The sequence below is a fragment of the Triticum aestivum genome, chromosome 6B, assembly GCF_018294505.1.
Source record: "Triticum aestivum cultivar Chinese Spring chromosome 6B, IWGSC CS RefSeq v2.1, whole genome shotgun sequence".
NCBI lineage: Eukaryota > Viridiplantae > Streptophyta > Magnoliopsida > Poales > Poaceae > Triticum > Triticum aestivum.
In genome coordinates this window covers 268,596,251-268,658,904 of record NC_057810.1, presented here as the reverse complement: position 1 = coordinate 268,658,904, position 62,654 = coordinate 268,596,251, and the positions used below count along the sequence as shown (strand labels likewise).

Here is a 62,654-nt window from a genome sequence, read left to right as displayed (position 1 = left end):
TGTCGGGCTGTAGATGCATGGAATGGTGGACAGTGCCGGTGGAAATGGTGAATAGTGAAGATTGGAGTCGGAACTCCCTGCGGCCTCCCTTGTGTTATTATACAAGATGAAAATAGGTTGTCTCATTTTTGTGAGTATGCACGGAAATGGGAGGGGTGCGCGGAGGCGACTAGGCGGACAAGGACGCGACCAAGCTGGGGACCCATCCATCACCTTCCTCTTCATCCGCCAGCGCTGCCACTGGCAGGCATGCATGTCAGCGTAACGAACCTCATCACTCATCATGGCACTGCACTGCGCGCCGCTCCTGCCATGGCATCACATCGCCTCGCGTCGTGTCGTGTCGTGTCGCGTCGCATTGTATTGTGTGCCAGCCATTGGTGGCTGACTCTCTCTGCCTCTGCCGCTGCCTCTGCCTCTGTGTATGTATGCATGTATGGGCTTCCGTCGCTCTGCTGCTGCTGCTGCTGATGTCCTTCCTGGTGTGCCTGATGAAACATAAAGCGATGGAGATGGAGATAAATGAGCTGCTGCTGCTGCCGCCGCTGGTGGCTGCGTGCGTACGTACGTACAGTACGTACCCTGCCTACACTACACCCACCCACATGAATCTTCTGCTCCTCTCCGCCGCTACTGCGCCGCAGGGGCATATCACATATGCTTTGCAGTTTGCGCAGGCCTCCATCATCTGCCCCAATGTGATCGCATGCAGTGGACGGGAATGGCCTTCGCTTCACTCTCTCTCTATGTATGTGTATGAGTGTATCTGTCCTTGTGCCATGGAGAATGGAGATGGAGGAGAAAAGCTGGCACCATGTATGCATGCACCTACGTACGTACGTACCTTGCTCTGGCCGCCCATCGCACCACTCTTGATGCATGTGGTTGCTGCACTAGTGCATCATGGCTCATGGGTATTAGCAACATTCGACTTTCATCCACTGCATCTGCATGCAATGGGCATAGCAGGATGCAAGAGAGGCCCTCATGCAACCTTGATTCGTACGTAACTCACTCATGGTCTGTTTGAAATGCGGCAGCTTCCCAAGAGGAGAGGCCACCACAAACTCTTACGCTTCTTCCTTCTCATCATCATCATCATCATCATCTCCTTCTCGTGTGTGTATCCTTAGTACTACAAGATATGACTGTCGTGTTCGTGTAGATGATCTCAATCTGCTGCGGCATACGGTTATGCATGCCACAGATGTTGCATCCCGGCCGGCCGGTGCTGGTGCAGCGCCTCATGTGCTGGGCATGTGATAGATGATGCCTGCCTCCCCACCCCCTCGCGTCGCCTCCCCCCAGGCGGCGCCAGGGGCCCCAACCCTAGCGCCGCCAGCCCCTCCCCACCCCCTCCTGCCGCCGCTGCCGCCGGCATGGGCCGCGGTGGCGGCGGGCCCGGTGACAAAACTCCTGGGCGGGTGGTTGCGACGGATCGCATCTGAGGCGGCGGGGGCGGCCCTTCTCATGAGATCCAACAGCGGCGGCCTGGACGGAGAATCCGGGCTGAGCGGCGGGGGCCGGAGCACCATCGCCGGGGTCACGGCGGAGCGGCGGCCATGCATGGACGGCGGCGGTGGCAGCGCCCCATCCGGCGAGATGGGCTGTCCTGCTCGTGATGGTGACGACGGCTACTACGGATCCAACGCCCCGTTTGGATCCATCGCGGGGAGGCCTTTCGCCGACCGGCGGCGCGTGGAGGGACCGGTGAGGAGATGCCGGATCTCCGACGGAGTACCGACGGCAACATACGTCTTCGTGGCGAGGTTCCCCGTTCCGCTCGGTTCCAGCCAGCCACGAGATCGGGAAGACGTGGCTTCCGGTGAAAATCGCGCCAGACTGCGGTCTTGGCGGACGATGGCGGCGTCTCAGACGTCATTTCCTTCTGGAGGCATCGTCGTTGCAGGTCTCATCAACCCGATCGGGAAGTTCCGGGGGAAACCCTAGATCTGGGTCTACTGGATCGGACGATGACGGTGCTATCGGTACCGTTCTCCCTCCTGGGGGCATCGTTTTGGAGCGAGTGCTGGTTGGAGGGGACAAGAGGAGGAGCAGTGTTTCATCTGCTCCATTGATGACGGCGGATCTCGGCGGCGTGGCGCAGTGGAGACTCGGCGCCTGATGGGCGGAGATGGACTCGCGCAGGAGGGTGACGCTGCCTGGCGTCATGGTGGCGTCGGCGGCAGTTGGACCGGCCAAGGTTGATGCAGCAGTACAGCTCTGAAGATGGGTTCGTGGCAGGTGGCTTCATACTGGTGGTAGTGTAGTGTAGTAGTGTAAACTGTAAAGCAGTGGTGTGGCTGCTGCTCAAGATGAAGAGGGAGGCAGGCAAACACACTGGCCTACCTGCCTCTCCTTTATTGTTCTTGGGATCTTACTCTCTGCCACATTGCCACCACCATACACAGGCTTGGTGTTTTGGCAGCTGCAACCTTGCCTTTTTCGTAGTGCCCACCAGATTTCCACCAGATGTGCTGTCCTTTCTCCTTTCCCCTCACACACACACTCACTCTCTCTCTCTCTCTCTGACTGGTGTGCAGGCAGTACTACACTCACTCACTCTCGTAGCCAGCTGATGAACCTGCCTGCAGCCAGTGCTGCTGCTAGGTGCTTCAGTTAAGATTCTTATGTCATCAGTGAGCCAATATGGATTCAAGGGCAGCTAGCTAGCTACTCCTACTCATCAGCGAGTGTGCATAAGCTACAAGTAATTAAGAGTCGCCAACTATAGTAGTAGTGCACCACCAAGCACAGTGCCAAGCATACTAGCCAGTGTTACAGCACTGACCTCTAATTAGTTCTTTTAACTGATTAACTAAGTGTATATTTGCTTGCCTCTGGTGGTGGCAACAATTCCGTTCATTGGAAACCTGAAACACAGAAACCTAGTCAAGCAAGATATGTTTGCTTTCCATGTTACTTTCTTATACCCTCTCTCCCAAGCTGTGCACGAATCGACCGGATATATATACATATATATGAAAAATATCTCCTCGCGCCGCGCTTTTGGGGCTAACCTGGTGATTGTATTTGCTGTCAATCCGCTCTCCGATGAACCTCTGGCCAAGTAAACAACATGCTCTTCCTCTAAAGGAGAGCAAGTGTGGTGTGGATGTCGTGACACGAAACCAAATGCTATCTATCTCAAATATATGTATGTATATAAATATAGTATGGTATGGATGCTTCTCATTCCATAGGATTGCAGCAGAGGTTTCTGTTAAAATCATGGGGGAACAGACCATTTGCCGCCCTTTTCGGGGCAGATCGGCAAGAATCGAGGGCGGCTCAATGCAGCAGCAGGGGGCATTTCAAAGAGAAACCTAAAGTAAGTTATAGCAGCATAGATGACCGAGGGAGCCATGCCTAAAATCCAGTAAACAAAGCAGCAAAAAGAAAAAAAAACGCAGCTAGCTAAGCTAGCCCTGTGATGGATGAGAGGTAGCTTGAGCTGCAAACGTGGAATTATAGGATTTACTTGGGAGATTGTGCTATCAGTAGTGGGGGATCATAATCAAGTGGTTAGTTGCTCATGTGGCCTATTAATTGGCTCTTGGATGTCTCTCACGTCGAGCTGGAAACCATGAGGCAGGGTGCAAGTTTGTGTCATGCTCGCTTGGCGCCATGTGCCCAAGGGCCCTTTCTTAATCATTCCGTTCCGCGCGCAACGGAACGGGGACGCCGTAATGGAGGTAGCTTGAATTATTGAAAGGAACTTGAATTTAGAAGGAAATATTTCATGGTCGCATTGCATGCATGATCATGTGCTTCGAATCTTACTGGTTGCTAATAGGGGGCATGGCCTATATGTTTGGCTAGCTCAGTCCTGGCAAAAATAAGTGTATCATACTGCCGATTGCGCAATTATTAGCTCGCCGAGATCGCGAGCGCGAGGCGCGTGGGCCGATCTGGGAGAAGCTAGCCACGGATGTATCTTGTTCTGGGGATGGATGTGAGCTTCTTTTCGGGATCTTGATTTCCTCGAGCGCAGTAACACAAATTGTACATGTTGATGGAATGCAATATGGTTGTGCTGCTCGCTCAATACTTTTTTTGGTTTATATATATTGCACAGTGGCACTCGCAGTTCCTTCCAGGAAGCAATGGAAAGGGCAGTGGATCTTGTTCCTGATGCTGCACTAGGAAGCTTCTGAGCTGCCATCTCGTGGCATTCTCTCATGAACAAGCAAAGAACGTCTGAGACAGCTGTTTGATCTCGAGATTTGATCAGGATGGAGAGAAAGATATAGCGCAGCAACTTGGACGCTCGATTCTCGAGGCAGGGTAATTCTAAATCATTCCGAAAGTACAGTGCAAGCTGACACAGAGATTATACTTGATCAAGAACACGCAGAGCTAATGCAGTAATGGAGATAGTAAAACAAGTTGTCAGAACATGTCGTGGTAACAAAGTACAGCTGCGGTACTCATCTCTAAGACTCTAATGTTGGTTACCAGCTTGGTGATCTCAGATTTTTAAATAATGGTTGACTTCAGAGTCGAAGAACTATCTCTGTACAATCTGCATTTTCCTTTCTTCATTTTTTACAGATGAGCAATGGATTAAAGATTTTATGCTAATGCGATGCTTCAAACCAGCAAGTCAATGCGCAGAGAGAGGCTTACATCCGTTTTATAAAGCTGACCTCTCTTGGCGTTTGTCTCGTGCGAGCACAGCATTGAGATGACCATTAAGGTGATCGGCGTCGGGAGATACCGCAGGATTAAGGTGATTTCCGTCTTCTTTTTTTAAGAAATACTGTACACATAAAAATGGCTACCATGTGATCCCGTATTTAGAGCAAATCAAACGTAAATTCAATTCGTTTTTTTAACTATCTTGTCTTGTACCCTGATGTACCATTCCTTCGTTTCAGTAGCATGTACGTACATCTTATTTTGATCCTTTCTACCTTGAGTTTTATGGGAAAACGGGTTCAGGCCGGCTTCTGCCCACCATAGCTAGCACGGCCGAAAAATATCTGTCAGCTGCTGCATTTCCAGCTCCACGTACTAGCAATAATCTTATTCTTAAGCAGTGAATTAATTATAGGAGCTTCATAAGTGCAGAATCAAAGTTGAAGCTGTGGGCTCAACCTCCGATATTTGTCGGTTAAGCGCCCATTTAATACGGCGATCGCTAATCATTCCTAGAGTTGACCTTGGGAAGATCCCGGTTCCCTATGCCGATGCCGTGGGCTGGTTTTTGAGTGATCCAGAATCCTTCTCCCGCGGCCTGATCATGCATTTTGTTAGGAATTAATTAATTAGGTTAATTAACTATTAATCACTGCTATGTCGGTGCCACTTTTGGCAACTGCCTCCTTTTGTAACCGCCTTGTAAACTGGGTATAAATACCCCAATCTTCAATCAATAGAATAACTGTTCATTCATATATCTGTTTTCCATTCGCTCCTCTCTCTCTCGATTCTCTCTAACACGTTATCAGCACTTTTGCTCTCCGCTGAGAAATGGCCACAGGAGAAGAGAAGAATGCCGCCGATTCGATTAGCCATATTCCCGTCCACAGCAGTAATCAATGGACATGCTTCTGAAGAAATTGTCAATCAAGAAGAATAGAAGAATCTGCATCAAGAACAAGAGAAAAGAAGGGAAGAAGCCCCAGCGAGCGTACCTCGGCGTTTGGCGACGACGGCGTCCTCCACCTCTCGGATGTAGCATTCGACGCGGCGCTCCTCCCTCAGGCGGAGCACGACCACGGCGCGGCATACCCTCCAGTACAGGCGGCGTGTCCTCGGTGTAACCAATGGCCGGCGCCTAAAACGGCGATCTCCACCGCGGCGGCACCGGTAGCACGACCAGCCCACGACACTACAGCAACGTCGACGCAGCGGCCGAGGACGCAGCGACGCCAGGCAGAGCCCTCTGGCGCGCGGCGTTGGACGAGCAAGCCCTCTGGCGCCACCCGCCCACCCCCGGTCTCTCCTTCTCCCGGTTACACTGGTACGCAGCGGCGGTGCCGGTGCTATATGTGCATACCGAACAAATCGATTGATTCCAGATGCATTGAGGATGACGATAGGAAACCTTATCTCTTCGGCCATTTGAGACTAAGCCCTTCTAGTTTCTTTTATTGGCAAACAAGTCATCAGACTTAATACTACATGAACATAAGTCATCAGGCTTACTGTTTTAGATTTTGGTTAATACCGTAGTATATCATATCGGTTGAGTCCCAAGGCATTGAGCTATGTTGATGGATGGGTCGATCATTACATCTGCAATGGACCCCAATATACTAGTGCTATTCTTTACAATAAGTGCAACAACTATGTTTTGCAATTGATTTTTTTTTCTCTTGCAAATCATGATGTAAATTCAAAACAAGGATTACACTTAATATGACTACACCATATTATATTTTGGAATCACAAGGTATTGATGGCATCTACTGCGTAATTTGCAGATTATCCATCAGTACTGTGAGGTCTACATTTTGTCATTTTGATAAGATGACTACCTTCGAAGTGATCTTCCAAATATTAATATTATATGTGACTACCTCAATATATCATAAGGTAATACTGGCATCTACTGCAAATTTTGCAGACTATCCACTATTACTGCAAGGTCTACATCATGTCATTTTGACAGATGACTACCTTCAAAGTGATTTCATACATTTTGCATAATATAAGGTAATAGAATTATGAACATCTACTGACAAAAGTCAGACTATGTTTTTCTATTACTGCGAGATCTACACCGCATCCGGTGACTATCTTCAAAGTGTTATTCTATATAAATGGAGGTCTACACATATGAGTGTATAGCATCAGCTATCATAAAAAAAAATTTGCTCCTCTGAAGCAATTGTTGTTGTTCACTAAAAAAAGACATTTACTCTCATAATAAAAGGTATTCATGCATGAACACTACATGCTGAAACGGCAAATATTTTCCACAAATATCATTTATTCAAGCCTCATTTTGCTTTAATATGTCATAGACAACTATGCAAATATTTGCACATACCAGTAATTACCTTCTATTACATTGGTAAAATACATGACAATGGAGCCTATGTCACTATTTTAATTATAGTGTCGTCCATTCATTAAAATGGATACCACAATTTATAGAAATTGTTGAGTGTCTCAAACACTATTGATAGGTCCACATCAAATTGTGGTTATACTTTTATAGTGACTAACCAATGATAAACATGAAAAGTCTATGTGTTTTGGCAGTGACTCTGAAGTCACATATTTTCTCAAGAATGAAGTCCAAAACATTAGCAATGATTTCATCACATCTATTGTATTGAAGGATACACCCAGGTTCACCAAGGATCATCTTGGCCATGAGTATTTTCATGTAACACATGCCTGACATTTCCAAATGCACTAAATTCAAGATTAGGTGGGAGTATTTATTTTAAGATGATTCATGACATCAGTCATTGTGTCCACCCGTGGCCTATTGCCACTACAACTCCACCTTCTGCAATGGCTATTCTCTTGATAGCTAAGTATATACATGTTGCATTTTATATGTCATCAACTTCACTTAGTTCTCAAACTAAGTAATTATGGATGAATATTTATTCACTACAATTTTTCCCTTGAGAGAAACATGCTGCCATGAGCACATCACGATTGATCACCCATTTGATTTCAAAACATCAAGTCTATTGCATCTCACAATTCTGTCACTTTAATCAACTTTAAGTTGAGATCTGGTGATCAAATATTTTCCTATATACAGATCCAGTTGAAAAGCCCTTAATGCACTTTACATCCTCTTAAGATGGTACTACCTTTTTTTATGATCAAGAAACATGGAATTTTTTAAAATCATCAGATTCACCCAATGGGTGCTATACCATAATTTAAAATTCATGCTAGTATCGAGAATAGTATGCAAGTTAGTTGTCACAAAATAGAACTATGAGGAATTCGAAGTAAAGTGGAGGCTAATAGACAACCAAAGACGGAATTATCTCTTAATAAGAATCGGTCATTTTCAAATGATCAAAAGACAACTCTCAAGTTTATCAGATGCGTGGTTATATAAATATTGTACCTATGATTACCAAACCCTCAAACATATGGTCGAACCACATCACAAATTTATTAAAAGGCAAATAAGTTCAATGGGATAAATTTTAAAAATTTGCAAATAACAACCAGATTCTGGTAAAGAATTGTTCTCAGAATCTTCATCAGAAGGAGGACCAAAATCTAGTGCAGAAAATGGAGGATGAACTCATTTGCACTCAATAATATCGGAGACCTTAGGTAATCTCCTAATTATTCCCAAAAATAGCATTAACCTGTACTTGTACTACTACATGTAGTAGGATATTCAATATCCCATCACTTGGATACAATATTTAATAAATTTGATAGCATGGTTAAATTCATACTTAGTATTGTTGCGTACGAAATAATTTTCTAAAATTAATAAATTAAATGTCTATTTTGATAGACTTATCCATCCTGGTTTGGGGATGATTAGAAAATTATTGACAATTCTGTTGGTCACAACTTAACAAGTTGCAAAATATCCCAAATCATCAGATTTTATGCGCACTAAGCATGCATACCAATCCAGTTGCTTGCAAGTGAATCATTTTCTTCTTTTTCTTCTTCTTCAGGCGCCACCTGGTTGGTGTGCTGTGCTGTGTCTGTGTGTGCGTCTCCTTCATTCTGCATCTGCAACAGTGGGACCTTTCTTCTCTCTGCAGATGATTGCAGTGGAAGTTAGGAGGATGCTTGGATACGTTTTAGTCCCATGACTAAAAGTAGCAGGACTAAAACTTGTTAGCCTCACCCATGCTTGGATTCAAATACTAAAGAGACTAAAATCAAGTTATTGAGCATTTATTACCCTTCAAACCCTCCAATCCAGAACTCGCATGTGTTAAAGGAGAGGCATTAAATGATGAGAAAGAGGGCTAATACATATTTTAGTAGGTTTCCTATGACTAAAATTTTTTAGCCTCAAGACTAGTCCTAGTCTCTCTTTAGTCAGGGGTGTTTGAAACTTTAGCCTCTAAAAAAGACTATTTTTAGTCAGACTAAAAATAGTCCCTTAGATCCAAGCACCCTCTAGGGCTGGAATATATATAACTAAGACATCAATCTCCTTAATTGCACATGTTGCCATCGCCCTAAAATCTTGTCGAGTCAAACTCTGCCTCCTTCCATCGAGCGCCATGATCCGAGGCTGCAGAAATGCTGTTCCTCTCCTCTTTTTAATCTGTGCATAAATTCAATTCATCCTGGATATCATACTAGTAAACTCTGCCGATGATGGGTGTCATTCCGTTTGCTGAATTCTGCACAAGCCTAGTCAGTCGATCGCAACGTGACTCGTTCATTCACCAGAGTCTGTCTGATGAATTATTTTACTTGTGGCATCGTTCATTCATTAATGCCTGTTTGTTGTACATGTATGTCTTGGCCGACGCAGCACAATGCACTGCATGGCAGCTGTGTGTGTGAGCATCAGCAAGCAATTTATAAGTGGGATACCGGTGAGCTGCCTCATGCCTCATGGACGGACGGAATATTAGCACCATCTTCCTGTGTGTCTGTGTTGTGTGCCCTGATCTGCCGTGTGGTTGAACTTGGGGAAGGCCATGATGCTCATGGAATATACAACTGCAAGGGGGTTGCGATGGTGTTGGGTCTCCAAGGAGCATCAGGATCAGAGGGGTGGATAAAACTAATGGCCCTTGGGAGTAGGACAAAATGGTGGTGCCTGCTTGCGAGGCGCCAAGGCGAGCCCCTGCCTCCTACCAGCCATCCCTTCCCTGCCATCAAGGGGCTAGCAGATGAGCTGCTACCATCTCCTTGCTTGCATCTGACTGAAAGCACCATTCCATCCATCCATCCATCCCCTCTGCTTACTGTGAACAATAATGCAGGCCGTGCCTTGTTGTTTCATCTCGCAGCCTCATATTTTGGGCTTCTTTGGATCACAGGATTAGAAAACAAAGGAATTCAAAAAACACAGAAATTTGACGGGATTGTAGGTGCAAAACAGAGGATTACAAAATAGAGGAAAACTACAAAAATGGTCATTTGGATGGAACACAGGAAAAATACAGGAAAAGTGCCTCGATCCTACGCGAATCAGTGTAAAAAAGAGGTTATAGTGGATGTTGAAATTTCTATAGGATTGAGGTGTAGGAATGCATCCATAGAAATTTTGGAGGTGTGGTTCCTTTGATCCAAAGGGCTTCTTTAGAAAAAAATCCAATGGATTGAAATCCTCCAATATTCCTATGAAAATCCTTCAATCCAAAGAGGCCCTTTCTTAGAAAAATCTCACTGGAATGCGAGCAATGATGCGGCTTATCATGCCTCTGTCATTGGTAGGAGGGGGCTGTCCCCTAAAGCAAGGGAGTAGGGCTATGCATGCATGCATGCATGCTAGAGAAGGAATTGTACCATTTCAGATTACTGTTGCCTAGTAGTAGTACAACAGAAAGTTGATGCATCCGCAATCCGCATAGGCCTAAACTGCTCTTTTCTCGCATCTTTTAAGGCCATGGTTGCCAACAAAGCGCGTGATTAGGCGGTCGATAATGGTCGTCGGCCGTACCAGGCATGTGTTGTTTATCCGGTCGAGGGCCTAGTCATTGTGCATGTAAAACAAGATATTTTAAGAACTACACGACACCCCTAACCGGGGTATGGCTATCTCATTATATAGAGGTACCCAAGGGGTACAATACAACGTTACAATACAGAGGCTACGTATATACAGTCTAACACCCTCCCTCAATCTTAACTATGTCCTGAAGTACAAAGCAAGTTAAGATTGCGCCTACAGCCTACAAACTGTGGTTGTGGTAGAGGCTTCGTGAAGATGTCAGCAAGTTGATCCTTTGATGAGATGAACTTGATACAGAGTAGCTTCTGTGTAACACGTTCCCGAACAAAGTGATAATCCACCTCAATGTGTTTTGTACACGCATGAAACACTGGATTAGAAGAAAGATATGTAGCACCAATGTTGTCACACCACAGAACTGGAGGACGAGTTTGAGGAACACGCAACTCTCTCAACAGAGACTGTACCCATATGATCTCAGCAGTTGCATCAGCAACGGCTTTGTATTCAGCCTCAGTACTGCTGCGAGACACAGTTGCTTGCTTGCGAGCATTCCAGGCGATCAAGTTAGGACCCAGAAATACCGCATAACCCCCCGTGGATCGCCTGTCATCCGGACAACCAGCCCAGTCGGCATCAGAGAAGGCCGAGAGCTCATATGACGGTGCAGGCTGAAGATGCAGACCATAGGCAGCAGTACTACTGACATAGCGCAAAATACGCTTGACGGCTGACCAGTGAGACGTCCTGGGTGCATGCAAAAACTGACAGACACGGTTAACTGCATAGGAGATATCAGGCCTGGTGATAGTGAGATATTGCAGACCACCAACAATACTGCGATACTCAGTAGCATCATCAGCCGAGAGAGAGTCACCATCAAGAGCAGACAACCTATCAGCAGCAGACATCGGAGTGAAAACAGGTTTGCATTTGAGCATTCCAGCACGACGCAACAAGTCCAATGAGTACTTCTTCTGAGTGAGAGTCAAACCTGCAGAGGACCGTGAAACCTCAAGACCAAGGAAAAAGTGAAGAGCACCCAAATCCTTGACAGCAAAATCATCACGAAGAGCAACCACAAGGCGATCAGCTGCAGCAGCCGAAGAACTGACAAGGATGATATCATCAACATAAACCAGGATATACATCGTAACCTCAGGGCGCTGGAGGAGGAACAGTGATGTATCAGCAGTGGATGGAGTAAACCCAAGAGCTCGAAGAACGGATCCAAGGCGAGCATGCCATGCACGAGGAGCCTGTTTCAGTCCATACAACGCCTTGACCAGATGACAGAGATGATGAGGTCGTGTCGGATCAACAAAACCAGGCGGCTGACGCATATAAACCTCCTCCTCCAGAATGCCATGGAGAAAGGCATTCTGTACATCAAGCCGACGAAGGAACCATCCACGAGTAATCGCAAGAGACAGTAGTAACCGAATGGTAGTAGGCTTGATAACTGGACTGAACATGTCTTCATAATCAAGACCATACCTCTGTTTGAAGCCCTTGGCGACTAACCGTGCCTTGTAATGCTCAATGGAACCATCAGCATGGCGCTTGACCTTGAAAACCCACTTGGAATCAATGATGTTGACACCAGACTTTGGAGGAACAAGACGCCAAGTATCATTCTGTTGGAGGGCATAAAACTCTTGTTCCATTGCAGCACGCCAATGAGGAATACTCAACGCAGCCTGAAAGTGACGAGGCTCTGCATTAGGGTCGCCAGCAGTATGAGCCATGCACGCAGCAAGCCACGCAACCGTGCCATCTGTCCGCTCTTTCGGGCGAAACACACCAGACTGGCTCCGTGTGCGCGGTCGAAGTGTGACGGCAGAATCTGCCGGAGCCGGAGCTGGAGCAGAATCAGCAGAGGTCGTGGACGAGGCCGAAGCCGAGTCCAGCGAGTCAGGCTCCCCGGTGGCCGAGGCAGGCGACGAGGCCGCTGGGCTAGCGACAGCACCGGCTGGCCCAGGGGACGCCCCCGCCAGTGGCCCAGGCGAGCCACGCAGGGCTGGTGACGCCCGCGAGCCAGGCGAGCCGAGCGAGGGTCCCGCTGGTGTGGACGAGGCTCGCGGGTCGGGCGAGGTGGCCACTGGCGAAGCCTGCGAGCCGGGCGAGGCGGCTACTGGGGTGGCCGGGTCCTGCGAGTCGGACGAGGCGGGCGAGGCACCCGCCACTGGCACTGGCGTGGGTGAGCCAGGCGGGCGGACTGCCTCGGGCGACCGGAGAGCGGGTTGGCGGGTGCCACCCGTTATGCATGGCACATGCACATCCCGACCAGAAGAATCATCAGCGACCTGTTCATCAAGGAGCTCGAGCCGAGCACCACGTCCAATACCTGCAGCATGATTAGAAAGCAACGCAGGGGCATATGCAACATCCACAAACTAATCAGGCGTAGGTGTAGACACAGGCATTGGTGGTGTGGAAGTGGAAGTGGTGAGGTCAGTCGGAAGTGCACTAAAGGGAAACACATTTTCATCAAACACAACGTCACGAGAGATGTATACGCGGTTGGTAGGAACATGTAGGCACTTGTACCCTTTGTGAAGAGAACTGTACCCAAGAAAGACACACTTCTTAGACCTGAACTCTAGCTTGCGCTTGTTGTATGGACGGAGATGAGGCCAGCAGGCACACCCAAACACCTTGAAGAAAATGTAGTCCGGAGTCTCATTAAGCAAGAGCTCAAGCGGAGTTTGCATTTTCAGAAGCCTCGAGGGTAGCCTGTTTATAAGAAAACAAGCTGTAGAGAAAGCATCACTCCAGAACCGAAACGGGACGGAGGCATGAGCTAGCAAGGTTAAGCCAGTTTCAACAAGATGACGATGCTTACGCTCCGCAGCACCATTCTGCTGATGTGTGTGAGGGCATGACACGCGGTGCGAGATCCCAAGCTCATTAAAAAACGAGTTGAGGTTGTGGTATTCACCCCCCCAGTCGGATTGGACATGGATGATTTTGTGCTTAAGAAGGCGCTCAACATGTGCTTGAAACTGAATGAAGACATCAAACACATCGGACTTTCGCTTAATAAGATATAACCAAGTGAAACGGCTGTAAGCATCAATGAAACTGACATAATAATTGTGACCACTAACGGATGTCTGGGCATGACCCCATACATCAGAAAACACAAGCTCAAGAGGATGTTTCACAACACGACTAGACTCTGAAAACGCAAGCTGATGACTCTTGCCCTGCTGACAGGCATCACAAATTGTTTCAGCAGTTTTATTGGACACAACTGGTAGATCATGACGATGCAAAATATGTCGAACTATGGGAGTCGCCGGGTGACCAAGGCGTGCATGCCAGTGTGTAGGCGACACACGAACACCACTGAACACCTGAGGAGAGGACGACGTGGAAGAGGAGCGCGGCGCATCAAGTGCATACAGGCCATGGCGAAGACGACCGCTAAGCAGAACGGCCCTCGTGTCCCGATCCTTGATAAAGAAACGAAAGGGGTGAAACTCAGCAAGGACATTGTTATCACGGGTAAGTTGAGGAATGGACAACAAACTACGTGTAGCAGAAGGAACACGAAGGACATTAGATAGATGCAATGTGCAAAAGTTGTGTGCAAGGAGAGAAGCCTGACCAACATGAGAGATGTGCATACCTGCTCCACTAGCGGTGTGCACCTGATCATGACCGCGATATGGCTCCTGAGTAGAGAGCTTACCCATCTCACCGGTGAGGTGGTTGGTAGCTCCAGTATCCATGTACCATGCAGGATCAACGGAGTATGACGGAGTGCGACCATGATCATGACTCGTCACAGCAGCGGCGGCCTGCTTGTCGTTCCCCTTTCCGTTGTTGCCAAGGCCCAGAAAATCCTGCTTGTAGCGACGATGACAGCGAGAGGCAATGTGGCGCTCCAAGCCACATAGCTGGCACGCCTGTTGGGCACCACAAGAAGAACAACACGCCACGGGCCGGTTACCACCTGTGATGGTCGGAGCGCTGCCCCTCGAAGCTGGTGATGAGGGCAACGCTGGTTTGCCTCCGGACGAAGATGACCGCTGAGGCTTGCCGCGAGTTGCGGTATTGGCGGAGGCGAAACTGGGAGAGGCTCGGCGCGCCTTGATGCGCTGCTCGCGGCCAAGCAGACGGGCGTAGAGCTCACGAGGTGGTAGCGGGTCATCGCGACCATGAACGTTCTCAATGAGATTGTCATAATCATCATCAAGCCCATTCAGTACGAAGGTGGTGAACTCCTGATCCTGTAGCGACTGGCCGATGGAGGCCAATGTGTCGGCGAGACCCCGCATCTTGTTGAAGTAGTCGGTGATGCTGAGGTCACCAAGCTTCGTCTCACCCAACTCGATGCGGATAGAGTGAGCACGCGCCTGAGACTGAGAGGCAAAACTGGTGTGAAGCGCCGCCCACGCCTCCCGGGATGTAGCGGCGAAGATGACCAGCGACGAGACGCTCGGGGTGAGCGAGGACTGGATGGCGGAGAGGATGGCCTGATCCTGGGCCACCCAGGTGTGGTACGCTGGGTGGTGGGGTGGTGGACACGGTATGGACCCGTCAACATATCCCTCCAAGTAGCGGCTCCGCAGAAGAGGCAACACCTGGGCACGCCAGGACAAGTAATTATCCGGCGCAAGCTTCACCGGTAGCAGATGTGAAAAGTAGAACGGTGACGACGCGGCGACCGGGTCGGTATGAGCAGCAGACACCGGATACAGTGCGGGAAACCCGGGAGGACCAGCAGCGTGGGCCCCGTAGGGCGGGACGACCGCGGCCCCGGGAGGAAGCGGCTGTGGCGCGGCCGCAGCCCCGTACGACGGCTGTAGCGAGGCAACCGCCTCTCCTGTGTAGGAGGCCGCAGCCCCGTGTGGCCCTGGGTAGGCTGCGTAGGGGTGCTGGGGAGGCAACGGCGAAGATCCATAGGGGTGGCTCGGTGGCGCCGCCGGTGGTTGATGTAGAGGCGGCGCACCAAACGCCGGCCACGAGGATGGCGGCAGCGGCGGAGCACCAGGAGCCATCGGAGGCGCACCATACGGGTAGTAGCCGTAGGGCGAGGGCACGGTAGCGCCATAGGCCGGCGGCGGGCGGCGCCGTAGAGCGGCGGCGCGGCGGCATCGGCCGCGACTGGGGCTAGGTCACCCGAGGTCTCGCCATGCGGGCGAGATTGGATCGGGGACCCAGGCGGCGGCGGGGCCCCATAGGCCGCCACGAGAGGCCCAGAAGCGAGGAACGGCGAAGAAGGGGCAAGGACCGGCGCGGCGGCGGCCACGGCGACGGAGGTCGGCGCGACGGCGGCGGCGGCTGGAGCAGCGGAAGACATCGTGATCGTGACCTAAACTGATACCATGTAAAACAAGATATTTTGGGAACTACACGACACCCCTAACCGGGGTGTGGCTATCTCATTATATAGAGGTATCCAAGGGGTACAATACAACGTTACAATACAGAGGCTACGTATATACAGTCTAACAGTGCACTGGCTCGTGAAACCTTTTGTAGCATCAAGGAGAGACCCTGTTCTCATACTACTACATGACCCCCTTTTACTCTGTTTTGTTGCATGGGAGGGAGAATATACACCCAGGGAGAAGCGGCTGCAGTAACTGCGTCAAGGTAACAACACAAGAAAGAACCTCTCTCCGGCTCCCACATGCCATGCCATGCCCTTCCAGGGGACCAGAATTTACACACATGACAAACAGGGAGCACACCCCATGATCCATCGTCTCACAGCACAGGATGCAAATTATTGGAGACGCCCCAAAAAGCAAAGATGTGTGGCACCTCCCCTTCCCTCGCAAGGATTTGCGCAGCAGCATTAACTGAATGAGTCGGCTTTTGCGTTTGGATCCACAGTTGCCAGGATCATCACCTGCTTGCTGAAACCGGTGAGCAGCGAGCGGCCAATGCCAGATATCCATCATCGCCATTGCGGCCTTGTGCTGGGGCGGTGGCAGTGCGTGCAGCGAGGCCGGCCTCTGTGCTCTGCTTATTTTCAATGATTGATCGATGGGTGCTTCCATTGGACCAGTGGTTTGGAATGCCAGGGAAGAAGACGGCGTTTCCTTTGGCGCACCATGTGTAAGATGATGATGGACTTGGGCCTGGGGCTGCTGGCAAATATGGGCAGGCACCCCTCCTACCCTTGGGACCGTCCGTTTTTCTGGCAGCCTATCCCGAGGGGAACATCGCAATCCAGACTAGTCTACGCATGTCGCCACCCCGGTACAGGTTAGTTTGCTGATCATCATGCAATGGCATATATGACATTTTCCTTCACATTTGGATTTTTCTTACCGACCATTCCAACGGTAATTTGAAAGAGAACATTGCCGCGTTAATTTACTTCTAATTCTTTTTTGCACTTCTAATTCTTTTTTACGGGGAAATTTACTTCTGATTTTACGCGCACGAATAAACTATTGCTTTACATAGTACTCCAAAAAGTAGCTCAAGGACCACATAACGCATGTGCCCCCGCGTCATCCCCCGGGGGCGACACGGGTGGATCCCAATCTCGCAGCCACCGCCCCCTCCTTCGCCCCTTCCCTCGCCGCCGCCGGTAGTCCCTGTCGGACAAAGCACCGGCGTGGATGGTCGGCGGCGGGGCCGCCCCACTTCTCCTTCCCCTCCCTCGCTCCCCACGCTGCTCCTCCCGAACCCTAGCCCCTGAGATGCGCCGCCGCCGGTTGTCCCTACTCTTCATTTCGGGTGGCCGTCGGCCTGGAGCTCGCTGTCCGCGGCGAGGTAGGCCCGCATATGGCCACGCCCGTGGTGCGGGGCTACCATCCCTCCAGCTTGTCTCTACGCACATCCGTCTGGAGGTCGGGTCGTTGATCCAGAGAGGCTACGGCTACGGGGGCTGGCCGGTACTGCCCGTCCATGGAGGATGGGGCTGGTTGCCGGCGGGATCTCATGTCTCCCAATACAATCGCCAGGCGGTGGCTCTCGTGGTCTTCGCGTGAAGGCCCCGTTCTACCTGTGATCAATCCTCTTTGATCTAGCCATTGGTGAGTTCCGAACATCTCCTTCGAAGGAAGACAAGGACTGGTATCTGGCGCTCTTTGGACACCTTGACTGGATAAGGGCCGGTCGTCTACACCTGTAATATCAGCACAACCAGCTTCACCGGGGTATAGCAAAAGCTCTGTTTTTGTTGACAACTTGGGACATGTCCGCTTCAAGATTTCCAAGGGATCAACACATGCGGAGAATGCCATGGTGTGATTGGAGGACCTGCAAGTGGTGGAAGCAGGGTCTTGGATGCGATGAAGACTTTGCTTCACATGCAGTTGTTCAGAATTGGCTTGCGGGATATGTTCCTGTCTAGACCGGGCACGAGTTCCTGTGAGCCTGCTGGTATGTGAGTTGTAGTAGTAGCCTCCGCGAGTGGGGGCGACAACACTGGAGGACTTCTTTGTTGCTGGTGCTCTTTTGAGTATCGAGTCGTGATTTCCAGGGTGAAAACCCAACGTCTGGCCTTTACTGGTTGTGACTGATAGTGGCCTTGTTGAAGGCATTGGTTTGGAAACACGGTTTTCTCTAGGGTGAAAACCTATGATCTTTGATCAGGCAACGACAACGCTTGTGCATTGTTTCCTTCCCGGAGGCGTTGCTTTTGGAGAACCTTCTTTCTAGTCCGGGTGTTGTCTTTGGTGGTGGTTACAGTAGGTTTTTTCTCTTATTATTTTATCTTTTGGCTGTGTGCATCCTGGACGTTCTTAGGCATCTTGTTGGTGCTGAGGCTGGGTGTAATTGGTATCTACTTGATATTAACATATCCCCTTTTTCAAAAAAAAGTAGCTCAAAAGACTATTTGCATGCAATGCGAAGGGAAATGTAACATTTTAGTTACAAACTTAAAATGAATATTAGTTAGTTCCGCCTTCGCCCCATCCTACCGGCAATATTGTACTATAACTTATTTAAACATGACTACATAATTTATTTAAACATGACTACTAAATAAAATCATCTATTTTTGTTACCTTCTCCCATGGGCCACGTTAGTAAATAACGATGCACATTTCACTTTCATGATGGTGCCTTTTGGCTCATATTGGACTGCAACGACTCGACACCATGTCTCCACCTCTTGTTTAGCGCGGTGATGCCTTGGAGATGCTCCATTTAGCAAAGCCGATGGAGGCACTACAGTTGGCTGAGGATGGGAACCAAAGAAGGAAGGGTGTAAGTGTGTGGTGAAGGAGGCAGGAGGCAGGATTGCTGAAATCCTAATGTTGAGGGGGCAAACTATAGGGAAAATTGAAAACAAAATCTACTGTTCAACTGCTTTCAACAAGCAAAGTCCAATTCTTAGGGCAGGCCCTGGCCCTGGCTAACCACCCCTGCCTTCGCCGCTATAAGTGTGTTTGCTGCCCCCTTTGTGTTTTGCAGTACTCACAACAATAGTGGTTAAGGTGCTAATGTGTTTACGAGTATATAGAGGTGAAAGTCCTTGAAGTTTTGGTTTAACGAATTATAGTGACCCCTAAAGATGATTTTTACCTGAAACCTCCCTAAAGATGTTAAGGAAAAATGCAGACATTGGTGCAAGGCGAATAATTGGAGCATGAAGACTTAGCTCTTTACTAGTTCTTTTTACGTTTTTTTGTTCCTAGGGCATCCAGGCGATACAAAGGCAATATTTTTTTGAAGTGTGCTCCATATTGTTAAGGGGTGTCAAAGCTATACGAAAACAATATTTTTTGAAGTGTTCTCAATCCAAACCTATTTCTTTGAGTGAATACTTTGAAAATCTCTTTGAGTGCATGATCTTTTTCTTCAATGTCCAGGATGATATTCTTCGAGACGTTGTAGTCAAAGCCCTCGTCGAAGAGTTAGGAAACTAGTAGTTTGGTTTTCCTATCAGGTGGAAACTGAGAGTTGTGCTAGATGGCAACAACAAGTTTGGTAGGTGTGTCCTTTCCAACCATCATATTAGTCCTTGGGTCGCAACACCGACTATAATAGCCAGTTCCTCCACCATAAGTTGGTTGGTTCCTTCGTGTGAAATCTAGACAACGGTTGCCTAAGCAATCCATCCTATCGACGAATTGAAGTGAATCCCAAGTGAGGAAAAAACAGTGTCTAATAGCCAAAGTGATTAAGCATCACTGAAGAATCTGTCTGAGTTCGGTGAAGACTTGTTACTCTTTGAAGACTTAGATCTTCTAGGCGGTTAGGTGTTAGAGAATCCAAGAGTAATTTTGGCGATCTACCTTGAAGATGGTTTGGAGATCTACTTTGAAGATCTATCTATGAGTTATTGGGCAAGGTCTAAGTGATCTTAGCTCAAGATGCAAAAAATGATCCAAGAGAAAACTCCTTTCTGGTGTCTTCGCCCAAAGGTGCATGCCGCAGTTGAGGCGGGCGGAAACTCTAAGTATTTCATCACCTCGACCTCGCAACTATCTCAGAAAAAATACAATTCACTCCCTCACTTCTAATGTGTAACAGGTTTTCGCCCATGATCAAAAGGCTACCATTTTAAAATCCTTCTTAATTCTTTGATTTAATTGGGGTTGTTCCTCTGACTAGATAGAAATTTAGTTTATCTGATCTGTATCAAACAAACATACCCGGACTCTCTGCTCTTGTCAACGATTTCTCTGAAACTAAAATCAAAGAGACCTTCCTTCGCACGAATCATCTTGCTAGCCCTGGTCCAGATGGCTTCAGTCTCGCGTTTTACCGCAAATTCTGGCACCTCACTAAACCCACAATTTTGCGCATGTTCCATGACTTATCCTTAGGTTTTGCTGATATCAAATGTATTAACAGGGCCTTCATAGTCTTGCTGCCCAAAAAGGGGGATGCTGGCTCTCCTGAGGCCTTCCGCCCAATCGCCCATCAAATTTGCTCCGTAAAAGCGATCGCCAAATCACTCATAAATAGACTAAACTCTCTCATCCCCTCCCTAGAGCATGACGACTAAACTAGCTTCATAACCGGGCGTAACATCACAAAAAAACTTCATCAATGTTGTTGATATCATTAGCACTTGTCACACACGCAAAGCCCCCTATGGTTCTGAAACTCGATTTCAGGAAAGTTTTTGACTCTATTGCCTGGCTTTCTCTTGCTAAGATACTCGACACCCAGGGTTTCCCACTACGATTCCGCTCTTGGGTTAAAAACATTCTGGACACGGGGAAAACATTGTACTCCTAAATGGGGTATCGGGAGGTTTGACCATCTGTAGGAACGGCCTCTGACAAGGAGATCCGCTCAAATCTTACCTCTTCATCATCGTTGCAGACGTTCTACAGCAGCCCATCCTTGCTTCCTACGACAACAACCATTTGCTCCACGCGCTCTTTCTTACTTGGCCCACGTCATGCTATAGTATGCCAACAATACTTTAATTATTACCAAGGCCTCAGCTGCTGGGGCTGCCAAACTTCTTTTGCGCCCGGTGGGAAATGCCTTCCTACCTATTTCAGACTCTTGCAAAACATTCTTGACTGGGTGGCATGCTAAAATTCTCTCTAAAGGTGACCGTCTAATGCTTATTACTATCGTGCTGGAATCCATTTTAATCTACTTTATTTCGGTTTTTCTTATCCCCAAATTTTTTCTCAAAACTATTGGTGCTCTTAGATGCGCCTTCTTTTGGACCATAGAGGAAACCTGCTCTCGTGCTCAATGCCTCATCGCTTGGAACAGTGTTTGCAAACTGAAAAAAATATATGGTGGTTTAGGTATTAAAAATCTACATATACAAAACTATTGGGATACATAGTAGAAAACAAAAAAAAATCGCACCTACGATTACCCAAGATTAATATGAAGATGCATACTGGGTTGAGATCACAATTGTTTCCATCACCGAGTTGCAGCGGAAGAAGAACGTGCCAGTGTAGATCGTACTTGGAGTCCCTCATACCGCCCACGAACGATCCCTCGCACCAAAGACCGAAAGCACGACCTCTCTATTTGGTTGCAAGTGTGTAGCCTTCATGATCCGACAACGCTTCACCGTCCAGAGCTAATCGTCGCCGGACAATTAGAGGGAGGAGATTATAACCACACTAGGCTCTGGTTTTTGCCTTTGATCCAATGACATTCAAAGGCTTTGGGAAGCACGATTGCCTCGAGGAGATTCGCATGGTTCATGGCCTTTCGTCCTACTGGCTATCCTGTGGAATATTTGGGATGCAAGGAACACAATGGTGTTCAAGAATTCAGACATCCACTCCTCTCTCTCTCTCGGTAAAGTAAGTCATCGAGGTTCTAGACTTATGGTCACATCGCCTCTCCAAACCTGGAGATAAGGAAGGCATCTTCTCGCGTACTCTCATGTCATCACGTGCAAACATGCCTATGTAACTCTTGTAACAACTGTGGTATGTTCCGCTCACTTCGAGTATTATATTCAGGTGGTGTCGTGGAATTAACACGTTAGATGTCCTAGTGAGAGGACTTAGTCGTGGAGCCATCGCAACGAGATTACCAAAAAGGGGTTAAACCGGACAAAGGACACGGGGAGTTTATACTGGTTCGGCCCCTTGCGGTGAAGGTAAAAGCCTATGATCCAGGTGGAATTGATGGGTTTCGATGAGCAGGGAGTGAATCCGCTTTACCTATCTCTCGAGTTGTTGTTTCTTGTCCCTGAACCGCCGTCTGGCCGTCCCTTTATATACACAGGTTGATGCCCGGCAGTTTACAGAACACCGAGGCCGGCTCATACACGTGTTTGGCTCGGTTTCTACCTTTCCTAACTTACAACACAAGTTTACACATCTCATGCCGGTTTACGTTTATGGGCTCTAAACCGCCTTTGGGCTCTGGGCCTCTAAGCTTCAATGACCAAGCGCCATACTCCTTGTCTTCATGGGCTTCAATACGGATGAGCATAAACCGGCCCCTTCTGGGCAGTGTATACTCAGTAGTTATATCCCCAACATTAGGCCCCAGATTGATTTGAACCTGTTCATGTCAATCTTCAACACTTAGAAAAATTCCTTAAACATCCTTCTATAATCCTTGTAAACCGCCATGACATCTTCTCCATGTAAACTTGATAAACCGCCATGACGTCATCTTCTAAGATTACAGCGAATCGTCATGACATCATCTTTGTATAAAACCCTGTAAATACTTCTTTTATTAATTAATTTCCGAAGACCGAAACGACAGTTGTATCAGATATCCGATTTTTGGATCCTCGATTCTCGCGCCTGTCACTTATCCCTTCGCCTTTATAAATAAGACTGGGGGTCCTTTCCATTCTCCCCCTTGCCTCTTCATCTCTTCTTCTTCCTCGCGACCCCGAAGAGCCCAAGCTCCGCCGCCGCCGTCGACCTTCGCATCTGCACCAACAAGGCCGTTGCATCAACCTGTTCTTGACCAGATAAACTGCGACGCACCTCCGCTGCCCCGCAGCACCAGTAAGTACTCCTCTTCCCAAATACCAGATCTGCATTAGGGTTCCACTGTTCTTCGATGTTCTCACATTGTTCATCCTTTTTCTCTCTTGGATCTCATAACTTGACCTGAAACTGATAATAAAGGTGTGCGGTAGTAGTTCAGTGCCCCTAGTCACCCTCAGAAACCACTTTTTACTGCATGAGATCCCGTCCAAGCATATGCGCTCTTCTGCTGTCACGGCCTTTAGGTTTAAAATTTCTCCCCTTTTTGTAGAACTGTGGTAGATCCGAAATTATCACACCAACATGAAACCTATTTTTTCAACACTTAAGAAAATTTCAGATCTGTCCCTTCCGCACCAATGTAGGCGGTTTAACCGTTAAAAGTTGATAATCCGTCAGGTACCATTAGCCCTCTCTTAAACCGCCAATTTTTCCTGAGCATCAGTATCTGGTTTAACATGTACATTTCCCCTAGTTGACTTCTTCCCCCGGCCTGGCACTGGTTTATGCATATCAATCTTTGAACCGTAAACAGGCGTTGAACTTCTTTTATAGCTTGTTATCGAAAATGGCTAAACAGTTCTTCTCTTGCAATTGGGCTCCCTCCCGGGTTACGGAAGAGCAACTTAATTCGTATGTTGTGACTGGTGCTTTAGCAAAGCAAGAAACCATCCATTGGAGAGCCCCGGGTACTGAAAATCCTCCTAAACCTCAAGATGGAGAAGTAGTTGTTTTTGTACATCATCTAGACCGAGGGTTTAGCCCTCCCGGATCAAAAAATTTCTGGGATGTACTTGCCAGCTTCCAACTCCACCCTCAGGATATTGGACCGAACTCTGTGTCCAACATTTGCAATTTTCAAGTGTTTTGTGAAGTTTATCTGCAAGAAGAACCGACCATTGAGTTTTTCAGAGACTTCTTGCACCTGAACCGCCGTACTGAATTTACTGACGGCCCCAACACTGAACTTGGCGGGGTGTCAATTCAGAAAAGGAAAGAAGTCAATTTTCCTCACGCCAAACACCACAACCACCCCAAGGACTGGAATCAAACGTGGTTTTACTGCCAGAATACCGCTCCTGAAGATGAAAATCCTCTGCCGGGTTATCGTGCTCACCGGCTCAGTAATGAACATCCATTACCTCAACAGCTTACTGCCAAGGAACGATCAAAGTATGCACCATAGATTTCTAAGATCCAAGCCTTTATGGAAAATGGTTTAACCAGCATTGACCTTGTCCGTTGCTGGGTTTCATGGAGTATCTTGCCCTTAAGCCAGCGTCCTGGTTTGCGAGTATACATGAAAGTGCGTTATATCGACTAGAGGGGGGGTGAATAGGCGATTTTTATGAATTCTTCACTGAGGAATTTGCTGGTGACGAAATTCCTTAGCGAAGAACTACTTGCAGTGGAATAAGTACTCAGAAGTAAACATAACAGGATACAAACATAGTCATCATGATGAAATGAAGACTAGCACAGAGTACAGAAAGCGTAAACACAGGATAACAAGATGAAGACGGGCAGACTGAAGAAATTGAACTGAGGAATTTGTGAAAGTCTTCAGTCAAAGTCTTCAAGCACAGATATGAGCAATGTACAACACAGTAATGAGGAAATGAAAGAGTTGAGGAGATAGAACCAGTTAGTTGGTGAAGACAATGATTTGGTAAACCAGTTCCAACTGCTGTCTCAGTTGTACGTCTGGTTGGAGCGGCTGAGTATTTAAACTCGAGGACACATAGTCCCGGACACCCAGTCTCTGAGCCGCAACTCAGGACACCCAGTCCTCACCGTATTCTCCTTGAACTAAGACCACGCAGGCCTCGTCCAATCACTCGTGGTAAGTCTTCAGGTGACTTCCAAACCTTCACAGACTTGGTCACTCAGCGATCCACAATTCCTCTTGGATGCTCTAGACCTTGACGCCCAACCGTCTGGAAGAAGCACAGTCTTCAAAGGTAACAAGCGTCGGATCCACGCAGGATCAATTTCTTTAGTGATGCTCAATCACTTTGGGTTTGTGGGGGTTTGGTTTTGGGATTTCCTCACTTGATGATTTTCGCTCAAAGTCCTCGGAGGATGGGTTGCTCTCAGATGACAAGTGTCAAGTTCTCTCGGAGCAGCCAACCAACTAGTGGTTGTAGGGGGCGGCTATTTATAGCCTAGGGAGCAGCCCGACATGATAAGACATAAATGCCCTTCAATGATATGACCGTTAGGTGGATAAGATATTTTGGACAGCTGGCGCGCAGCACAACAACGGTCGGAAATTTGACTCTCAAATTCCTCGGGGCTATCATGTTCCTCACTGTGTAGGCAATTCACACTGGCGAATTCCTAACTCCTCAGTCAGAGAAAAGTCCTCAGTGACCAGAAGAACTGTGTCTCTGTCACTGAAGAAATTTACTGAACTGTATGAGATTTCCAATGGCTTCACTCGAAGGGATTGGTAGGTGTAGGATTTTGAGTTGAGCATCACATGGAAATTTTTCCTTAGTATTTCCTCGACCCCCTTTAACAGTACGGTGTTTCCTACGACTCAAGAAAGAGAAAATGAAACTACAAAAACAAAAGTCTTCACGCTTCATATTCCTCGAATGAATATCAAGCCTTCAAGGTCACACCAATTTCTTCACTTTCAAAGTCTTCAGAAAGTCTTCAGAATATCAAAGTCTTCAGTCGAAGAACTTCATTTTTAGGGGTCGACTTTCTCTGTAAATATCAAACTCCTCATAGACTTATAGACCTGTGTACACTTACAAACGCATCAGTCACTTAACCTATAAGTCTTCAATACACCAAAATCACTAAGGGGCACTAGATGCACTTACAATCTCCCTCTTTTTGGTGATTGATGACAACATAGGTTAAGTTTTCAACGGGGATAAACATATGAAGTGTAAATACTGATATTGAGGAATTTGATTGCAAGATATAGAAGAACTCCCCCTGAATGTGTGCATAATGAGGAATTTACTTTTGAGGCAATGCACATTTGAAGAATTGAATCATGGAGATCTCCCCCTATATCTTGTAATTCATACACGCATTTGATATATAATATGAAGAATTTGAAATGCATGATGAAATATGGTGCCTGATGAGATTCAGCATGCGTGCAATAATATTAACGAGGAATAAGCATGCAGAATAACACATCAAAAGTATCAGAGCACAGTGCATCAGTCAGAGCACAATGCACCATTCAAAAGTATCAGGGCACCATCGGATTTAAGATTACAACTCGATCCAATAAAAGTTTCAGAAGAACGAGAGTTGTAACTTAACAAAAACGCCCATAATATAAACCTGCTTGAAGACTAACTCAGATTTCTCCCCCTTTGTCATCAAATGACCAAAAGGGTCGAAACTGAGGACTAACGCCCCTGAAGATTTTCAAGTCGATGGAGGAGCGCCAGCGTTGTCGGGGTTGTTTGTTGAAGTAGGGCCTGCCGCAGTGTCGTCCAAATCTTCATGTTCATCAGTTTCACGCGATGAAGAATAAGAACTGGCCACCAGATCAGGAACTTTGACTCTCTTGAATTTCTTCGGAGGTGGTGCAGACCAGTCAAATGCTTCCTGGAGACCCATAGTCTTCAGTTCTTCCGCGAAATATACACGAGTGAGAACAGCCCAGGTGCGGTTGAGGGTTTCATGAAGGTGATACTGATTTTTCTTCACTGCATTATGGGTTGAGGTCATGTTGTGAAGAATTGCAGCAAATTGGTGTTTCACCCATTTGTGATTGCGATCAACCTTCTGATGAAGACTGAGGAGTAACTCACGGTCAGTCATCACCCTGGGTGCTGTTGCTTGAGGCTTTTGCTTGGCTGATGTATTTGCGGCAGTGTCATGTGTTGCAGAATTGTCATTGGTGGAGTAAGATGTAGCCAGACGGAATTGACCATCCAATGGACGAGTTCCTTCATCGATCATAGCAGCTGCCTAGCCCTTATCATCAGATGATGAAACTGGTCGCTTGAGGACTTCAATGGGCGGCAAGTAGCTACCATGGTTCAGAGTGTCAGCCCTGTAATTCAGTGAAGATCTTGCCCTTATGAATCTCATAATCCAAGGCGCATAGGGCTTCAGCTCAAAAGGTGACATTGCAACATTAGCCAGAGTCCTCATGAAGAAATCATGGAAGTTGACGGGAACGCCATGAATGATGTTGAAAAGCATGTTCTTCATGATGCCAACGACATCTTCATCATTTGAGTCGTGGCCTTTGATAGGTCTCATTGTCTTCGTCAGGATTCGATAGACAGTCCGAGGCACATACAACAATTCCTTGACGAGGAATTTGGTTCGAGGGGCCTGCCCTGGCTTCAAAGGCTTCATGAGCACTTGCATATAATGATCTGTCAGTTCGCGGTCATTGTAGATGCATCGTGCACTATCATGGGGAGGATCAAGAGGAAGGACACGAAGCAATTCAGTTGCTGGTGCCTTATAGTGAGTGTTTTCTGTCATCCAATCCAGCACCCATGAATTGACATCTTCAGCATCTCCGGTGATATGCAAAGTGGCATAGAACTGAAGAATGAGTTCTTCATTCCAATCACAGATATCAGTGCAGAAATTCAGTAGTCCTGCATCATGAATAACTCGGAGTACTGGCTCGAAGCACGGCAGAGATTCCATATCCACATGAGGAATGTGCTCATGATCGAAGATTTTGTCCTTGTCAAAGAGCACTGAGGAATAGAAGTTGGCTTGAGTAGCAGTCCAGAAGCGTCTTTTCCTTATGCGAGCAGAGTCATATGGATTGTAATCAGTGAAGAACACATGCTCAGAAAAGAAGTCTTCAGCCTTGAATTTTTGCTTGCTAGAGAACGGATTCTTCGGTTTGGGCAGAGGAGTGTCAGTGATTTGTAGCACAACCTCAGGAATCGCGAGCTCAGGTGCTTCAGGCTGAGGAATTTCTGGTTCCTCTTCTTGTGCAGTTTGGGGATCAGCAGCAGGTTCTTCAGCACTAGCGGCTGGAATCTCTTCATGAACAGATGATGTGGGATGAGTTTCTTCAGAGCCCATTTGAACAGTTGTAGCCGGGGACTGAGGAATTTGTTGAATAGGAGTGAAGAGAGGAGTATTGGGATGCTGACTTTCCCAAAAGTCATCGTTCATCACTGGTGTAGTGCATCCAATATCCACATCTTCTTCTTCTTTTTCAATTTCCTCAACACCAGCTTCTTCAGCTGTGAACTGAGGCATAGGTGAGGAAACGACTGGCGTTGAAGGGAATGTTTCCACTTCAATTTCTTCATCAAACTGCTCTGAGGTAGCAACAGAATGATTTTCTTCATCAGATCCGCTTGGGATCTTGTAGTCTTCTCCATAAGGAACAATTTCCTTAGACGACATGGAGGAAATGGGAACGGCATCAATGGGATTTTCAAGCGAGCTGGTCATTGGCTTCATTTTCTTCGCGGCCGAAGAATTTGACACAGCTGATGCCTTCCTTTTCTTCACTACAGCTCGCTCTGCAGCCTTGGTCTTCTTCACTTCATAGGCAGAAGGAAGAATTGGAGTTGGTGTTGGCGCGGGAGGAGCTGAGGACTGTGGTTCATTTTCTTCAGGCGCAACTGGTGCAGTTGCCCTGATCTCTTCAGTTTCTTCAGGTGCACCACTAGTGGATGCCCTGGGAATTTCTTCAGCGGCTGGGATGGAGTCATCAGCCCTGGAACTTGTAGTCCCATCAGCAGGCTGAAAGTCATCAGCGGTGCTGGCAAATTCATCAGCAGGCTGAGCAGAGTCTTCAGCCTGAGGATTTTCTTGTTGCGATGGGGCTGCAACAGTTGTCATTTTCTTCGTCAAATTGACGAATCTCACTTTGGCTCCTTGCCAATCAGCCTGGTATGCATCAAAATCTTTGCTGAGGGCTTGGATCTCAGATTGAGCCTTGAGAAGTTCTTCAGGAGTCAGTCTGACGATGTTCTTCTTCATAAGCTTCTCGTTTCTAGCTTGTGCTCTCTTTATCTCACGAGCCTTTTCAAACTTCCATTTCTCTTCAGAGATGAAATGGGTCAGCATATTACTTTGACCAGGAGTCAGAGGCAGATCAGGCATTGGAGTGTTTGGATCCTTATGCCATAAGTCAATGTAGTCGAGGATCTTCTTCGGATCCAAAAGCAGAGGCACAGGTGTTCCTTTGGCTCTAGCGGCCTTTGCTTGTCTATCTCTGATGATTTCTGCAAGTTCTTCATCAGAAGCCTCGTCATCAGAGGGCACTTGGAAAGCAACTTTCTTTCTTGGACTTGGCCGAGGACCGCGTCCAGCTATTGCTTTTGTCTTCAGCAGAGTGGGGCCTGATGAGGACATTGGTGCAGCTGAAGAACTTGCTGAGACACCAGAAGCAATTGAGAAACCCTGAGTCCTTTGACATGTAGCCAGATGCACAGGAGTTCAGGACTTGGAGGGAGCTGCTGAGGACTTTGGTGGAGCAGCAGTAGTCTGAGGAATTTGCCGTGAGGGCTTGGCTGAGGAACTTGGCCGTGAGGGCGCTGATGGTGAAGCACTTGGCTTGCGAGCAGGCTTCTTCGGCATTGATTTCCTCGGCTTGACCGAGGTCTCAGCGGCAGCAGCAGCAGCAGAATCCTCATTGAATTTCCTCACTGCCTCCTTGGCCTGTCTTGCCAATTTGGCTTGGCGCCTAGCCCATTCTTCAGGAAAGTCTTCACCACTTTTGATGCTAGTGGGATCAGCGACTTGGCCAGGTGCTAATGGAGCTCTTGGGCATGGAGGATTTAAGGCGAATTTCTTCATGTACTTTGGAGTAACATATCAATATTCTCGCCATTCTCGTGCCCATCTTCGTTCAATCCTCTGAATGCGCATTTTGCGCTGATTTTTGTTCTCTTTGCCAAATTTGGCTTCATCAGGTGTGCAATAATCCTTGTATATGTCATCAGGGATTTCGAAAGCAGTCATGACCTCAGGTCTCTTTCCTCCTTTCTGCGGTCTCTTTCCTTCAGCCATTTTCTTCAGATGAGGAATTTGGACAATTGAACACTTTGAAGAAGTATGCAGTTTTTCTTCAAGGAACGCTGCAAATGAGTTAAGTTGATGAGAACCTAGTGATTCAGCAGCGGACATGAGTACCCGTGAACAGAGTGTAGGTGCGAGGAATTTGGAGAGGTCATATGCGTTCTCAGAAGATTTTTCGAAAAAGACAAGTTTTGAGGAATTTGACCAATTGAGCCTTGAGCAATTTCACTAAGGGTTCTTGTCTTAGGTTCCAGAGTTGTACAGATTGAAAAATCCGCACAATTGAGGAATCTTGAAGAAATGAGTGCTTAGAGAGATGGACCAAGAGCATACAGTGTGTGAGGTGTTCATATGTGAAGATTTGAAGAATAAAACACCTTTGAAGATTTTCAGAAAAGTTTGAGAATCAAAGCGAGTAAATAAAAGTGACTTTTAATTACCCGAACTGAAGAACACGATGAACAGAGATGAACAGTGGTGAAGTTCGTCAAGTTAGATCTCCCACGCCCTAACTTGGCAGAGGGAGACAACTACGGTGGCGGCGGAGTGAAGATTTTCGCAGCCGGCGCGAGTACGACGGCAACGAGGTTGAGGCAGTGAAGCTCTTCCTCACCGGCGGTGATGGAGTAGCGGCGGCGCTAGGGTTTGAGGAGAGCTCGAGCGGGAGACAGCGATCGAGCGGAGTAAATGAAGTAAGGAAGGGGAGAGGGGTATTTATAGCCACGGTAAAAACTGTTTGCCCGAAGATTTTGGGACGAACATGCCCCTGCCCTTTCTTCTTCACGCGACATGTGTCACGCACGTACTGTGCAGATGAGATCGTGTAAGATCGTGGGTGAATAAAATAATGCATCGTGGGATGCGTAACGGTTTGAGCGGTAAAACCGAAAATCTGGATAAGATTTGTTTTAAAATTTCGTTCGCAATTTCTTCAGCTGACAAGGACACAGTGAAGACTTTGAACGAGTTTCAATCAGAACGCACATGAAGAATTTGTGAATAGATTGGGTTGAGTGTAGCATAGAGGGGGAAGGGTCCGATCACATTCACTTAGCAGAAATCGCAACTTGAAGAAATAGCAATAAGTGAATGCTGTAGAGGACATAAACTCATATATATATATATAGCCAATGAAGAAAGACGACGGAAACAGTGAAGATTTTGCAAAGTTGAAGAGTTAAAAAAACTGAAGAATTTCAAAAATGAGGAAAAACTCAAATTGAAGATTTTCAACCTTTGTGGTGGCGTGACCCACCGTATAAGAATGATGATTTCAGACACCGCGTACAATTGTCGTAGGGTTCTGAGAATCAAATTCTTCATTAATTTCTTCACACTTAGAGTGTTATTCTTCATTGATTGAAGAAAAACGTTTCTTCATGTGTTGCACATCTAAGTTATCAATTCTGCATAAGGGTTAGGATGTGTGTCCTTTTCAAAGAACATTCGAAGATTCTAAGATATTTAGCTCACACCGCAACTTGCTAAATCTCTTCTCATCCAAGGGCTTAGTGAAGATATCAGCTAGCTGTTCTTCAGTCTTCACATGCTCGATGGAGATGTCGCCCTTCAACACATGATCACGAAGAAAATGATGACGAATCTGGATGTGCTTAGTCTTCGAGTGCTGAACTGGGTTGTGAGCAATCTTGATGGCACTCTCATTGTCGCAGAGGAGAGGCACATTCTTCACGTTGACGCCATAGTCCTTGAGGGTTTGCTTCATCCAAAGCAGTTGAGCACAGCATGAGCCAGCAGCAATGTATTCAGCTTCAGCAGTAGACAGTGATACGCAGTTCTGTTTCTTCGAGGACCAACAGACGAAAGATTGTCTGAGGAAATGACAAGTGCCAGATGTTGACTTGCGGTCCACATGATCACCAGCATAGTCAGAGTCAGAATATCCAATGAGGTCAAAAGCAGAGCCCTTGGGGTACCATAATCCTAGTGTTGGTGTGTGAGCTAGATATCGAAGAATATGCTTCACAGCCTTATGGTGTGATTCCTTCGGTGCAGCTTGAAATCGGGCACACATGCAAACACTAAGCATTATATCTGGCCTAGATGCACATAAGTACAATAAAGAACCAATCATGGAGCGGTATACCTTGTGATCGAAGTCAATACCATTTTCATCAGTGCATAGATGGCCATTTGTGGGCATAGGAATTTTGAAGCCTTTGCAATCTTGCATGCCAAATTTCCTCAGTACATCTTTGAGGTATTTCTCCTGAGATATGAATATGCCATTGCGCTGCTGACGAATTTGAAGACCTAAGAAGAATTTCAACTCTCCCATCATAGACATTTGATATTCTTCACTCATCATATAGGCAAATTCATCACTATATCGTTGGTTAGTACAGCCAAAGATAATATCATCAACATATATTTGGCACACAAACAATTCACCATCATATGATTTAGTAAAAAGAGTAGGGTCGAGTGAACCGGGTGTGAAGCCATTCTTCACGAAGAATTCCTTCAATGTATCATACCACGCCCGAGGGGCTTGCTTGAGGCCATAGAGAGCCTTATTGAGTCTGAAGACTTTGTCAGGATTCTTTGGATCTTCAAAACTTGGGGGTTGAGCAACATATACTTCTTCCTCAAGCTTACCATTGAGGAATGCACTTTTCACATCCATTTGATGTAAGATGATATCATGATGGTTAGTGTAAGCAAGTAATATGCGAATAGCCTCAAGTCTAGCAACAGGTGCAAAAGTTTCATCGAAATCAATTCCTTCAACCTGTGTGTAGCCTTGAGCTACTAGTCGTGCCTTATTCCTCACCACAAGGCCATTTTCATCTTGCTTGTTGTGGTAGATCCACTTTGTGCCAATGATATTATGCTTGCGAGGATCTGGGCGATTGACCAATTCCCAGACATTGTTCAGCTCGAACTGATGTAATTCTTGTTGCATAGCCTGAATCCATTCCGACTCCAGAAATGCTTCATCTACCTTAGTGGGCTCTGTGATAGAGACAAAAGCATAGTGCCCACAAAAGTTAGATAAATGTGATGCTTTTGAGCGTGTGAGAGGACCTGGTGCGCTAATGTCATCGATGATCTTCTCCACTTGCACTTCTTTTGCGACGCGTGGATGAGTTGGTTGTCACTGAAGATTTTGATCAGCATTTTCTTCAGCACCATTTTCCTCATCTTGTTCTTCAGTTGCATCAGCTCGACATTCTTCATGAACAGGAATGAATTCTTCAACAGATTCTTCAGTAGGAATGACATCCTCAGTTGCCTTGAGCTTGATAGCATCTTCAGGTGCTGGTTCATCTAACACAGAAGGTAGGTGCTCTCTTTGCGAGCCATTAGTTTCATCGAACTGCACATCTACAGTGTCAACAATCTTGTGAAGAACAATGTTGAAGACTCTGTAGGTGTGCGAGTCCTTTCCGTAACCAAGCATAAAACCTTCATGTGCTTTCGGTGCAAATTTAGAGTTGTGGTGAGGATCTCTAATCCAACATTTAGCACCGAAGACTTTGAAATAACTCACATTGGGTTTGTTGTCAGTGAGGAGTTCATAGGCAGTCTTCTTGAAGAATTTGTGAAGATATACTCTGTTGATGATGTGGCAGGCAGTATCAATTGCATCAATCCAAAAACGCCGAGGCGTTTTGTATTCATCAAGCATAGTGCGAGCCATCTCAACAAGAGTTCTGTTCTTGCGCTCCACGACGCCATTCTGCTGAGGAGTATAGGGAGCAGATAACTCATGAGTAATACCAAGTTCATGAAGATAAGCATCAAGACCGGAATTCTTGAACTCAGTTCCATTGTCACTTCTGATATGCTTGATCTTCACACCAAAGTTGGTTGAAGCCCTCGAGGAAAATCGTTTGAAGACTTCCTGCACTTCATGTTTGTAAGTAACAATGTGTACCCATGTATATCGAGAATAATCATCAACAATGACAAAACCATATAAAGATGCATCATTAGTGACTGCTGAATAATGATTAGGTCCGAAGAGGTCCATGTGAAGCAATTCGAATGGACGTGTAGTGGTCATGATAGTCTTCGCTGGATGCTTGGCCTTGGTCATTTTTCCGGCTTCACATGCTCCGCATAAGTGATCCTTGAGGAATTTGACATTCTCAATGCCAATGACATGCTTCTTCTTCGCAAGCGTGTTTAGATTCCTCATGCCTGCATGACCAAGTCGTCGATGCCATAGCCAGCCTTCTGAAGCTTTTGCAAGTAGACACACGGCTGGTTGTGGTCCTGTAGAGAAATCAACAATATACAGATCTCCTCTCCTAAAGCCTTCGAAGACTTTGGAATTGTCAGCTTCCATAATCACAACACAGCGATATTTGCTGAAGACAACAACCATATCAAGATCACAAAGCATTGAGACTGACATGAGATTGTATCCCAAGGACTCAACAAGCATGACTTTGTCCATGTGCTTATCCTTAGAGATAGCAACCTTACCAAGACCCAATACCTGACTTTTGCCTTTGTCAGCAAAGATGATATGCTTCAGAGGTGACAGTGATAAGGGAGCATCCATCAATAGATTCTTGTCACCAGTCATGTGATTTGTACATCCACTATCGAGGACCCATTCAGTGGTTTTGGGTTGATCATCCTGCAGATGAATTAGTGTAGCTTACAATCTCATATGCTTCATCAGTGAAGAATATGATATCAAGTTCATCAGATGAATTTCATCAAGCAGTAAATAGATATTGCAGTATGAGGACGTGTGAAATGAATGTTCATTTCATCATGATTCGCCTGCGTCCTTTCAGGCAATTTTGTCAGGTCCCCAACAAATTCTTCAGACGTTAAGGCACGTCTGGAGACCTGACCCTGCAGAAGAGATTAGTTCTTTTTCTTCACCACCCACATCTGGAGGGGTGGCAAAGAGTTCATCATTCTGCTAGCACCATATGAGAAGGGTGGCAAAGATGCCAAACCATTTCGTTTCACATAAGAGGAGTTAGGGTAAGCATATGAATAAGCAGAGTAATTCTTCGAGGACTTATGAACATAATGGTTTGAAGAATAATGCACATATTCATAGACCTTAGCTCTACCCTGCGAGACAGAGTTGTTAGCACAATGATAATCATATGAGGACTTTGATCCATGTGAAGAAATTGGTCCATATGAAGAATTTGATCTGGGGTTCCTGTTCTTCACATGTGGTGTCATGAGGACATTCACCTGAAGACTTTCAACACAACTTTTGGGAACCCAGATTTTCTTCATAGGGGAACCGTTCCTGTAGTTAGTGCCAACATATCTAGCAAATACTTCACCATTCTGATTTTTGAACAGTTTATAGTTGGAGTCAATTGACTCATCAGAAGAATGAGGAGATTCACATGTAAATCCAGATAAGTTAGATGGATCAACTGGAGGTCCCTTTGCAGCAACCCATGAGGTTTTGGGGTACTGCTCAGGCTTCCAATATGTTCCATCAGCATTGAGTTTCCTCTCAAAGGAAATACCCTCTTTCCTAGGGTTTCTGTTGAGGATCTGCTTTTTGAGCACATCACAAAGCGTCTGATGCCCTTTGAGGCTTTTGTACATGCCTGTCATGTACAATTCCTTCAGCCCTGCATTGTCAGTGATACTAGCAAAGTCCTCAGGTGAGGAATTAGTGATAGCAAAGGCAGATGAGGAATTTGTAACATTTGAAGCATTTGAACATTCAGGTGAAGAATTAGCAGATTCACGTTCAATGCACTTTAAGCATGGGGGAACAAATTCTTCCTGAGAAGTGCTAATTTGTTGAGCTAGTAATTAATCGCGCTCCTTCTGAAGATCTTCATAACACACTCTTAGCTTTTCAAGATCTTTCTTTCTTTGAAGAGATTCAAGAGAAAGCTTCTCATGATCTTGCTTTTCTTGAAGAAATTCATAAGAAAGTTTCTCATGATCAGACAAGAGAGAGTTATGATGACCTTGAAGGTTATCAAACCTAGACTGAAGTCTCTGAAGATTTTCAGTCAAGGCTTTAGTGCGATCCATTTCTTCACCCAACATATCGTCACTTTTATCTAGCATGTTTTGAACCTTTTCAAGAGCTCGTTGTTGTTTCACAGCAATCTTAGCAAGTTTAGAGTAGCTGGGCTTGAGATCCTCATCAGATTCATTTTCACTAGAGTCAGAGGAGTTGTATTTGAGTACCTTAGCACCTTTCGCCATGAAGCAATAGGTGGGAGCGTAGCCATCATTATCTTCATCAGGCTTGTCGGTGGAGTCAGTTTCTTCAGTGTTGAAGATGGACTTGCTGACGAAGGCAGTAGCAACGGCCAGACTCGCCACACCAGACTCAGATTCTTCAGACGTCTCCTCTTCATCATCTTCCTCAGATTCAGCTTCAGAGTCCATTTCCTTGCCAATGAATGCCCGAGCCTTCTTGGAGCTGCTCTTCTTGTGAGATGAAGACTTTGAGGATTTTGATGATGAAGATTTTGACGATTTCTTCTTCTTCTTCGCATCATCAGAACTGTAATCCTTGTATTTCTTCTTCTTCATTTCCTTTTCCCACTGAGGACAATCTTGAATATAGTGACCGGGCTTCTTGCATTTGTGGCAAAGCCTTCTCTTGTAGTCACTAGATGTGGAATCATTGCCTCTTGAGGATTTTCCAAAGCGACCACGTCTTGTGAACTTCTGGAATTTCTTCACAAGCAGTGCTAGATCCTGGCTCAGTTCTTCAGGATCACCCAGGCTACTACCAGAATCCTCATATTCAGATTCAGACACAGCCTTGGCCTTCAGGGCACGTGGTTTGCCATAGTTTGAGCCATAGAGATCTCTCTTTTCAGCAAGCTGGAACTCGTGAGTGTTTAGGCTTTCGAGGATATCAGCAGGATCAAGCGACTTGTAGTCATCACGTTCTTGTATCATCAGTCCCAGAGTATCAAATGAGGAATCAAGCGATCTTAACAGTTTCTTCACAACTTCATGATCAGTGATGTCAGTGGCACCGAGGGCTTGAAGCTCATTTGAGATGTCAGTGAGGCGATCAAAGGTTTGTTGGACGTTCTCATTGTCGAGTCTTTTGAAGCGGTTGAAGAGATTCCGAAGAACATCGACTCGAGAGTCACGCTGAGTTGAAACTCCTTCATTTACTTTGGACAGCCTATCCTAGATAAGCTTAGCAGTTTCCAAAGCACTCACTCTTCCATACTGTCCTTTGCTCAGATGACCACATATGATATTCTTCGCTTGAGAATCAAGTTGTTTGAATCTCTTCACATCGGTAGCGTTCAGTGAGGGAGTGACAGAGGGGACATCATTTTCCACAACATACCAGAGATCGTTATCAATTGCCTCAAGATGCATTCGCATCTTGTTCTTCCAGTAGGGATAGTCCGTTCCATCAAAGGTAGGACACCCAGCCGAGACCTTGATCATACCTGCGGTCGACATAATTGAAACTCCAGGCGGTTAAACCAAAATCACACAGAACAAGGGAGTACCTTGCTCTGATACCAATTGAAAGTGCGTTATATCGACTAGAGGGGGGTGAATAGGCGATTTTTATGAATTCTTCACTGAGGAATTTGCTGGTGAGGAAATTCCTTAGTGAAGAACTACTTGCAGCGGAATAAGTACTCAGAAGTAAACATAACAGGATACAAACATAGCCATCAAGATGAAATGAAGATTAGCACAGAGTACAGAAAGCGTAAACACAGGATAACAAGATGAAGACGGACAGACTGAAGAAATTGAACTGAGGAATTTGTGAAAGTCTTCAGTCAAAGTCTTCAAGCACAGATATGAGCAATGTACAACACAGTAATGAGGAAATGAAAGAGTTGAGGAGATAGAACCAGTTAGTTGGTGAAGACAATGATTTGGTAAACCAGTTCCAACTGCTGTCTCAGTTGTACGTCTGGTTGGAGCGGCTGAGTATTTAAACTCGAGGACACACAGTCCCGGACACCCAGTCTCTGAGCCGCAACTCAGGACACCCAGTCCTCACTGTATTCTCCTTGAACTAAGACCACGCAGGCCTCGTCCAATCACTCGTGGTAAGTCTTCAGGTGACTTCCAAACCTTCACAGACTTGGTCACTCGGCGATCCACAATTCCTCTTGGATGCTCTAGACCTTGATGCCTAACCGTCTGGAAGAAGCACAGTCTTCAAAGGTAACAAGCGTCGGATCCACGCAGGATCAATTTCTTTAGTGATGCTCAATCACTTTGGGTTTGTGGGGGTTTGGTTTTGGGATTTCCTCACTTGATGATTTTCGCTCAAAGTCCTCGGAGGATGGGTTGCTCTCAGATGACAAGTGTCAAGTTCTCTTGGAGCAGCCAACCAACTAGTGGTTGTAGGGGGCGGCTATTTATAGCCTAGGGAGCAGCCCGACATGATAAGACATAAATGCCCTTCAATGATATGACCGTTAGGTGGATAAGATATTTTGTACAGCTGGCGCGCAGCACAGCAACGGTCGGAAATTTGACTCTCAAATTCCTCAGGGCTATCATGTTCCTCACTGTGTAGGCAATTCGCACTGGCGAATTCCTAACTCCTCAGTCAGAGCAAAGTCCTCAGTGACCAGAAGAACTGCGTCTCTGTCACTGAAGAAATTTACTGAACTGTATGAGATTTCCAATGGCTTCACTCGAAGGGATTGGTAGGTGTAGGATTTTGAGTTGAGCATGACATGGAAATTTTTCCTTAGTATTTCCTCGACCCCCTTTAACAGTATGGTGTTTCCTACGACTCAAGAAAGAGAAAATGAAACTACAAAAACAGAAGTCTTCACGCTTCATATTCCTCGAATGAATATCAAGTCTTCAAGGTCACACCAATTTCTTCAATTTCCAAGTCTTCAGAAAGTCTTCAGAATATCAAAGTCTTCAGTCGAAGAACTTCATTTTTAGGGGTCGACTTTCTCTGTAAATATCAAACTCCTCATAGACTTATAGACCTGTGTACACTTACAAACGCATCAGTCACTTAACCTATAAGTCTTCAATACACCAAAATCACTAAGGGGCACTAGATGCACTTACAATACAGGAGAGTTAAAAGACCCTCAACGTCACATCGATATTCAGCTAACTGATGACGAGATTACTGAAGTTGTCAAAAAGATGTTGGATGAACCGATATCTGAGTGCAGCAAAACTGGGCTGCATCCCTTTTATGCATCCAATAAAACGCCAGCGGTAAGAATTGTATCTTTCTGCTTTTAATTCACCCCCTTGTCAAAACTTTTCTGATGACCTTCTGTTTATCTTTGCAGAGCAATGACCCGTTCTGGAAGAGAAAATCTCAAGAAAAACTAGCAAAACCGCAAGACAAACCGGTGAGAGCGCCTCGTGCTAAGAGTAAGGCCTCAAAGAAGCCAGCAAAGAAGAGAACCGCCAAGTCCCCTGATCCGGCTGAAGATGCTGATGACTCGGAATCAGAGGTAGAACTTGATTCCCTTGGTTCATTTTTCATGCACCTTATTGACAGTGATCATTATCAGGATGATGCGGAAGCCAGCCGTCTTGATCATGTAGAGGTATTTCCCCTTTCTTCCGATTCAGATCATGTGCCAGTACGAAAACTCCGTAGTGCAGTCCGGAAAGTAAAACGTTCACATCCTCTCGCTTATTTGGATCCACACTTTTCTTTGAAGACACAGCAACCTGAAGCTCGTCGCACAACCTCGCACAGTGGCCAACAAGTTACCTCCTCCAGTTTACTGGACACCCCGGTTCGAAAACGCCGTCCAGAGGTCTCTTGTACTTCTAATAAATCTTATCCCAAGGCGGGTTACTTCCGATACCCTCTTAATCCGTCTGATTCAAATTATCAGGGTACTTCCAATTCCTCCGTTGGCAATTCATCAACTACCTAGATGCCTCCTCTCAAGACCGTCCCTGGGTAAGCATAGTAATTTTAGTTTCTCTTTCTTGCACCGGTTTATTATATTAACCTCTGTTTGTTACTTGCAGTGCCAAAGCCCGACTCAGTAAAAAGGCCAAACTGACTGCTCCCACTGATGATAACCCGGCTATTGAACCGGAGAGGACCTCAGAAGCTGCCGATCAAGATGCTGATATTGCTCTGGATGATCCTGCACCACAAGGTCAGGACACTTATGTTGATCCACCAGAAGTTAATCCGACTAGTCCTCATGCTGATCCGCCAAGCCCAGCTGCCAATCCACCAAGTCCAGCCGCCGATCCACCAAGCCCAGCAAGAGCCTCTGCTAAACTGTCCAACGCAGATAAAATTGTTGATGGCACGTCTGATGATGTGGTGATTACCGGTTTTGGCCACACTGCTCCTGGCAACCCTATCGCTTTGTCCAAGCACAGTGCCAAAGAAGAATTTGCTGCTGCAGATAAAGGCAAGTGGAAGACTGATTTGTCAAGTTATGCTCATCTCAATGCTCAAGATATTCATTCTGGATATTTGAACCGGCTATATACAGAAGGAAATATGCCCTAGAGGCAATAATAAAGTTATTATTTATTTCCTTATTTCATGATAAATGTTTATTATTCATGCTAGAATTGTATTAACCGGAAACATAATACATGTGTGAATACATAGACAAACATAGTGTCACTAGTATGCCTCTACTTGACTAGCTTGTTGATCAAAGATGGTTGTGTTTCCTAGCCATAGACATGAGTTGTCATTTGATTAACGGGATCACATCATTAGAAGAATGGTGTGATTGACTTGACCCATTCCGTTAGCTTAGCACCTTGATCGTTTAGTATGTTGCTATTGCTTTCTTCATGACTTATACATGTTCCTATGACTGAGATTATGCAACTCCCGTTTACCGGAGGAACACTTTGTGTGCTACCAAACATCACAACGTAACTGGGTGATTATAAAGGAGCTCTACAGGTGTCTCCGAAGGTACATGTTGAGTTGGCATATTTCGAGATTAGAATTTGTCACTCCGATTGTCGGAGAGGTATCTCTGGGCCCTCTCGGTAATGCACATCACTATAAGTATTGCAAGCAATGTGGCTAATGAGTTAGTTGCGGGATGATGCATTACGTAACGAGTAAAGAGACTTGCCGGTAACGAGATTGAACTAGGTATTGAGATACCGACGATCGAATCTCGGGCAAGTAACATACCGATGACAAAGGGAACAACGTATGTTGTTATGCGGTTTGACCGATAAAGATCTTCGTAGAATATGTAGGAGCCAATATGAGCATCCAGGTTCCGCTATTGGTTATTGACCGGAAACGTGTCTCGGTCATATCTACATAGTTCTCGAACCCGTAGGGTCCGCACGCTTAAGGTTTCGATGACAGTTATATTATGAGTTTATGAGTTTTGATGTACCGAAGGAGTTAGGAGTCCCGGATGAGATCGGCGACATGACGAGGAGTCTCGAAATGGTCGAGACGTAATGATCAATATATTGGACGACTATATTCAGACTTCGGAAAGGTTCCGAGTGCGGGTATTTTCGGGGGTACCGGGGAGTTACGGGAATACGAGGAAGAAGCAATGGGCCTCATGGGCCAAGTGGTGGAAGAGAGGAGGCAGGGCGCGCGGCCCCCCTAGCCCAAACCGAATTGGACTAGGGGGCCGGCCCCCCTTTCCTCCTTTTCCTCCCTCTCCTTCCTTCTCCTTCTCCTTCCCTTCCTTCCCCTCTCCTACTTGGACTAGGAAAGAGGGGGGAATCCTACTTGGAGTAGGATTGCCCCCCTTGGGCGCACCTCCTCCCCTTGGTCGGCCCTCTCCTCCTCCTCCACATCGGTCGTTGCTATGCATCACTATGATCTTGCGTGTGCGTAGGATTTTTTTTGAAATTACTACGTTCCCCAACAGTGGCATCCGAGCCTAGGTTTTATGTGTAGATGTTATATGCACGAGTAGAACACAAGTGAGTTGTGGGAGATACAAGTCATACTGCTTACCAGCATGTCATACTTTGGTTCGGCGGTATTGTTGGATGAAGCAGCCCGGACCGACATTACGCGTACGCTTACGCGAGACTGGTTCTACCGACGTGCTTTGCACACAGGTGGCTGGCGGGTGTCAGTTTCTGCAACTTTAGTTGAACCAAGTGTGGCTACGCCCGGTCCTTGCGAAGGTTAAAACAACATTAACTTGACGAACTATCGTTGTGGTTTTGATGCGTAGGTAAGAACGGTTCTTGCTCAGCCCGTAGCAGCCACGTAAAATTTGCAACAATAAAGTAGAGGACGTCTAACTTGTTTTTGCAGGGCATGTTTTGATGTGATATGGTCAAGACGTGATGCTATATTTTATTGTACTCCCTCCGTTTCTTTTTACTCCGCATATAAGATTTGGTCAAAGTCAAACTACCCAAAGTTTGACCAAATTTATATAAAAAAATATGAACATCTAGAATATTAAAATTATATAGTATGAAAATACATTTCATGGTGCATCTGATAATATTGATTTCATATTGTCAATGTTTATATTTTTTAATATAAAGTTAGTTAAACTTTACAAAGCTTGACTTTGACCAAACCTTATATGCAGACTAAAAAGAAACGGAGGGAGTATGATATGATCATGTTTTGTAACCGAGTTATCGGCAACTGGCAGGAGCCATATGGTTGTCGCTTTATTGTATGAAATGCAAGCGCCCTGTAATTGCTTTACTTTATCACTAAGCGGTAGCGATAGTCGTAGAAGCAATAGGTGGCGAAATGACAATGATGCTATGATGGAGATCAAGGTGTCGCGCTGGTGACGATGGTGATCACGACGGTGCTTCGGAGATGGAGATCGCAAGCACAAGATGATGATGGCCATATCATATCACTTATATTGATTGCATGTGATGTTTATCCTTTATGCATCTTATTTTGCTTTGATTGACGGTAGCATTATAAGATGATCTTTCACTAATTACCAAGAAGTGTTCTCGCTGAGTATGCACCGTTGCGAAAGTTCTTCGTGATGAGATACCACGTGATGATCGGGTGTGATAGGCTCTACCTTCAAATACAACGGGTGCAAAATAGTTGCACACGCGGAATACTCAGGTTAAACTTGACGAGCCTAGCATATACAGATATGTCCTCGGAACACGGAGACCGAAAGGTCGAGCATGAATCATATAGTAGATATGATCAACATAGTGATGTTCACCATTGAAAACTACTCCATCTCACGTGATGATCAGACATGGTTTAGTTGATTTGGATCACGTGATCACTTAGATGACTAGAGAGATGTCTGTCTAAGTGGGAGTTCTTAAGTAATATGATTAATTGAACTTAAATTTATCATGAACTTAGTCCTGGTAGTATTTTGCAAATTATGTTGTAGATCAATAGCTCATGTTGTTGCTTTCATATGTTTATTTTGATATGTTCCTAGAGAAAATTGTGTTGAAAGATGTTAGTAGCAATGATGCGGATTGGATCCGTGATCTGAGCTTTATCCTCATTGCTGCACAGAAGAATTATGTCCTCAATGCACCGCTAGGTGACAGACCTATTGCAGGAGCAGATCCGAACGTTATGAACGTTTGGCTAGCTCAATATGATGACTACTTGATAGTTTAGTGCACCATGCTTAACGGCTTAGAATCGGGATCTCAAAGACGTTTTGAACGTCATGGACCATATGAGATGTTCCAGCAATTGAAGTTAATATTTTAAGAAAATACCGGAGTTGAGATATATGAAGTCTCCAACAAGTTCTATAGCTAAAAGATGGAGGAGAATCGCTCAACTAGTGAGCATGTGCTCAGATTGTCTGGGTACTACAATCGCTTGAATCAAGTGGGAGTTAATCTTCCAGATAAGATAGTGATTGACAGGGTTCTCTAGTCACCATCACCAAGTTACTAGAACTTCGTGATGAACTATAGCATGCAGGGGATGACGAAAACGATTCCCGAGCTCTTCGTGATGTTGAAATCAACGAAGGTAGAAATCAAGAAAGAGCATCAAGTGTTGATGATTGACAAGACCACTAGTTTCAAGAGAAGGGCAAAGGTAAAGGAAGGGAACTTCAAGTAGAATGACAAGCAAGTTGTCACTCCTGCGAAGAAGCCCAAAGCTGGACCAAAGCCTGAAACTGAGTGCTTGCACTGCAAAGGAAATAGTCACTGGAAGCGGAAATGCCCTGAATATTTGGTGGATAAGAAGGATGGCAAATTGAACAAGGGTATATTTGATATACAGGTTATTGATGTGTACTTTACTAGTGTTTATAGTATCCTCTGAGTATTTGATACTTGTTCGGTTGCTGCGATTAGTAACTCGAAACAGGAGTTATAGAATAAAGAGAGACTAGTTAAGGGGGAAGTGACGATGAGTGTTGGAAGTAGTTCCAAGATTGATATGACCATCATCACACACTCCCTATATTTTTGAGATTGGAGTTAAACCTAAATAAATGTTATTTGGTGTTTGCGTTGAGCATGAATATGATTTGATCATGTTTATTGTAATACGGTTATTCATTTAAAGTCAAAGAATAATTGTTGTTCTGTTTACATGAATAAAACCTTCAATGGTCATACACCCAATGAAAATAGTTTGTTGGATCTCGATCATAGTGATACACATATTCATAATATTGATGCCAAAAGATGCGAAGTTAATAATGATAGTGCAACTTATTTGTGGCACTACCGTTTGGGTCATATCGGTGTAAAGCGCATGAAGAAACTCCATAAAAATGGATTTCCGGAATCACTTGGTTATGAATCATTTGATGCTTGCGAACCGTGCCTTTTGGGCAAGATGACTAAAACTCCATTCGCCGGAACAATGGAACGAGCTACTGACTTGTTGGAAATAATACATACTGATGTATGCAGACCAATGAGTATTAAGGCTCGTGGCGGGTATCGTTATTTTCTGACCTTCACAAATGATTTGAGCAGATATGAGTATATCTACTTAATGAAACATAAGTCTGAAACAGTTGAAAGGTTCAAAGAATTTCAGAGTGAAGTGGAAAATCATCGTAACAAGAAAATAAAGTTTCTACGATCTGATCATGGAGATGAATATTTGAGTTACGAGTTTGGCCTTCAGTTAAAATAATGTGGAATAGTTTCACAAACTCATGCCACCTGGAACACCACAGCGTAATGGTGTGTCTGAACGTCATAACCGCACTTTATTTGATATGGTGCGATCAATGATGTCTCTTACCGATTTACCAATGATGTCATATTGGGGTTATGCATTAGAGACAACTACATTCACTTTAAAAAGGGCACCATCTAAATCCGTTGAGACGACACCGTATGAACTATGGTTTAGCAGTAAACCTAAGCTGTCGTTTCTTAAAGGTTGGAGTTGCGATGCTTATGTGAAAAAGGTTTCGACCTGATAAACTCGAACCCAAATTGGAGAAGTGCGTCTTCATAGAATACCCAAAGGAAACTGTTGGGTACACCTTCTATCACAGATCCGAAGGCAAAAAACATTCGTTGCTAAGAATGGATCCTTTCTAGAGAAGGAGTTTCTCTCGAAAGAAGTGAGTGGGAGGAAAAGTAGAGCTTGATAAGGTAATTTGTACCTTCTCCCGAATTGGAAAGTAGTTCATCACAGAAATCAGTTCCAGTGATTCCTACACCAATTAGTGAGGAAGCTAATGATGATGATCATGAAACTTCAGATTAAGTTACTACAAAACCTCATAGGTCTTCCAAAGTACAGTCCGCACTAGATTGGTACGGTAATCTTGTTCTGGAAGTCATGTTACTAGAACATGATGAACCTACGAACTATGAGGAAGCGATGATGAGCCCCGATTCCGCGAAATGGCTGGAGGCCATGAAATCTGAGATAGGATCCATATATGAGAACAAAGTGTGGACTTTGGTGGACTTGCCCGATGATCGGCAAGCTATAGAAAATAAATGGATCTTCAAGAGGAAGACAGACGCTGATAGTAGTGTTACTATCTACAAATCTCGACTTGTCGCAAAAAGCTTTTCGACAAGTTCAAGGTGTTGAATATGATGAGATTTTCTCACTCGTATCGATGCTTAAGTCTGTCTGAATCATGTTAGCAATTGCCATATTTTATGAAATCTGGCAAATGAATGTCAAAACTGCATTCCTTAATGGTTTTCTTAAAGAAAAGTTGTATATGATGCAACCAGAAGGTTTTGTCAATCCTAAAGGTGCTAACAAAATGTGCAAGCTCTAGCGATCCATCTATGGACTGGTGCAAGCATCTCAGAGTTGGAATATACGCTTTGATAAGTTGATCAAAGCATATAGTTTTATACAGATTTGCGGTAAAGCCTGTATTTACAATAAAGTGAGTGGGATCACTACCGCCTTTCTGATAAATATATGTGAGTAACATATTGTTGATCAGAAATGATGTAGAATTTTTCTGGAAAGCATAAAGGAGTATTTGAAAGGAGTTTTTTAAAAGAAAGACCTCAGTAAAGCTACTTACATATTGAGCATCAAGATCTATTGAGATAGATCAAGACGCCTGATAAGTTTTTCAATAAGTACATACCTTGTCAAGATTTTGAAATAGTTCAAAATGGAACAGTCAAAGAAAGAGTTCTTGCCAGTGTTGCAAAGGTGTGAAATTGAGTACTCCCTCCGTTCGGAATTACTTGTCGCAGAAATGGGTGTATCTAGACGTATTTTAGTTTTATATACATCTATTTCCGAGACAAGTAATTCTGAACGGAGGGAGTAAGACTCAAATCCCGACCACGGCAGAAAATAGAAAAGAGAATGAAAGTCATTCCCTATGCCTCACGTCATAGGTTCTATAAAGTATGCTATGCTATGTACCAGGCCTATTGTATACCTTGCTCTGAATTTGGCAAGGGAGTACAATAGTGATCTAGGAGTAGATCACTGGACATTGGTCAAGAATATCCTTAATGAGGACTAAGGAAATATTTCTCGATTATGGAGGTGATAAAAGAGCCCGTCGTAAAGAGTTACATCGGCGCAAGCCTTTCTCACTGATCTAGATGACTCTAAGTCTCAATCTGGATACATATTGAAAATGGGAGCAATTAGCTAGAGTAGCTCCGTGCAGAGCATTGTAGACATAGAATATTTGCAAAATACATATGGCCCTGAATGTGACAGACCCATTGAGTAAGCTTCTCTCACGAGCAAAACATGATCACACCTTAGTACTCTTTGGGTGTTAATCACATAACGATGTGAACTAGATTATTGACTCTAGTAAACCCTTTGGGTGTTGGTCACATGATGATATGAACTATGGGTGTTAATCATATACAGATATGAATATTGGTGTTAAATCACATGTCGATGTGAACTAGATTATTGACTCTAGTGCAAGTGGGAGACTGAAGGAAATATGCCCTAGAGTCAATAATAAAGTTATTATTTATTTCCTTATTTCATGATAAATGTTTATTATTCATGCTAGAATTGTATTAACTGGAAACATAATACATGTGTGAATACATAGACAAACATAGTGTCACTAGTATGCCTCTAGTTGACTAGCTTGTTGATCAAAGATGGTTGTGTTTCCTAGCCATAGACATGAGTTGTCATTTGATTAACGGGATCACATCATTAGAAGAATGGTGTGATTGACTTGACCCATTCCGTTAGCTTAGCACTTGATCGTTTAGTATGTTGCTATTGCTTTCTTCATGACTTATACATGTTCCTATGACTATGAGATTATGCAACTCCCGTTTACTGGAGGAACACTTTGTGTGCTACCAAACGTCACAACGTAACTGGGTGATTATAAAGGAGCTCTACAGGTGTCTCCGAAGGTACATGTTGAGTTGGCGTATTTCGAGATTAGGATTTGTCACTCCGATTGTCGGAGAGGTATCTCTGGGCCCTCTCGGTAATGCACATCACTATAAGCCTTGCAAGCAATGTGGCTAATGAGTTAGTTGCAGGATGATGCATTACGTAACAAGTAAAGAGACTTGCCGGTAACGAGATTGAACTAGGTATTGAGATACCAACGATCGAATCTCGGGCAAGTAACATACCGACGACAAAGGGAACAACGTATGTTGTTATGCGGTTTGATCGATAAAGATCTTCGTAGAATATGTAGGAGCCAATATGAGCATCCAGGTTCCGCTATTGGTTATTGACCGGAAACGTGTCTCGGTCATGTCTACATAGTTCTCGAACCCATAGGGTCCGCACGCTTAAGGTTTCGATGACAGTTATATTATGAGTTTATGAGTTTTGATGTACCGAAGGAGTTCGGAGTCCCGGATGAGATCGGGGACATGACGAGGAGTCTCAAAATGGTCGAGACATAAAGATCGATACATTGGACGACTATATTCGGACTTCGGAAAGGTTCCGAGTGATTCGGGTATTTTCAGTGGTACCGGGGAGTTACGGGAATACGAGGAAGAAGCAATGGGCCTCATGGGCCAAGTGGTGGAAGAGAGGAGGCAGGGCGCGCGGCACCCCTAGCCCAAACCGAATTGGACTAGGGGGCTGGCCCCCCTTTCCTCCTTTTCCTCCCTCTCCTTCCTTCTCCTTCTCCTTCCCTTCCTTCCCCTCTCCTACTTGGACTAGGAAAGAGGGGGGAATCCTACTTGGAGTAGGATTGCCCCCCTTGGGCGCGCCTCCTCCCCTTGGCCGGCCCTCTCCTCCTTCCCCCTTTATATACGGAGGAGGGGGGCACCTCTAGACACAAACACAATTGATCTCTTGATCTCTTAGCCGTGTGCGGTGCCCCCCTCCACCAAAGTCCTCGATAATATTGTAGCGGTGCTTAGGCGATGCCCTGCAACGGTAGAACATCAAGATCATCACCACGCCGTCGTGCTGACGGAACTCTTCCCCGACACCCTGCTGGATCGGAGTCCGGGGATCGTCATCGAGCTGAACGTGTGCTAGAACTCGGAGGTGTCGTAGTTTCGGTGCTTGATCGGTCGGGCCGTGAAGACGTACGACCACATCAACCGCGTTGTTCTAATGCTTCCGATTTCGGTCTACGAGGGTACGTGGACAACACTCTCCCCTCTCGTTGCTATGCATCACCATGATCTTGCGTGTGCGTAGGAATTTTTTTGAAATTAATACGTTCGCCAACATATACAAGTCGTGACTATGAAGCTGGCTTGATAAACCTAATGAAAGAGCGATATGAGGTAAACACTTGTTCCTCTGAATAACTTCTTCATTTCCTTATATCCCGCTTCAATGATCAAGTCTAGTAGCCCCCAAGGGCCGGTTCATCAATATGAATGTGAACCGGGACTTACAGTAGTAGAATATATAAATGGTGCTTGCTTAGCCCTTGTAGACCGGTTTATACCTTTAGGATGAACCGGTATATCTTAGCTTCCAAAATTCATTCCAGTTATCAATGTGATCCGGTTTATTGTTAAGACCTGGATGACCTTAAAGTTGAACCGATATGCATTAGCCCCCAAGTGCCAAGTATACAACTTGTTGTATGCTTGGGACTTAAAATATAAGTTGATGAAAACAATCCGCATTAGTCCCTAAGTGCCAAGTGTATAACTTGTTATGTGCTTGGGAATTTGAGAAAGTATTAACAACTTTATTATCTGTCTTTTGCAGACTGACTTGAGCAACAAGGATTCCCAAATCGCCGATCTTCAAGAAAATATCAAGTCCGAGCAAGCAGAAACTGCCAAGGCCAAAGATGAGTTGAAGGGCGTTTTAACCGCCATGGAGCAGTTGAAGGATGGCTTCAAAGGCGAGCAGGCAGATTGGGAGACTGAGAAGGCCACTCTGTTAAAACAGGCTGAGGTTGCTGAAGCGGCCCTTAAACCGGTGGCGGAAGAGCTAACTGGTTTAAAGCGTCAGATCAATGCTATGACTTCTGCTATATTTGGTAAGTAACTTTGTAATGAACCGTACTTCCTCAGCTTTGAAAAACGCCGGTGTAATAATAACATTGTAATCACTGCAGGCAGCCGCGTCGCCCATCTTGGCTCAGATATGCGCAAAAAGCTGAAGGCTGCTTATACCTTAATTGAGCAGCTATATACCGGCACTCAACGAGTTATCTGCACTGCTTCCTACAACAAACCGACGCCAACCTTAATCAAAGATACCTTGGCCAAGCTCTCCATGACGCCGGCCCAGTTAGAAGAAATGAAGAGATCTGCTGCAAGGGCTGGCGCTTTATCTGCACTGACTCGGGCTAAGGCTTGGATAACTGACCTTGATCCGGTGGATATCGGAAATGGTTATCCAAGCCAAAAAGAAGATGGGTCGGAGTTTGACGAGGATGCCCTTAGAGCTCTGACAAAAGGAAATGCGCCCACTTGCTAGCAAACTGGCCGAGGAGACTGATCTGTCTTATCACCTGTCCATCTATGATGCAGACAACAGACGGATTGCTGTGTCGGTTTATGAAGTCCAAAATTTAATCCCGCCAACTCGTAAGCACACTTATGCTCCTGACCTTGAACCGTCAGATCTTATAAGTGATGAAGATGTCTTCTGAGATTTGTGTGGAATTGACTGGGCCACCATTGACTTCCAGCCAGTGGATGGGGAGGCGGAGGCTGAACCGGCGCAAGGTGATCCACAAACTTCTCATCAAGCCGAAGAGGAATCATAATCCGGAAGCCGGTTTACCATTTGTGCACCATCCTCTGTAGAAAAACAATTATCTTTTTGGGCGGTTAAAGCGCCTTGTAATAGGCTAGCTTAAAACACTTGGTGTGCTATGCCATCGTGCATAGCTTGAAACACTTGGTCTACTATGCCGTTGTGCATAATCACTTTCCTAAGACTGCCACTTTGTCATAAGATGCCATGTCTGCTTATGATTTTTATCAGTGTTATGCAATCCTATTTTTTGCATGTCATAAACTGAAAACTTATCCTGGCGGTTTTCCGCCGGACGGGTTACGATGCCCAATATGAAGCCAGAGTTTATAACCAAGGCTGTAAAGATAATGAAATATGAAAATACCTCATACCTGTGATTTAAATCACATCATTGGTTTACCAATCGTTTTTGTAGGAAGGGTGATAACCCAAATCCTGTTTGTTAATAACTCTCACCATGCTGTGCTGGTATATAAGAAACCACGCCGGGTTATGATAAACACCGGATGATCATCCTGGCGACTTATAGTCAATGCCGGACCGGGCTAATAAACACCAGTTATAATTGATTTTGTGCTAACAACTGATAGTTGAAAGCTGCACCGGGTTAAGAAACACTGGACTGATGAAATGACTTATAGTCAGGCCGGGTCAATGGACGCCGGTTTACCTTAAAACCTTATCAAAGGAAAGAAGAAACTTGCGAAAAACAAAATCAAATAAAAACCTGTAGTCGAGGCTTTTCAAGGGCTGCCAGGCCCAAATTCGAGGCTTTTCATGGGCTGCTAGGCCGCTGAGTTAAACCATTTGACAAAGCCTTTTAAGATGGGCCTCCAATTAACCAATCGTCGTTTTAACTTTGACAAGTTCAGGGTCTGTATAAGATTGACTTGTCAAACATTCGGCGGGTCATACCAGGATTACCTGGACGGAGTGGCTTACTTGATGAAGGCAGGTTAACCCGGGGTCTTAGGTGAATACACCTGGCTTCCATGCCTGGCTTGATAGCCTATTACAAGGGTCCTTTCAAACTCTTTGTTGCTGTGCACAAAGAGACCCCAAGTAACATTGTGAGCTATGGTCAATGGGTACCTATGTTTGAGCTATGCGTGGCAACAGGTGCTATTTGGTCCCTTGGGTGTGAAGCTCCCAAGCTATGTTGTGGCTTTATAAGCCGGTTTACTGGAAAGCTCTGCTTCGTATGCATGAGCCCCCATGTAACCAATGAGACATATAAGACGAAAATGGCAGAGGCCCTGCTTTAGCAAGGATGCCAATTTATTTATTGATCATAATATGTACATTGTCAAAAATATATACATAGTAGGAGCCTATGGCTCAGGTGTAGTAAGGCCGAAGATGAGTTATATTCCATGGCCGGCGAGTCTCCTCCTCTGATTTGCGTGAGTCTTTGTGCTCTCGAACATCGATGAGGTAGTATGACCCGTTGTTCAAATTCTTGCTGACCACAAAGGGTCCTTCCCAAGGTGGAGACAATGCATGTCAGTCTGATCTTGGATGAGCCGAAGCACCAAGTCGCCTTCTTGGAAAGTCCTAGTTTTAACCCAGTGGTTGTGATAACGCCGCAGGTCTTGCTGATAAATCACCGAGCGAGCTGCCGCAATATCCCGCTGTTCATCTAACAGGTCCAATGCATCCTGTCCTGCTCTCTCATTATCTGCTTCAACGTAGACTGCCACTCGGGGCGAGTCATGACGCATATCACTTGGGAGAACTGCTTCTGCTCCATAGACCATGAAGAAGGGTGTGTAACCCATAGATCTATTGGGGGTGGTGTTAATACTCCATAGAACGGAAGGCAACTCCTCCACCCAACAACCCGGCATCCGCTTCAAAGGGACCATAAGCTGGGGCTTGATACCCTTTAAGATTTCCTGATTAGCTCTCTCCGCTTGACCATTAGATTGGGGGTGGGCTACCGATGACATATCAAGCCGGATGTGCTCACGTTGACAGAACTCTTCCATAGCTCCCTTGGAGAGATTCGTGCCATTATCTGTTATAATGCTGTGTGGAAAGCCAAACCGGAAGATCACCTTTTTCATGAACTGAACCGCCGTGGCTGTATCACACTTGCTCACTGACTCTGCCTCCACCCACTTGGTGAATTTATCAACCGCCACCAGGAGGTGGGTCTTCTTATCCTTGGATCTCTTAAAAGGCCCAACCATATCCAGCTTCCAAGTTGTGAACGGCCAGGTAATTGGAATCGTCCTCAACTCCTGAGCCGGAACATGAGCTCGACGTGCAAACTTCTGACAGCCGTCACACCTTCGGACCAGATCTTCCGCATCAGCATGAGCTGTTAACCAGTAAAAATCGTGCTGGAAAGCCTTAGCCACCAAGGATTTTGAACTGACATGATGACCACAATCTCCTTCGTGGATTTCACGCAAGATCTCCCAGCCTTCTTCAGAAGAAACACAACGCTGAAACACCCCTGAGACACTGCAGTGGTGTAACTCACCATTGACAATAGCCATGGACTTAGAACGCCGGATTATCTGTTTGGCTAAAACTTCATCCTCTGGTAACTCGCCCCGGTTCATGTATGCTAGGTACGGCAATGTCCAATCAGGGATAGCATGAAGAACCACCACCAGTTGAACCTCCGGGTCAGGAATCGCCAGATCCTCCTCCGTTGGTACCTTGACCGACGGATTTTGCAAAACATCCAGAAAACATTAGGCGGCACCAGTTTACGCTGGGATCCAAGCCGGCTTAAAGCGTCTGCCGCTTCATTCTTACGCTGATCAATGTGCTCGACCTGATAACCCTTGAAGTGACCAGCAATGACGTCCACGTCCCGTCGATAAGCTGCCATGAGTGGATCCTTGGAATCCCACGTACCGGATACTTGCTGAGCCACTAAATCGGAGTCACCAAAGCAACGTACCTGGATTAAGTTCATCTCCTTAGCCATCCGCAGTCCATGGAGTAAGGCCTCATACTCAGCTCCATTGTTAGTACAGGGAAACATTAAGTGGAGAACATAACAAAATTTGTCACCTCAAGGGGAAGTAAGAACAACTCCAGCCCCCGAGCCCTCCAATTGTCTGGATCCACCAAAGTGAATAGTCCAGTATGTGTTATCCGGTTTATCCTCCGGTGCCTGCAACTCTGTCAAGTCATTGATGAAGTCTATGAGCGCTTGGGACTTGATAGCTGTGCAAGGCATGTATTTCAACCCATGTGGCCCAAGCTCAATAGCCCACTTAGCAACCCGGCCAGTTGCCTCCTTGTTTTGAATGATGTCTCCCAATGGAGCAGAACTGACCACAGTGATGGGATGGCCTTAAAAGTATTGCTTAAGCTTCCGGCTCGCCAAAAACACTCCATACACCAACTTCTGCCAATGGGGATATCTCTGTTTGGACTCGATAAGCACCTCACTGATATAGTAAACCGGCCGTTGAACCGGATATTCCTTACCACCCTCCTTGCACTCCACCACAATAGCCACGCTGACAGCTCGGGCATTAGCAGCCACGTATAACAGCAATGGTTCCTTATCAATGGGGGCAGCAAGGACGGGCGGTTCGGCCAACTGCTTCTTCAAATCCTCAAATGCCGCATCAGCAACATCACTCCAAACAAAGTTGTCTGTTTTCTTCATCATCTAATAAAGCAGGATCGCCTTCTCCTCCAACCGGCTGATAAACCGGCTCAGTGCTGCAATCCGACCTGCCAGTCTTTGAACATCATTGATACACGCCGGTTTAGCCAGGGATGTGATAGCCTTGATATTTTCCAGATTAGCCTCAATGCCCCTGTTGGACACCAGAAAACCCAAGAGCTTGCCAGCCGGTACACAAGAAACACACTTAGCCGGATTAAGCATCATCTTATAAACCCTCAGATTATCAAAAGTTTCCTGTAAGTCAGTTATGAGTGTCTCTGCTTTCCTGGATTTCACCACGATATCATCCACATAAGCATGAACATTGCGCCCAATCTGATTATGAAGGCAATTCTGCACACACCGCTGATAAGTCGCCTGAGCACTCTTGAGCCCAAAAGGCATAGATACATAACAGAAGGCTCCAAAAGGAGTTATAAAAGCCGTCTTCTCCTGGTCCTTAACTGCCATTTTGATCTGATGGTAACCCGAATAAGCATCCAGGAAACTCAAACGCTCACAACCCTCCGTAGCATCAATGATTTGATCAATATGAGGGAGGGAAAAGGGATCAGCTGGGCAAGCTTTGTTCAAATCTGTGTAGTCCACACACATAAGCCAAGTGCCGTTCTTCTTAAGGACCAGCACCGGGTTAGCCAACCACTCAGGGTGAAACACCTCCACAATAAATCCTGCCGCCAATAGCCGGGCCACCTCTTCACCAATGGCCTTGTGCCTCTCTTCATTAAAGTGGCAAAGAAACTGTTTGACCAGTTTGAACTTCAGATCAATATTAAGAGTGTGCTCAGCGAGTTCCCTCGGTACACCTGGCATGTCAGAAGGTTTCCATGCAAAGATGTCCCGGTTCTCACGGATGAACTTGATGAGCGTGCTTTCCTATTTCAGATCCAAGTTAATGCTGATGCTGAACTACTTGGATGAATCGCCAGGAACAAAATCAACCAACTTAGTCTCATCAGCCGATTTAAACTTCAAAGACGGATCATGCTCTGTAGTGGGCTTCTTCAAAGAAGTCATATCTGCCGGATCAACATTGTCCTTATAGAACTTCAACTCCTCCATCGCACAAACCGACTCAGCATAAGCCGCATCACCTTCCTTGCACTCCAGAGCAATCTTGCGGCTACCATGAACCGTGATGGTCCCCTTATGACCCGGTATCTTGAGCTGCAGATAAACATAACACGACCTTGCCATGAATTTAGCATAAATCAGCCGTCCAAACAGGGCATGGTACGGACTTCTGATTTTGACTACTTCAAAGGTCAGTGTCTCGGACCTTGAATCATGATCATCTCCAAAAACCACCTCCAGAGCTATCTTACCGACCGGGTAAGCTGATTTACCAAGTACCACACCATAAAAAACGGTGTTTGACGATTTAAGATTCTTATCTGTTAACCCCATACGCCGGAAGGTTTCATAATACAAGATGTTGATACTGCTCCCTCCATCCATGAGCACTTTGGTGAACTTATAACCTCCAACTTGTGGTGCAACCACCAACGCTAGATGACCAGGATTATCAACCCGGGGCGGATGATCCTCCTGACTCCACACAATAGGCTGTTCAGCACAGATAATGGGGCACCGCCAGTTCAACAGAATTCACTGCCCTTTTTTGGAGCTTCTGATCGCGCTTGCACAGACTAGTAGTGAAGACATGATACTGTCCACCATTTAACTGCTTCGGGTTGCTCTGATAACCCGACTGCTGATGTTGCTGATTCCCCTGCTGATTATAACCACCTTGGTTGCCCTGATTGCCTTGATTGCCCTGTCCACCTTGATTACCCTGAAAACCTGAACCGGAGTTACCTCCACCATAACCCGGTCCGTGAAACCCGGGTCCTGAACCGCCGGATGGTCCATGATCATACCGGAAGAGATCTGAATTTTTGAACTCTCGCATAATGAAGCAATCCTTCCATAAATGCGTAGCCGGTTTATCTTGCGTCCCGTGCTTTGGTCAGGGCTGGTTCAACAGACGCTCCAGATTCATCCCTGATCCTCCACCCCGCGGGGGCGGTTTATCCTGACGGCGCTGATTATTGTCTTGAACATTGGTGTTAGCCACAAAATCAGAATTATTGTCTGCCTTGCGCTTACCGTTATTCCCATGGCCAGCCTAGTTATGCTGTCCTTTTGTGCCGGCATTCTTCTTTCCCTTCTCCGGCTTCTCTTCGTCAGACTCGGGATCCTTGGTATTATCAGAATCGGCATACTTAACCAAAGTTGCCATGAGTGTTCCCATGTCGTTGTAGTGACGCTTGAGCCGTCCCAATTTCATCTTCAACGACTTAAATCGGCAATTTCCCTCTAACGTTATAATTGCCGAATCAGCATTGGTGCGGTCCGACGAATGCAGGATTTCCAAAACCCGGCGCACCCAATGCGTTGTTGATTCGTTCTCTCCTTGGACACAAGAAGCCAGATCCACAATCGACATGGGTTGTTTGCACGTATCCTTGAAGTTCGCTATAAACTGGGCCTTCAACTCGTCCCATGAAGTGATCGAGTTAACGGGCAGACTCTTTAACCAGGTGCGAGCCGTTCCGTCTAATATCATGGTGAAGTATTTTGCACACACCGCTTCATCCACATCCAGCATCTCCATTGCCATCTCATAACTTTCAACCCACGCCTCGGGGGGTAAATCGGCCATGTAATTAGGCACTTTACGCGGACCCTTGAAATCCTTGGGTAGCCGCACATTACGCAGAGCTGGGGTGAGGCATGGTACTCCCCAAGAGCTAAAAGCCAACCCACGTTCAACTGATGCCGCCGGTTGAACCGGAGCGGGTTGATGATTCGGGTATTGCGCTGCCAACTGCGCCGCTAACTCTGCTTCTCGTCGTGCTCTGCTGTTATTTACCACATCCTGAGCATTCATACCGCCGTGTGCCAGATTAGGCCCTCGAGGGGCATCACGGTGCCGCGCACTGCTTGATACAGCCGGTTCATCAATGTGCATGCTGTAACTCTTGCTCGGACGGGGGGTTGAATGTATCCTGTCTCGACTATATGAATAGGCCTGTTGTTGTACCATGGCGGTTTGAAGAAGATCCCTGGCCCGTCGCGTTTCAACCCCTGCCAGTGATTTGCCCTCCATCGGAATAGCTGCCAAACGAGACGCTGCAGCAATCATGTTATCCAAGGGGCTAGAGAAGTGACCCGGCGGCGTTGGTACATATTGCGGCGGGTTATCCGTCCGTCGAGGCGGGTCCATCACCCGTGGCTGACCCGGAGCTCCGGTCCCAGGTGCCTCGGTCCGGTTCACTGCTGCCGGATCACTTGGCCTGGCCCCCGGTGTATTGAAGAGATTCATTCCTTCGTAAATCGGCGGCAGACGAGATCGGTGCCTCCTCCTCGGTCTGGTAATTCTGCACATGGATCTGCTGTGACTGGGCATCTAAAGCGGCCCGTTCTTCAGTCATCCTGGCTTCCTCAGCCGCCAAGTCCTCCTTGGCCTGAGTTATCTGATCCCTCAGCTTTGTAACCTCTGCATTATGCTGATGCTAAGTCTCCGGGGTAACTGTCGCGGTCAACAATGCCGTCCAAGCATCCAACAAACCGGAAAGAACTTGAGCTGGCCAACGCGCATGGCTCCCTGCCCCAGCTGCCGATCCGGAAATCATTGCTGCTGCAGATGAAGATTGCAATGTGGGCTGTGTACCGGCCATGAAGATTGCAACCTGGTTCGGCGGTTCAAAGGGGTCCGGAATACTATCGCCATCGGAACAACCCCCAATCTGGCCTTCTTGCAATTGGTACAGCGACTCGGTTTCGCCAGTGCATGACTCGCCATCTGAGTAGACGGCCATCTCATCGCCGGACACCGGTTCAGATTCCGCATCATGGATGAATCCTACGAACGCATGCTTCATGGCGGGCTGAACCCGGGCAGGATTCACACGCTGAGCCGTCTCGACGAGGTTGGTGGAGATGTCCGGCTCAGGGCCCGGTTCACCAATTTTGCCGATGAAAATGTGAATTCCGTCAAAGGGGACCCGGTACCTATACTCAATTGAGTCGGCCTCGCGGGCCCATCCTGCATCGTCGATGTAGAGCTTTCTGCGACAAGTCATCCAGCCAACCGCGTATCCCTTGAGTCCTTCAAAGTTGCCCTTTAAGAACTCGAAACCATCGTGCGATAGCCCCACGGCGGGCGCCAACTATCGTGGAATTAACACGTCAGATGTCCTAGTGAGAGGACTTAGTCGTAGAGCCATCGCAACGAGATTAGCAAAAAGGGGTTAAGCCGAATAAAGGACACGGGGAGTTTATACTGGTTCGGCCCCTTGCGGTGAAGGTAAAAGCCTACGATCCAGTTGTGGTGAAATTGATGGGTTTCAATGAGCAGGGAGCGAATCCGCTTTACCTATCTCTCGAGTTGTTGTTTCCTGTCCCTGAACCGCTGCCGGGCCGTCCCTTTAAATACATAGGTTAACGCCCGGCGGTTTACAGAACACCGAGGCCGACTCATACATGTGTCCAACTCGGTTTCTACCTTTCCTAACTTACAACACAAGTTTACACATCTCATGCCGGTTTACGTTTATCGGCTCTAAACTGCCTTTGGGCTCTGGGCCTCTAAGCTTCAATGACCGAGCGCCATACACCTTGTCTTCATGGGCTTCAATACAGATGAGCATAAACCGGCCCCTTTTGGGCGGTTTATACTCAGTAGTTATATCCCCAACAGGTGGGGGAACTCCCCTCCCCCTCCAAGTGATTCTCAAAAGAAAAACTTAGCTGAAGAAGAATAGGGTGAAGACTTGGTCTTCTAAGTTAAATCTCAGCCCTTCTAGCCAAACGTAGCGTTGTCACGACAATTTGAACTAGTGCAAAGAATCAAATGTCTTCACCGAGCCCCTAGTTCCATATTAGTCATCTTTATTTACTTTGAGTAATTTGCATGTTCTGAAGAATTTGACCCTACCTCTAACCTCTCTCTGAAGAATTGAATTTAGTATTTAGCTATTCCTCTACATTCTATTACGCTTTGTTCCTTAAAGTGTTGTTTAGTTACTTCTTTTGCATGCGTCCTAATGTTCTGATGACTTTGTTCTGATATGTGAATTTCAGTGTTGTCCAAAGAAATATTTTTTTGAAGAAATTCATAAAAATCTCCTATTCATCTCCCCACAGGTCGATTAAACGTTCTTAGGGCATCACCAATGGTAACCCGCAAATTTCCTCCCGAATCCGTCCGCGGATAGGAGGGACTAGTCTATGAACACGGATGCGGGAGGACGCCATCCAACCATAGCCTATATATGTCCGCCAACAAATTCTAATTCAAATCTACGCTAATCCACACAACGCACTGGATCACACCCGCGCCGAATCGCATCCCTATCACAACCAAAAGGAGGCAAATATGCTTAGTTTCTACGTGCCTGAATCCAAAAGAACATCAGTCCAGCAATCCATGCATTCTTGCCCTGCAGTACCGCTCAGCAAGATGCTCCTCTATCAAGGTGTCGTCACCGCCGTGTAGGCAGCCTCCGCGTCCTCATCGTCCGCCGCTGGCGCCAACTCATCTTTCTGCTGCTCGAACATCTAGTAGCGGGCGGATTGCACAATAATTCTAGCGTCGGCATCCAAAGAGTCAATATTCAAGGTCAACATCTTGGCGTCCTCTGCATTGGTGGTGATCTTCACCCTTCTTTCCTTGAGTGTCACCTTCCTCTCTTCGATCATATGGTCCTCCTCTTTTCAAGCTTGATCTTCTTCTCCATCGCCTCCATTAACTGCTTGAACCTCCCCGCCATCCTCTCCTTGATATCTGAGCACCTCTCGCATGCCTCTTCCTTCTTCGCCAAGATCTCTTCAAACCTCTCCATCATCTTGGTCGCCGCACCTTCTCGCTTTGCCCTCTCCTCCTCCCACTTCTTGCCCCATAAATTTCTTCTAACCTTCTTCGACGATTCTAGGCTGGGTCGGTAGGGTCATCAGTTTCTTGTTGGCTGGGCACCGGTCTTGGCAATGAAAAGGTTCCACTTAGGCTTTCCATTCAACTTCAACCAATAAAGCATGATGGTGAAGGACTTCTTCTCCAACTTCTTATACACCACACAAGCACGAGTAGGCTACAAAGTGAAACAATGCATATCCGTCTAGTGAGCAACAAAACAATACATGTACGACTAGTAATCAACAAAAGTAAAGCATATCCGACTAGTGATCAACAAAACTAAGGCATATCGGGCTAGTGATCAACAAAACCAAAGCATATCTGGCTAGTGATCAACTTACTTGCTCGGTGATTTGTGCACCGCTAGGCCACTATGCGATGGGATGCTTCAAGTGCTCGCAATACTTGGAGAAGGTGATGCGGAGCATCATACGATCATCTCCATGGCCCTACCTTCGTCTCCCAAGACACCACGCAGACCAATGACTAGAGCTTGTGCAAGGGCTATCAAAGCCGAGGTGAAGTCGCTCCTCTTCGAACTTACATACTCCACACGAGACATGGCTGCTATCTCAAGCGGAGACCTTCTGTGTGATCAAGTACTTGGAGGAAGGCCATGAAGTTGCTACCACCAATGAACAAGATGGCAAGGACACCAAGCATGAGAAACAAGAGAAAGGGTTGACAACAAGTCGCAGCCACCGGACGACCAGTCCATACCGAACGTCCGACGCCTGGAGGATTATCCAGTCAGAAGATACAGCCGACGAATGCTACAATGGCCTGATGACCGGCAAGTACCGGACGTCTGACATCCTCTAGCGACTGGACGACCGATCGCCTTCGGACGACCAGTGCACTAGTCCAGTACGAAATTACCAGAAGACCGAAGCCTTCCGGACCACCGAGACACCGGACGTCCAACATTCACCGGACATCCGACGACACCTGTCCAGAGCCAAATCACCGGATGTCCGGTGCCCTACAGACGACCGACCGCTCGTCAGCCACCGGACGATCGATAACAACCGGATGTCTGACGCAAGTGTGTGCACAGCCTGCGGGCCTTGGCCCATGTATCCCCTTCTCTCCATAGACTATAAATACCCCTTCACTTGGACGTTTTAGGGTTAGCAAAGGATTATCTCAAGGTAGAGATAGAGCTTTGCTCATCCACTTACCTCTCTCATGGAGATCAAGGCCACCATGTGAGAAGATCCCCCAACTGGATTCAAGACCCCTCCATGGGAAGATCCTTCTAGGATTCAAGACCTCTCTACTTCATGGATTGGGGTGAACTAGCTACCCTTTGTATCCTCTTGTGTTGACTTTGGATCTTTGTATCTCCTTATATGTATGTCAATTTAGCACATGTGATTTGGAAATTGTTGATTGAGTGTTTTCCCTCTCGTGTTCTTCGCGGGACCACCTTCATTTCGTGAAAGGTCGGCCCTTAGGGTTCCACCCTACATCATCTTGGTATCATGAGCCAAGGTTGATCAAAAATTTGGAGTCCCTACCCCCACTTTCTAGCCTAGTTTTGTTTGTTTTGTCCAATTTTTAAAATCCCCACAAAAATAGCCATACCATTTTTTTTATAATTTATTGGTTTGATGATGTTTTGTTGATTTTGATCCATGGATTTGACGTGTTTCAGGTGTATCTAGCTTTTCCCCATCCTTCCCATCACTTCCAACCACAAAATTCACCCAATTTTGGTCCAATTTTCTTTTCCTTCTCGACATCCACGAGTTCATTTTCTTTCTCGCATCCCTGAAATCACTTGTCACCAAACGGTCGCCGTTTACCGAACGTCCGGACCGAATTCAGCGACCAGTCGTCTAACATCCACCGGACGTCCGACAAAACCTGATGAAACTGAAATTTTTCGACAGAAATTTTTAGCTACCACTCATACTTCCGCATTGGCACGTCCACAACCCATCATTGCATTTCCGCATTTCCTTTCAGTTTCCAACATACAACCACACTTTCCACTACCACCATTCGTCATTTGTCATTTGAGATTTTGAGCCGCAATTTTCCATTTCGTGACATGTTTCAGCTACTTAGGGACGGTTCGTCATCCACATCACCGCCGCTCAAATTCGCCACGGACTCGACATCGACAATGGCCACTTAACCATTGTGACACCACCAACCATAAGCAAGGACGGTAACCTCGACAACATCACTTGTACATCGCCATTGCTTTGTGAATCCCGAGCCAAACTTTTGCATCACTTTCCTATCGAGACTAGACATTTGAGTATTGCCGGGCAATGTTACTTGTGCACTTTAGTGATACACCTTCCACATATCTATCATAGTGTGAATATATCATCGTATCATCTCTCGTGTCATAATTTGTTCCCCCATATACATAATTGCTATCTTGGTTCGAGCATTTTGCATAAGTGGCCAGATGAAAATATCAAAAGAATCAGAAGCTTCTAAGAAAAGAGAAAACAAAGAGCTTGTAAGCACTAGACATAGCATCGCCACATTGCATATCATATTGCCATATTCGATCATCTTGGATCATTGTGCGAGAATCACCGGGAACAATCATACATAACATACTCGGGATAGAAAAGTAGATGTGTTTTGCC

At 46.0% G+C, this 62,654-nt stretch overlaps 1 protein-coding gene across 1 annotated transcript; it reads right to left on the bottom strand.

Moving 5' to 3' along the window:
* Positions 1 to 2,208: 2,208 nt before the first annotated feature.
* On the bottom strand, positions 2,209 to 6,252 carry LOC123134070 (uncharacterized). Its single transcript, XM_044553419.1, has 2 exons — positions 5,640 to 6,252; positions 2,209 to 5,555 (listed from the first exon to the last, which is right to left on the bottom strand). The coding sequence occupies exons 1-2, from the start codon at positions 6,067 to 6,069 to the stop codon at positions 5,395 to 5,397; spliced, it is 591 nt and encodes a 196-aa protein (XP_044409354.1). The 5' UTR covers positions 6,070 to 6,252; the 3' UTR covers positions 2,209 to 5,394.
* Between the last annotated feature and the right edge of the window lie 56,402 nt (positions 6,253 to 62,654).

Coding starts and splice junctions, on each gene's coding strand:
- LOC123134070 (XM_044553419.1), bottom strand. CDS start 6,069: ATGGCCGAAGAGATAAGGTTTCCTATCGTCATCCTCAATGCATCTGGA. Junction 5,556..5,639: donor CGTCGTCGCCAAACGCCGAG/GTACGCTCGCTG, acceptor CAATTTCTTCAG/AAGCATGTCCATTGATTACT.